Here is a 72,089-nt window from a genome sequence, read left to right as displayed (position 1 = left end):
CATACAGGTCCCTTGTAGTGCTAGAGAATTCAAACCATGTGTCCTTTTTTTGTGGCAGTTCTGGCCTTACTTTGAAAATTCAAATGTCCAGCATCAGAGGGAGCCTCTTTAAAGGCTCCTGTGAAAGAATAAGCTTGTAATTTAAGAGTAAGGATTAGACACCAGGTACAGAGGCTGACAAGCCACAAAGTAGAAGGGAGCAAGGAACGTTACAGATTTCCTCAGATGTTGATGGCTAGTACGAGGGGACATCGCTTTAAACTGAGGGGTGATAGATTTAGGACAGATATTGAGGTGGTTTCTTTACCCAGAGAGTAGCGGGGCATGGAATGCACTGCCTGCAACAGTAGTAGACTCGCCAACTTTCAGGGCACTTAAATGGTGATTGGATAGACATATGGATGAAAATGGAATAGTGTAGGTTAGATGGGCTTCAGATTGGTTTCACAGGTCAGTGCAACATCGAAGGCCGAAGGGCGTGCACTGCGCTGTAACGTTCTATGTTCTTGATTATCAAGAGTATGTTGGAGTGGCTGGGGAATATCGGATCCAGTAAGATGCAGCAGTGGCAGATCCCATGGGGACAGGGAGGGTTATGTCAGGTCCTAGCGGCTGTCAGGTTCCAGGGAGGCAGGGTGTCTGGCGACAGGAGTGGATTTCCTGGGGCTTGTGGTGGATGTTTGTTGAAATCCAGGTTGGAGGAGAGTTGTAGAGTGCTGGGAAGAGAGGAGAGGTGTGACAGTGAAAGAATGGTGATATATTTCCAAATCAGGATGGTGAATAGCTTTGTGGGGAGTTTGCAGGTGGTGGTGCATGTATCTGCTGCCCTGTCCTTCTAAATGGAAGTGGCCGTGGTTTGGAAGGTGCTACTACTGAACGTCAGTGGTGAGGGACTGGAAGTTTGCGGACAGGGGGGGCCAATCAAGTGGGATACTTTGTCCTGGATGGTGTATTGTTGTATATTGTTGGAGTTGCATTCAGCCAGGCAAGTGGGAAGTATTCCATTATACTTGTGCCTTGTGAAAAGTGAACATAGGCCCCTTAGAAAATCAGTCTGGTGGTATAATTGTGGAGAACAATGAGTGGTGGAGGAGCTAAACAATTATTTTGCATGAGTCTTTATGGTGGAAGATCCTTCAAATATCTCATTAATGCTAAAGAATATGGAAGAAGGATTAAGTACAATCTCCATCACAATAGGAATAGCATTAGACAAACTAAAGACAGATAAGTCTTCTGGTCATGATGGCTTGCATCTGAGATCCTAAAATAAGAGGACTGGAAAACTACCGATATGACACCTCCATTCAAAAAGTGAGAAAAGCATAAAGTGGGTAACTATGAGTCATTACCTTAACATCTATTGCTGGATAAATGTTAAGGAAGTAATAGTAGCACATTTGGAAAATCATCATCTAATGAAACAGAGTCAACACGGTTTCATGAAAGGGAGATTACGTCTAAGTAATTTCCTTGAACTTTTCAATGAAGTCTCAACCAGAAAGGAACCAGGAGATGTGTTGAATTTGGACTTTCAGAAGGTGTTCAACAAGGTACATCACAAAAAAGTTAAGTCATGAAACAAGAGCCCATAGTGTTGAGGCAATGGATAGAGAATTGGCTATTGGGCAGGAAACAGTAATTTTGATAAGGGGTTCTTTTCCAGGTTGGTAACCTGCAACCAGTGGGGTTACATAGGGATCAGTGCTAGGAGTTAGGAAATGCTTTTGCAACGATACAAGGTGTTGGTGAGACTATATCTGAAGTACTGTCAACAGTTTGAGACCCCTTATTTCAGGAGATATATTGTTTCACTGGAGGCAGTTCAGAGAAGGTTTTCTAGGATGATCCCTGGTGCAGAGGGATTGTCTTAAGCTCAAGCTCAACAGGTTTGAATTGTACTCACTGGAGTTTAAGATCTCCATTTGACCAGACCATCGGACCACTCAAACGTAAGAAGCCTGTGAGGAAGGGGTGTAAGCGTGCCAGTCTGCTAGTATGACTGAGACTACATGGTTTCAAGACCCCCCCCCTTTCTAGTTTACTCCTAGCAAAGGTACAATCTCTGGAGAACAAGATGGACAAATTCAGATCATAGCTCAGCTTCGAGCGTGAACTGTGGGACTGTTGTGCACACTGTCTCACAGTAACCTAGTTCAACCTATCTGTTCCTGACTGCGCACTTTAGGCTGCTGATGGTTTTTCTATCCATTGTATGGACCGTACAGCATCCTTGGGTAAGACAAAGGGTGGAGGGGTTTGCTTTTTAATGAATAACTTGTGGTGCATGGACAATGCAACCCTGGGCAGCCATTGCTCCTCAAACGTTGAATTCCTTGCCATCAAATGCTGCCTTTTCTATCGACCACGGGAATTTACCACTGCTATACTAACTGCTGTGTACATACACCATAAGCAAAGGTTGAGGAAGCTCTAGATGTGCTGTACTTCGCTACTATCACCCTGGAGACGGAACACCCCAAGGCCCTGTTTATTGTAACTGGTGACTTCCATCAAGCCAGTCTACGGAAGGTGTTGCCCTTCATCCTACCGCTCCACCCACTGCCCTCATTTCAGAACTCCAACCCCAATGCTGTGTTTCTTCTTCCAGCTTACAGGCAAAAGTTCAAGCTGGAGACCCCTTTGTGGATACAGGTCTAGTGCTGGTTGGAGGAGGCAGGGGATGAACTCCGGTGCTGTCTGGAATTGGCTGATTGGGCCATGTTCAAACAGTCCACAGGTACCTTGGATAAGTACGCCACCACCGTCACAGATTTTATCAGCAAGTATGTGGAGGACTGCATACTGAGGAAGTCAATTCGAGTGTTCCCCTACAGGAAACCTTGGATGAATCAGGACATACAGAAACTGCTAAAAAAACAGGCGTGAGCCCTTCAGATCAGGAGACCCACTCAAACATAAAGAATCCAAGAATGACCTTCGCAGAAACATTAAGACAGCCAAGGTCCAATCCTGATCCAAACTAGAGACCCAGAGAGACACCCAGCAACTACGGCAAGGACTGAATGACATTATAGGTTCTAAAAAGAGACAGTGCAAGATAGCAGATGGTGACACATCCTTCCCATATCGTCTCAATACCTTCTATGCTCGCTTTGCGCAGAATTTCGTTGGAGAGGTAACACCTATTCTGACAAGTCCTGACCAACCGCTCCCAACAATCACTGTATCAGAGGTCAATCTGGTTTCCTTTGTGTGAATCCAAGGAAAGCAATGGGACCAGCCAGAGTTCCAGGCCGTGCACTCAGAGCATGCGCAGATCAACTGGCAGAGGTCTTCTTGGACATCTTCAACCTCTCCCTGCAGCAGGCCACTGACCCTGCCTGTTTCAAGAGGGCGAACATCACCCCTATGCCTAAGAAGGCTCATGCAGCATGTCTCAATGACTACCACCCAGTGGTCCTAACCTCAGTGGTCATGAAGTGCTTTGAAAGGCTGGCTATGGCATTAATCAACTCCAGCCTCCCCACTACTCTTGACCCACACCACGTTGCCTATTGGACCAACAAATCCACATCAGATGCCATATCACTTGCCCTTCACTTCTTCCTAGAACATATTGACACCAAGAACAGCTATGAAAGAATTCTACTCATTGACTACAGTTCAGCCTTCAACATTATTATCCCCTCGAGACGGATTACTAAACTTAGTGATCACGGACTAAGACCCACAGGCCACAATCAGTGAAGGTTGGGGACAATATTTCATCCTCACTAACACTCAACACTGGAGCCCCCTAGGGGTGCATATTCAGCCCCTTACTATACTCACTGTATACTCATGACTATGTTGCCAAATACCAGACTAATGCTATTTACAAGTTCACTGATGACACCACCATAATCGGTCAAATCTCAGATGGCAATGAAACAGACAACAGATGGGAGATAGAAGACCTGGAAAAATGATGCACTGATAACAACCTAGCTCTCAATGCCGGCAAAACCAAGGAACTCATTATTGACTTTCAGCAGGATGTTGCCATTGCCCCCCTATACATTAACAGCACAAAGGTGAGGAGTGGAGAATGGAGTGTCAAGCTCTTGGGAGTGATCATCCACAACAAGCTTTCTTGGACTCTTCATGTGGATGCACTGGTTACAAAGACCCAACCATGTCTCTTCTTCCTCAGGCAGCTGCGGAAATTTGGCATGATGGCGAATACCCTTGCCAACTTTTATTGGTACGAGAGCATTCTGTCTGGATGTATCATCACCTGGTATGGCAACTGTACCATGGAGGGGTGAGCTTATAGAGGTTTATAAAATCGTGAGGGGCTTGTATAGGATAAATAGACAAAGTCTTTTCCCTGGGATGGGGGAGTCCAGAACTAGAGGGCATAAGTTTAGGGTGAGAGGTAAAATATATAAAACAGACCTAAGGGGCAACTTTTTCACTCAGAGCGTGGTACGTGTATGGAATGAGCTGCCAGAGGAAGTGGTGGAGGCTAGACGAGTTGGACCGAAGGATCTATTTCCGTGCTGTACATCTCTATGATTCTATGACTCTATACGATCGGAAATGGTCACAGAGAGAGGTGAACTCGGCCCAGACAATCACAAAGGCCAACCTCCCATCTATAGAATTCATCTACCATGCCCGCTGTCAAGGAAAGGCCGCCATCATTTTTAAAGATCTATCCCACCCTGGCAATGTTTCTCTACAACCTCTACCATCAGGGAGAAGGTACAGAAGCCAGAACACACGCACTAGCCAGTTTTGAAACAGTTTCTATGCTACTGTTGTTAGAATACTGAATGGACTCACAGTCTCTTAACATTCACCTGTACCTGTGTTTTTGTTTTTGCCTTGTTTACCTATTATTTACTTATCTATGCTACTTAACTCTGTAATCTGACTGTATCACTTGCAAGACAAAGCTTTTCACTGTGCCTTCGTACACGTGACAATAAATTCAATTCAATTCAATCTCATTGAGACTTTTGGATTCTTAAAGGAAGTGACAAGGTAAACGTTCAGAGGGTGTTTCCCCTCATGGGAGATTCTCGCACCAGAGGGTATCATCTCAGAATAAAGGGGCACCAATTTGAAACTGAGATAAGGGAAATTCCTTCTCTCAGAGAGTTGAGTCTTTGGAACTCCTTACCACAGAGAGCTGTGGGGGCAGAGTCCTTGTGTATATTTAAGGCTGAGATAGATGGATTCTTCATTAGGAGGGGAAATCAAGGATTATAGGAAAATGCAAGAAAGTTGATGTGAGGAAAGTCAGATCAACCATGATGCTACTGAGAGGTTCGAGGAGCTAACCAGCCTGCTCCTGTTCCTATTTCTTATGTTTAATCAATGCCACCAGGATCGGTGCTGGGTCCTCTACGTTTTTCCGTTTACATAAATGATTTGGATGTGAGCATATGAGCGACAGTTAGTAAGTTTGCAGATGACACCAAAATTGGAGGTGTAGTGGACAGCGAAGAGGGTTACCTCAGATTACAACAGGATCTGGACAAGATGGGCCAATGGGATGAGAAGTGGCAGATGGAGTTTCATTCAGATAAATGTGAGGTGCTGCATTTTGGGAAAGCAAATCTTAACAGGACTTATACACTTCATGGTAAGGTCCTAGGGAGCGTTGCTGAACACAGAGACCTTGGAGTGCAGGTTTATAGTTCCTTGAAAGTAGAGTTGCAGATAGATAGGATAGTGAAGAAGGCGTTTGGTATGCTTTCCTTTATTGGTCAGAGTATTGAGTACAGGAGTTTGGAGGTCATGTTGCAGCTGTACAGGACATTGGTTAGGCCACTGTTGGAGTATTGCGTGCAATTCTGCTCTCCTTCCTATCGGAAAGATGTTGTGAAACTTGAAAGGGTTCAGAAAAGATTTACAAGGATGTTGCCAGGGTTGGAGGATCTGAGCTATAGGGAGAGTCTGAACAGCCTGGGGCTGTTTTCCCTGGAGCATTGGAGGCTGAGGAGTGACCTTATAGAGGTTTACAAAATTATGAGGGGCATGGATAGGATAAATAGACAAAGTCATTTCCCTGGATTTGGGGAGTCCAGAACTAGAGGGCATAGATTTAGGGTGAGAGGGAAAGATATAAAAGAGACCTAAGGAGCAACCTTTTCACACAGAGGGTGGTACGTGTATGGAATGAGCTGTCAGAGGATGTGGTAGAGGCTGGTACAATTACAACATTTAAGAGGCATTTGGATAGTTATGTGAATAGGAAGGGTTTGGAGGGATATAGGCTAGGTGCTGGCAGGTGGGACTAGATTGGGTTGGGATATCTGGTCGGTGTGGACAGGTTGGACTGAAGGGTCTGTTTCCATGCTGTACATCTCTATGACTCTATCTGCTCTGCAAACTCCAAAAGCAAATAAGTGAAACTAAATGACAACGTTGAATCATAGAACCCCTAAAGTGTGTGGAAGCAGGCCCATTGTCCCAACAAGTCCACACTGACCCTCTGAAGAGTAACCCATCCAGATCCATTCCCCTATCTTTACCCCTGATGAATGCACCTAACCTACATATCCCTGTACACTATGGGCAATTTAGCACGGCCAAGTCTCCTAACCTGCACATCTTTGAATTATGGGAGGAAACTGTAGCATCCAGAGGAAACCCACACAGACACGGGGAGCATGTGCAAACTCCACACAGACAGTCGCCCGAGGCTGGAATCAAACCCGGGTCCCTGATGCTGTGAGGTAGCAGTGCTCACCATTGAGCCACCCTGCCTCCCCACAAATTGATATTACACATTTCATGCTTTTTAAAAATAATGCCAGGAAATTGTTCAGTCTTGGGACATAGACTTCTTTCAAAAGCTAAATAGAAACTCTCATCATTGATGTACTTTGTCTTATTTTGCTCCATTTTGAATTTACTCCCAAAAGCTGAGCAACGGTTTTGTGCTCATTCTGTACTCTCTGGAGCTTTGTAAAAACTTAACAATTTCCTTTAATTTTATTCCCTGTTTCTATGTTATTTGATCAATAGCACTATTATCTGGATTCTTTCTTCCTGAACTATTTTCCAGTCTGATCACTGCTCATTCTCAAAAATACTGTCTCACAATGGAATTCTAAATTTCATATAAACTATAAATGAACCATAGATACAGCACAGGAAGCAGTCATTTGGCCTGTCATTCTATCCAAGTGGCCCTGCTCCTACCTTATGGTTCTGTGATTTAACTTCACCACCTCGGGAACTAATCATAGAATCCCTACAACGTGGAAAGCAGCCCTTCAGCCCCACAAGTCCACTCCGACCCTCCGGAGAGTAACCCCATGCAGACAGAGGAAGAATGTGCAAACTCCAAATAGTCACCTGAGGTAGGAAAAAAAGCCAGGCCCCTGGTGCTATGAGGCATCAGTACTAACCACTAAGCCACCATGCCCTTGAAAGTTGTGCTTCAATCTGCTTCTACTGTCCTATCAGGCAGTACATTCATGATCACAGCAGCACATAACAAAATGATAAATAGCTTATGTTGGTTCATATTACTTTGAAAACTTGTCCTAAATAAAATTGTGCCTCAGTTTTAATGTCTCATCTGATAGAGGCAGGGGAGCACAGCACAGCACCTAACACTGTACAATACTGAAGAATCAGTCTAGATTATTGTACTTAAGGACTGGAGTAGGACTTGAATTCACAGTCCCAAATTTATATTTTTTTTAAATATGGGAGCATATTTGTACCCATATAATCGTCCTTTTTAAAGAAATTTATAATTACAGCACGTACCTCAGCATTGATGATAAATGGCAGCTTTCCCTTTACAACTGGGAAGAACACCACTTTGACTGTTCATATATATCTTTCTTCCATTGGCATACACTTCTGTCCAGAACATTAGATACATCTAAATTAATTTGGGGGACACTATGTGCAGCTGCCAGCTATTAAACTGTTACTTATCATCTGTGAAATAATTCATTTGGATTTTATCACTCTTTGTCCAGTAAAAGTAGCAGTCTTTCCTGGCAGTTAAATCAAATTGTTATTAAACTTAGATTAGGGCTATTCTGAAGTTGAACAGTTCTTGTACTCGGTTCACAGGGACTTCGATTTCAAAGGTCAATTCTTGCAGAAAGAACTTTAATAAGTGAAGAAAGTGTTGAAAAGCTTGGCAAATAAGAAATTATTTGCTTTTGTTGCTAGGCGCTGGAAAATACATGAGGCCTAAAGTTGCCTGAGTTTGTTCAAGTCTCTTGTCGTCTCTTCAGAGCTCTTTCTCCAAGCAATGTTCAGACAATCATTAGCAGCCAGGCAATGCAATATTCCCCTAATAACTTTTCCCAAGAACTCGGTGTGACTGAAACCCATTGTTTATCTCTTTATTGGGCTTTTTGTTCACCCTGGCACGTTGACCCTGTCTGGGCAGCTTTACCCCTTCAAAATCTATTTTATACCACAACGCTTAGATCAATTAGAAGCACATTCTGAACATTTTAAAGTCTTTTCACTTTTTTTTTTCAGAAAATGATGTTCCAACAGCAACGGATCTGTGCAATAAAAACACTGACATAATACACAAGTTGAATATTGCAATTAATGAGCGTCTGCTGATAACTTGGGGTAAATTCCAACAGCAAATGCTCATCTCCGATTTGTTTTAAGTAGCATGAAGAATGTAAAGCTAATCTTTAAAAATTAAAGTAAATTCTAGTTTATATTACAGACGGTTTTTCTTCATCTTCTATGTTTTTATAATTTTGTTTCCATTTTTAAGAGTTTGTAAGGTTTTTAACATTGGCTATTTCAGAGATTTGGCTGCACCAGCTCATTCCTGGTTGGCAGCAATAATTAATATTCCAGAAGTTACAATTGTGGAATGCCAAAAAGGCTGTAGTGCAAATACTTGGTTCAAGTTTGCACTCAATCTCCCCATAGTTCACAGGGGTGCAATTTTCCTGCTGGCCATGGAGAGGATGGCAGGACAGAATGTCTTTCTTCTGACATACTTAATCATGTTGACTGCTGGGATAGCATTGAGGACATCATTACACAGATGTGCACAAGAGATGGACCATTACTGCTAGTTAAGCAGGTCATAAATAGATTGAGGCTGTGGCAGCGAAAGAATTAAAAAAGGAAGCTAATAAACAAAAAAGACATGCTTATTCTTTGAAATAACAAAGCTTGGTAAATTTTGGATCTTTAAAGATAGTTTAGAAATCAAAGAGAAGGTTTGCAGTGAATCAGTCAATTTATTTGTTTGTCAATTCAACTGAAAAGTAACTGATCCACCCAGGCAGACTTGTAAGCATAAAATGTAATGTTTAAGAATATACAAAGGAACTTGCATTTTGTAGGACCTTGCATCACATAGCATCCCAAAGTGCTTTAAAACCAAGTGAAGCACAGCTGCTGTTGTAATGTGGGAAACATGACAGCCAAAACACAGAGTTATACAAATATAATGGCACAAAGGGAGGCCATTTGGCCCACTGTGCTTGTACCAGTCCGTTAAATAACCATCATGACCCAGTGCTTTTTCCCCATACCCTCACACATTATTTTTATTCAAATAATCATCCAATGTCCTCTTGAACGCACCATTTAAACCTGCCTTCCCGACACTTGCGGACAATGGATTCCATATCCAAACTTTTGGAATACTGCGTTCAGTTCTGGTCTCGCTGCTGTAGAAAAGATGTCATTAAACTTGAAAAGATCCAGAAAAAGATGTTGCTGGGGTTGAAGGGATTGATCTATGGGAAGAAGCTGAGTAGCTGGGGCTATCCATCTGGATGGGTACAGAGAGTCACAGGGATGTACAGCATGGAAACAGACCCTTCAGTCCAACCCGTCCATTCCGACCAGATATCCCAACCCAATCTAGTCTCATCTGCCATCACCCGGTCCATATCCCTCCAAACCCTTCCTATTCACAGAACGATCCAAATGCCTCTGTACCAGCCTCCACCACATCCTCTGGCAATTCATTCCATACACGTACCACCCTCTGTGTGAAAACGTTGCCCCTTAGGTCTCTTTTATATCTTTCCCATCTCACCCTAAACCTATGCCCTCTAGTTCTAGACTCCCCGACCCCAGGGAAAAGACTTTGTCTACTTACCCCTATCCATGCCCCTCATCATTTTGTAAACCTCTATAAGGTCACCCCTCAGTCTCTGACGCTCCAGGGAAAACAGCCTCAGACTGTTCAGACTCTCTCTATAGCTCAAATCCTACAACCCTGGCAACATCCTTGTAAATCTTTTCTGGATCCTTTCAAGTTTCACAACATCCTTCTGATAGGAAGGAGACCAGAAATGCATGCAATATTCCAAAAGTGGCTTAACTAATGTCCTGTACAGCTGCAACATGACCTCCCAACTCCTGTACTCAATGCTTTGACCAATAAAGGAAAGCATACCAAATGCCTTCTTCACTATCCTATCTATGTGCAACTTCACTTTCAAGGAGTTATGAACCTGCACTCCAAGGTCTCTTTGTTCAGCAACACTCCCTAGGACCTTACTATTAAGTGCATAAGTCTTGCTAAGATTTGCTTTCCCAAAATGCAGCACCTCACGTTTATCTGATAGGAAGAGTTTAGAGGGATATGGGTCAAACGCTGGCAAAAGAGACTAGATTAATTTAGGATATCTAGTCAGCATGGATTGGTTGGACTGAAGAGTCTGTTTCCATGTGTACATCTCTATAAGCAACAAGTAGTACATAGCAAGGTCCCAACAAAAAGATAATAATCAGATATTACATTTTTGAGATGTTATGAAGGATCAATAATAACCAGAGAGGGTAACTCTCCCATTCTTCTTAAAAATAGTGCAATAAGAACTTTCATGCCCGTCTGAGAGGGCAGAAAGGACCCTTTCGAGATCTCATACAAAAGGCAAGACCTTCAACGATCCAGCACTTCCACAGAAATGTACTGGATGGTCAGCTGTGGTTTTTGCTCAAGTCTCTAGAGTGAGACTCAAAGCCACAATCTTCTGAATTAAAGGTCAGACAGCCAAGTAGTTAAGGGAAGTGATGACCTAGTCATATTATCAGTGGATTCTTAATCCATAAACCGAGGTGATAGAACATAGAACATCGAAAAGTACAGCACAGAACAGGCCCTTAAGCTCAGGTTGTTATGCCAAGGATTAATCCTAATGTAAAATATAACACCTTAACCTACACAACCCTCAATTTACTGCTAACATGTGCATGTCCAGCAGTCGCTTAAATGCCCCTAGTGATTCTGCTTCCACCACCACCACTGGCAGCGCATTCCATGCATTCACAACTCTCTGCATAAAGAACCTACCTCTGACATCTCCTCTCTACCTTTCTCTGAATATCTTAAAACTATGACCCCTCGGACCAGTCAGTCCTGCCCTGGGGCAAAGTCTCTGGCTATTGACTCTATCTATTCCACTCATTATCTTGTACACCTCGATCAGGTCTCCTCTCTTTCTCTTTCTCTCCAGAGACAAAAGTCCAAGCTTATTCAACCTTTCTCCATAAGGCAAGCCTTCCAGTCCAGGCAGCATCCTGGTAAACCTTCTTTGCACCCTCTCCAAAGCCTCTGTAACTTTCCTATAGCAGGGCGACCAGAACTGGACACAATATTCCAAATGTGGTCTCATCAGGGACTTGTAGATCTGCAGCAAAACCTCACGGCTCTTAAACTCGATCCCCCTGTTAATGAAAGCCAAAACACCATATGCTTTCTTAACAACCCTATCCACTTGGGTGGTAACTTTGAGGGATCTATGTACTTGCATACCCAGATCCCTCTGTTCCGCCACACTGCCAAGAATCCTGTCTTTAATCCTATATTCAGCATTCGAGTTCAACCTCCCAAATGCATCATTTTGCATTTATCCAGGTTGAACTCCATCTGCCATTTCTCAGCCCATGTCTGCATCCTGTCTATCTCGTGCTGCAGCCTGCAGTAGTGATGTTCTGGGGACCCGAGTTTGAGTCCTGCTGTGGCAAATGAAGGAATTTAAATTGGATAGACATATGGAAATAAGAAACGAAAAATGGCAATGTGTCGATTGTCAGGAAAAACCCATTTGGTTCATTAATTCCTTTAGGGGAGGAAACTTCCATCCTCACCTTGTCTGGCCTACATGTGACTCCAGATTCAATGTGATTGACTCTTAACTGCCCTCTGGGCAAGTAGGGATAGGCAATAAATGCTAGCGTGTCCAGAGAAACTCTCATCCCATGAATGGATTATTGTTGACACAACTACAACAGAAAAATACCTGAAAAACATGAGAAAAGCATATCAAATGCAATATAAGAAGTTGAAATCAATAATATTACATTACCATTCTTATTCAAGCCTTGTGTGCCTATATATTATATATCCAGGAAACATTGAAACGATATGTATGGAATATAGAAATGAGAGATAATCGGAACTATCCTTCATATATATAAATTCAGGCTTTCCACCAAATATCAGCAAAAACGTTTCCACTCTGCACATCTTTGGTTAATAGAGACTATCGCTATTCAATGTGCTGACCTTCAGTTCAAAGCAATATTATTAGTTGTCGCTGTTGCTAACGGCAACTTATGTGGTGAACATAATTGCAGCAATTTGTAAAACACCATGGTGACCTGGATTACAGCTAGATAAATACTTATTTCTTTCACCGTATCATCAATTTCAGAAATAGCTGAAGTCAAAGGCTGCTGGACAAATGAACAAACAATCTGAATTTGTTTTGTCTGAACAGAATGTAAAATTGATACTGACAATCAGAAAAAGCAACCTCTTCTGCAATGTTTAAGCTGATCTATTGCAATTAGGAGCATCTGCAATAAATCCTCATATTTCATCTCGGAGATCAAACATCCATACTTCAAGTCTTTGTCAGTCACCAGTTTTTTTAACCCTATGAATATGCAGACATTTTACAGCTTGTGAATGTTGCACTTTAGCATGTAGAATCTTACAGCAGAGAAGGGAAAACATTCTCCCCATTGAATGTGCGAGCAAAAGAGCTGTCATATTAGTCATCATCCCTTTCTGCCTACCCTTGCAAACGTTTCCTTTGCAAACAGTTATCCAATTCTCTTTGGAAAGTTGTTACCAAATCTGCTACCACCACCCCTTCAGGCTGTGCATAACATGATGTAAAATCAAGGAAGGTACTGTACATTGTGAAGTGAAACGAAAGACATATTCTGAATATTAGCTGATTTTTTTGTTCGCAGCATTTAATGGTTAACCTGTAAAGTTTGAACATTTTAAAGGGTTAATTGTACTCAGTTGTCAACCTTCCATCACTCAATTGAACCGAGTGTAAGAAATAGACTCTTGCTCTTGGTCAGATACTCAAACCATCTAGAAATACAAAGAAAAATATGAAAATGACAAAACTACAGTCACACTTCATTTTAATGGCAGCACAGTGGCTCAGTGGTTAGCATTGCAGCCTCACAGCACCAGGGACCCAGGTTCAATTCCAGCCTCGGGAGACTGTCTGTGTGGAGTTGTACGTTCTTCCTGTGTTTGTGCGGTTTCCTCTGGATGCTCTGGTTTCCTTCCATACTCCAAAGATGTGCAGGACAGGTGGATTGGCCATCTAAATTGCCCACAGTGTTAGGTACATTAGTCAGAGGGAGCTGGGTCTGGGTGGGTTGCTCTTTGGAGGGTCGGTGTGGACTGGTTGGACCAAAGGGGCTGTTTCCACCACTGTAGGGAATTTAATCTAATTCAGTCATGGGATGTGGGCATCACTGGACAGACCAATGTTTATTGCCCATCCCTAATTGTCAAGAATTAACCACATTGCTGTGGGTCTGGAGTCACATTTAGGCCAGACCAGGTAAGGATAGCAAATTTTCTTCCTCAAGAGTCATTTGTGAACTAATGTTTTCTTCTTAATATGACAATCGACATGGTCTCTAGCTTTTACTGAATTCAGGTTTCACTCAATGCCACAGTGGGATTTGAATTCCTATCCCAGAACATTAGATTGGGTTTCTCGATTACTAGCCCAATAACAATATCACTATACCACCACCTTTTTCCATTTTGTATATTTAAAGTTGGCTTTGTCTCTTTGCTGGATGTTTTATACATCCCCGTCAAATTCCAGATCAAAATTAGTCTCATTTATCTTGTGTAAAATTAGGTAATCAATTTCCTTTTTTAGAAAAATTAAAGACCAATTTATGAATCAGCACAGAACTGGATCAATATTACATAGCAGCAAGAGGAGAAGACTCTGCATTGCAAATTCTCTTTTCACCCTTTATTTTTAATTTTTCTCTGTCGTCAACCTTGACCAGACATCAGGAAACAGGAAGGACTGAGAAATCATTACATTAGTGACCTAAAGATTATAATATGAGAATTTGGGAATGAGAGGGTCAGTGTTCAGATCACATCTCACATTCTCAAACTTCCTACAGTCCATGAACTTGCTACTCTCAAACTGTTTGTCCAGGAAAATAGGTTAGGGCAAACGAACTGATTGTAAATGCATCACTAAATTCACTTTTGGCAAATTGAGCAGCATTGAGAGTTGGCTTAGCTAAAATCTAGAGTTTGGGATGAGCAATGAACACTGGTCTTTCACCATTTAAATCTTCATTGGCGAACAAAGGACAATATTTCTCGGCAATTTCATTTTCAACACGACAGCTATAACAACCCACTTTTTTGCTATGATTCATCTATACGCAGAAGATTAAATCAGTTTATTGTGAAAAAAAAATAGGAATAGTCTGAAAAGAAACCATTTATTTTTAAGTCAATTGTTTTGTCTTACATGGCTGGAGCATTTTTATATTATACTCTGCTTTAAGTAAGTGGATTCTTGTCTTGTCAACACTGGTGTTTGAAGCCTGATGTTTGTCGTCATCTGTTTTGTGAAGAACATTCAGAGTGTCTGAGTGGTAATCACAGTCATACTGTGAGCTCTTTTTTCAGTCAGCACCTCATTAACTGCTTTACATCCCAAGTTCTCCCCAAAGAATACTCAGCTCTTAACCCATTAAAATAATAACCTGCTGTATGGAAAGTAGTACTGTCAAGTAATAACTTACAGCTGTTTGTGTAACTCCAAAAAAAAGTGACACTCTTCCTTTTCTAGACCGAGCATGCTGCTGTTTGTTAAAACGTTTTAATTTCAACATTATCAAATGTGTTTACACTTAAGGTGCCAGTAATGAAGTGTTTACATTACAGGGCTTGTAATTAATAGAGGGAATGTCAACTAAAATCCCAGTTTGAGAATTTGAGTTTAGTTTTAAAATTTAACAAAATATAAAAACTCGCAACAGTAAACAAAAAATGACCTTCAACTATCATAATTCCCCAACTCCTCCAACATTAGGGGGAGGTGATAGCTTAGTGGCATTATCGCTGGACTGTCAACCTAAATAACATCTGGGGACCTGGGTTTGAATCCTGCTCATAGCAAACAATGGAATTTGAATTCAATTTTAAAAACCTGGAATTAGGAGTCTAAGGATTACCATGATCTATTGTTGGGAAAACACCCCTCAGGAAAAAGTGAGGGCTGGAGATCAGAGTCAAGAGAGTGGCGCTGGAGCAAGTCAGGCTGCATCGGTGGAGGAGAAGGGCTTATGCCTGAAATGTCAATTCTCCGTTTCCTCAGATGCTGCCTGACCTGCTGTGCTTTTTCACACTCGACACAAAACACCCATCAGGTTTGGCAAAGTCCTTTGAGGAAGGAAACTGCCAAGCTTACATGGTATGGCCTGCATGGGACTCCAGACCCACTGCAATGTGGCTGACTGTTACCTGCCTTCTGGGTTATTGGGGATAGGTAATAAATTTTGCTTGGTTAGCGACAACCTCATCTTGTGAATGAATATAGGGAAAAAAATGTACTTTGGGGGGGAAATGAATAGGGTGTTCCAGCTGGCCCTTTACATGGCTACAGACCACAGCAAAGTGAAAATGCTTTTATTTGCCACTAAATAGCCCACCAACCCAGTCCCTTTACAATTTCTGTTGATGGACTAAACTTAGTGTGTTGCTTTTAAAGACCGACAACACAGAGAGAGAATGGAGTGAATAGCTTCCTTCTGTGCTACAACCATTCAACGAGTCAAATTTTCATTTGAAATGATTGAACTAGAGGACTCTGATTAAAAATTGGGAGTCACCCTTTTAGAGTGGAGAGAGATGTGCAAATTTGTGACTCTCTATAGAATAAAAAGAATAGCTGGGGATGTTGGAGGTCTGAAACAAAGAAAAACAGAAATTGATGGAGAAACTCAACAGGTCTGGCAGCATTGGGAGAGAGAAAATAGAGTTAATGTTTGAGTCCAGTGACCCTTCTTCAGGATTACAGAAGAAGGACCATGGGACTCGTGAAACATTAAGTGCTTTCTCTCCACAGATGCTGCCAGACCTGTTGAGTTTCTACAGCAATTTCTGTTTATGTTTGTGATTTTCCAACTTGGGGCAGAGGAAATGGAGTAATTGAACATTTTTAAACTTATAAAACACACGTCACCAGGTTATAGTGTAACAGGTTTATTTGGAAATACGAGCATTGAGAGCGCTGCTCCTTTATCAGACAGCTGTCTGACGAAGGAGCAGCTCTCTGAAAGCAATGCTTCCAAATAAATCTGCTGGACTATAACCTGGTGAGGTGTGACTTTTAATTTTGTCCAACCCAGTCCCAACACCGGCTCCTCCACATTGTGAATATTTTTTAAGGCAGGGATAGATTGATTCCCTTGCCTAATAAATATTGAATGTTACTAGGAGTAGGTGGGATTGTGGAATTTGAAACACAAACAGATCAGCAGACTCAAGAGGATGAGTGGCCTACTCCTCAATCACCATATCTTCTCCATGCATTTCTTGCCCAAAATCCTAAATCTGTGTCCCCCTTGTCCTTGTATCACTAGCTCAAGGAAATAGCTTTTCCCTGTAGATCCTGTCTCGCACACCTCCATCAAATCTTCTCTCAACCCCTTTTATTCAAAGAAGAACACAACATAACTTCCCAATTTAACCATCTGATTCAAAAGAAAACCCGACCTAGAGGGGTTTAATTGATATAAATGTGAAGTATTGCATTTTGGTAAGGCAAATCAGGGCAGACTTATACACTTAATAGTGAGATCCTGGGGAGTGCTGCTAAACAAAGAGACTTTGGGGTGCAACTTCATAGTTTCTTGAAAGTGGTAAACAGGTAGACTGGTAGACAGTGATAGGTAGACAGGGTAGTGAAGGTGGAGTTTGGTACGCTTGCTTTTATTGGTCAGTGCATTGAGTATAGGAGGTCATGGTGCGGCTGTACAGGACATTCATTAGGCCACTTCTGGAATACTGCGTTCAATTCTGGTCTCCCTTCTAGGAAAGATGTTACTAAACTTGAAAGGTTGCAGAAAAGAATCACAAACATGTTGCCGGGGTTGGAGGATTGAGCTATAGGGATAAGCTGAGGCTATTTTCCCCGGCGCGTCAGAGGTTGAGGGGTGAACTTACAGAGGTTTATAAAATCATGAGAGGCATAGATAGGTTAACCAGGCAAGGTCTGTTCCCCAGGATAGGGGAGTCCAAAACCAGAGGGTGTGGGTTAAGGTGAGAGAGGAAAGATAAGGGGCACCTAAGGGGAAACTTTTCCATGCAGAGAGTGGTGAATGTATGGGATAAGCTGCCAGAGAAAGTGGTGGAGGCCAGTACAATGACAACATTTAAAAGGCATCTGGATAGGTACATGAATAGGAAGGGTTCAGAGGCAAATGGGCATATAGGATTAGGTTAATGTAGGATATCTGGTCAGCATGGACAAGATGGACAGAAGGATCTGTTTCTGTGCTGTACGTCTCTCTGATTCTCTGACACCATCATGGAAACTCGCTTCTGCAGATTCTCAAGGATTTTTGCATTTTTCTTAATTACTGGCTGCTCACACGATGCTGACAATTCAAGAATAATATTTAAGAAGAAATACCATGATCAGTTGAACAAGTTCAAATCATTCATACAATCATAACCAATCTTTGTGTATGATAGAAGTCATTACTTTCTTGATCCCTACAATAGAGTCTGTTTGTCTCAATTCAAACATAATTAGCTTAGAAATAAGAAATGTCAAAAAATCGAGTACAGTAAATCTGAGTGAACAAAGCTGCTATCGTTAATTAATCAAATAATTGTTTTGACAAGTAACTGGCACAGGAACAATACAAAATTATACACACATCTAATCAGCTTGTTCTTCTAAAGCCAACGTTAGGTCTTAATAACAGTATACCGAAATTGTAAATGTAATTGTTGCTTATGAGTTTGACAACTGACACATATAAAACTGCCAGGGTACTTGTGAATACTAACAAGCTGGATGTCATTCAGTATGACCTGAATACATTACTCTGAACGCTGTTAACATTTTCATCAGCCAATTCTGCTGAGAAAGGTGTCCACAGGCTCGGGAGAGTGCTTAGCTCTGTTTGCCAAAGGGTTAACTCAATGTTTTTGTTTAGTTTGCTGAGGGTTTGTATCCTGGATTTTGTCGTGTTTCTTATCCTGTCTTTAATTAATATTACTGCATAGCTGCACAAAAAAAACCTTGCAGCTAAAATAAATTCAACCCACTCATAAATTTAGCAAAAGAGAAAGCAGCTGAGCATTTATTCATTTAATTTAATACTGTATGCAATGTGCAGTTAGAAATAAACAAGATGACAAACTTGGCTGTTAATCATGACTGAACATCTGAGTAAAGATAGAAAGGACATGTATTTACATAATGCCTTTCACAACCTCAAACTTCTAAATTGCCGAACAGTCAATGAAGCACTTGACAGATGTTATTATTGTCATGTGTGAATGGCAACAGCAAGATCCCACAAACAGTATCGGTGGTCATTTGTGCCTTTTAATAATGCCAATTTGAGGATTAAATATTCAGGATTCAGAGAAGTCAGGTGAGGAGTGATTGGGGTAGAAGTGTCCCAGATTCAAATCCCTCTCCTGTTATTTCTAGTTTGTTTAAAGCCCAGACCTGCAAAATGCAGTATGATGGAGAATGAGCCAGTCTCTATTTCTTTTCAGCTCACAGATACCTCCTTGTGGTCAGAACAGGGATTGGCACCAACATTGGTAATGAAGTTAATCACTGATGTGCCATGTTGCAGTCTCCCTGAGCATAAATAGTGATGGGGAACATTTGGAAACAAACTAAAATCCAGGCTCAGCCATCCAGTAAAAAAATGTCTTCTAGCATCGTTTGTAAGTGATTGCATTATTTATGAATGGACCAAATTCATAAATAAACTCAAACACGAAGGTCATAAACTTCAGCTGTGGCGTGCAGCTGTTTTCAGAGTTACTTTAGGTGGGTAACAAAGAAAATGAGATGGTGTCTGCTACTGTAGGTAGAGCATGATGTCAAACATTCTATTCAACCTACACCACTCAGCCCCCTGAAGTCAGTGCTAATTCAACACTGAACCAATCTCCATGCAATGTTTGTGATCCAGCACGTCTTCTCTTATCTTTCCTTGAACCATCTCTGTAGTTCATTCTCTTTCATTAACTTGTCCACTTAACAGCACCTATATAGAATTATATAATTCCCACAGTGTGAAAGCAGCCTATTCGGTCCATTGGATCCACAATGACCCTCTGAAGAGCATCCCACCTAGACCTGCCCTCTACCCTACCCTTGTAATGCTGCATTTCCCATGGCTAATCCACTTAGCCTGCATATCCCTGGATACTATGGGCTATTTAACATATCCAATCCACCCAACCAATGCGACACAATTGACACATGATCCACCTGCATGATTCAATTTAACCACTTCCTGTCATAGTGAGTTTTAGAGAGCTGATGCTACAGTGGTAATGTTATGGGAATCTGGACACATGGAATCAAATCTTCATGCCTTCTGTCAGAGGGTGCTTCATCTGTGGAACTCATTGCTGCAGAGGCCAATTTTTGGAGTGCATTTAAGACTACTTCTTAGCTTCTTGCTTAGGAAGGGGATCAAGGCTGATGGGGAGAAGGCAGGAGAGTAGGGTTAAGAAACATATTGGCCAGGATTGAATGGCAGTGAAGCTGAATGGCCTAATTCTGCTGCTATGACTTATGGTCTTACCAACAGTGTACAGGCATATGGGGATAGTGTAGCTGGAAGTAGTTGAAGTGTTTGATCAGCATTACCTTATCGATGAGCTCAATAGCATACTTCTGTTCCTCAATACATTCTTCATGATAAACTGATCTCTCTTCCCTCAAAGCGACTTATCTATTTATCTTGTACTGACATCACAAGGATAAGTAAGAAAGTAAGAAAATTTATAAGACATCAGTAAGAAAGTAGTGAAGGTGGAAACATAATACATCAACTCAGAACACAAAAAATGAACAATTTAAGGACTTCTAAACTATAAATTGCCTTTTACAAAAGTTCTGAAATACAATTAAAATACATTCATTAATAGAATACCACTTCATTGAAATAAATATTTCTTACACTCTGGGGATACTGTAGCTTAAAGTCTTTAACAATTTGCAATGATGCTTCCAGCATCTACAAAACAAGGCAATGTAACAAAGATGTACTGTTTTAAAAAAGCAGTTAAGAAGTCTATTAATATTGGTAATTATGTCAGAGAGGTTTTACTTTTTTCTATATAGTGGAAGTAATGCACTCCTTAAACACATAGAATATATTGGGTCAGTGAAGTTAAACAAAGATGAGAGATATGTCATTTCATAATAGTACTAATGGTGAATGAGTCACAGTTTTGAATTTCATAAGGACTGATCAAAAATCAATGTTACCAAGTGACACCAAAAGGCCATGCTTCCATTACAAAACAAAATCAGGTTAACAGGGCTCAAAGGAATAATGGATTTATTCAAGCTAATGTCATCTTTAGCCTACAAATCTAAACATAAACCATCAAAGTACACAGGAAATATGCGTGCAATAAAGCAAAAGAAATTCACGATCCATATCCAAGCACTTTTAGCATCCATCACCGAGCTGTGCAAATATACATATGAATTCATGTGTTCAAGACAAATTACAGCAATTTGAGGGACATGTTTGCCGTATATTGAGCCTATCAGCAGATTACAGTTAAAAAAAAGATAGATATGATTACGTTTGGCGGGATGACGAAAGTACAATTTGATAATCTTGTTCGAAATGATTCCCACTTTATCAGCTAGTATTTCAGATTAAAATTGGAAAGGAGTAGGCTTAATGTGCTGTCATAACTGAGATAAAGTTAAGAAATAATTAACAAATGGCATTGAATGCTGAATTTCTTCTGTCATCAATGAATGTGTCAACAAAAGCTATATTGTCCCATAAATAATTATAATATGGACAGGGAACTTCAACTTAAAAAATAATATTAATTTGGTCAAAAAGTTGAAGGTTGGCATCAATTATTTACCACTTGGCTTCTGTTTACTGCAGTTGAGAGAGAAAGAAACACCATGTTATATATATACAAATATTATTCCTTAAAATTAACTTCAACAGCTGCTCCAACATCTTTGAATTGTCTGGAATTGAGGGCAATTAGGATTCATTGAAAACCAGAGCTGGCAGAGGTTTCACTGTTAAAAAGCAGCACATTGACATCACATCTTTGTTCTCAAGTATTTCATTACAGGTGAAAGCCACGTCGGACCAGGGCAGTATACATTTGATGGTTCATAACATCACACTGTTCTATTCTACTAAATACTTTCCAAAATGAATAAAAGATCAACAGAAATCACAATGCTAAATATTCATGGTGGGTGCTGTCCCGTCCTACCACCCATTAAGTTGTGACATCAATAAAAATTGTGTTTTATTAGACTTTACAAAGCATTAGGATTACTTGAGTGTGCAGAACTGCATTAATATTCAAGTAATGACTAATTTTGTTTTGTATATGAGTAGTGGTTATTTATGTCATCTTTGTTTTCAAATCCTCCCATGGCCTTGTCCATCCTTACCGCTTAAAGTATTTTCTAGTCAAATAACCCTCCAAGATCTTTGCATTCTTCCTATTTTGATCTCTTGTGCACCATCTGTTTTAATCTTTGCGCCAAAGGTGGCCATGCCCTCAGTTATTCTTGGCCCTAGCTGTGGAATTCACTCCTATCATTTTCTACATCTCTAATATGATCCCTTTAAAATTCTCCTTTAATTCAACTACATTGACCAAGGTTTGTTATCTGTCCTAATATCTCAAGTGGGAGAAAGTGAGGACTGCAGATACTAGAGATCAGAATCGAAAAGTGTGGTGCTGGAAAAGCACAGCAAGTCAGGCAGCATCCAAGGTGCAGAATAATCGATGTTTCGGGCATAAGCTCTTCATCAGGAACGATGGCATTCCTAATAAGGGGCTTATGTCCAAAATGCCGATTCTCCTGCTCCCCACATGCTACCTGACCTGCTGTGCTTTTCCTGCGCCACACTTTTTGACTAATACCTCAAGTGGTCCAGTATCACATTTTAAGATTTCACTCATGTGAAATAACTTGAGACACGATACTGCATGATGGCTCAATAGTTAGCATTGCTGCCTCACAGCATCAGGGACTCGGGGTCAATTCCACCCTCAGGCAACTGCTTCTATGATGTTTGCATGTTTTCCCTGTTCGTTCAGGGGTTTCCTCTGGATAGTCCAGTTTCCTCCCACAGTCCAAAGATATGCACATTAGGGTGATTGATGATGCTAAGCTGCCCATAGTGTCCATGGGTGTGTAGGTTAGATTGATTAGCCATGGGAAATGCAAGGTTACAGGGATAGAGTGGGGGAGGGGGTCTATGTGGACTCAATGGGCTGAATGGCCTGCTTCCTTACTGTTGGGATTCTGCATTTAAATGGAAGTTGTTGTTGTTGTTGTTGATGGTAAATAAACATACAATTATTCTCACTCAAGGTCAAATAGATATACATTGTCATAGGATGGATCTTCACTGAACTCATTCACGTGCTGCAAAATTGCTTTTATCACATTATCTTAGAAATCTGTACCTGAAAGCTGCTTGTGACATACTTTGGTGATGAAATATAAAATCAATGCACTGTGTCATCTTTACACCCAAAACTTTGACTTCTCCATCTCACATGCTGCCTGACTTGTTGTGTTCTTCCAGCCTTCTGCTTGTCTACCTTGGATTCCAGCATCTGCAGTTTTTTTTTGTTTGTCATAGAATCCTTACAGTGTGGAAACAGGCCATTTGGATCAATAAGTCCACACTGACCCTAAGAACAGTAACCCACCCACTCTCATTCCTCTACATTTACCCCAACTAATGCGCCCAATCTACACATCAGGCCATTTAGCATGGCCAATTTGCCTAATCTACACACCTTTGGACTGTGGGAGGAAACCCACACAGACACAGGGAGAATGTACAAACTCCACATAGACAATCACCGAAGGCTGGAATTGAACCCAGATCCCTGACACGGTGAGGTAGCAGTGCTAATCACAGAACCACTGAGCCACCTCTAACATCTTTGACATAAAACTTTAAGGCTGGGGATGTTGCATTGGTTCACTAGCAAGACAAAAGTAACCGCACACTTCCTGAAGTGCACAATTAGATGTGGTCCAACTGAAGTGTTTCCAGATGATTAAAGGATTCAGTAGTTTCTGTCTGCCTACTAACCCACAAGGGATTAGGGTGTTAAAGGGTACTTCTTCCCACAAAGGTTAGTGGAAATTTGGAATGCCCTTTCCTCAAAAACTGTTGAGGTTGACTGGTGGGTGTATGTAAAAGACACGTAAAATGAGTGTGTGTGTGTGAGAGAGAGAGAGAGAGATTGAGATGAAGAGGAGGGTGTTAGTGGCGAATTTTAGGACAGGGAATGATGATGAATATTTTTATGTCGGATTGAGGGTTTTGAAACAAGGTGGGTAAATAGGGTAGGTGAGCCATGGTTTTGGGGGTCCTTAATTACCTCACAAGTCTTAAAATCCACTTCATTTAACTTAACTCACTTGGTACAGTGCCATAATTTAGTATAAAAGTCTTGTATGTTTTATTATGTTAAAGATTCATTATAAATATACTATTGCCACTTTGATGGCCTCAGCAGTGAAGTCCATTCAAGAACAATTGAATTATTCAATTTTCTGTATGAATTACCATGGGCTAGTTGCATTCCAGGTTTTAAATGTACCTCTAAGCATGGCTGGGTGGTTAAGGCAATTGATTAGAAACTGGTTATGCTTTCTCCACGCAAGTTGTAATGCATGCAAAATAAAACTTTTCACTGTACCTAGGTACGTGACAATAATTAATCAAATCAAAAAAATCTTAATGATTGCACCAAATCTTATCAATCGTGCACATTCCACCTGACCTGCAGATGTGACATAAAATACCTGAAAAAAGCTGATTAAAAATAATTGTTTTAAGTTCTTACTTGTATCTGCAAAGTCATTATTATTTCCCTTCTACATATTGCACACTTTTCGATTGCACACCTCAGGACTCTTAGCTGAAATTGAATCTAGGATCCAATACCTACAGGTCCTGGAATCGCTGAAGCTTACAGTACAGAAAATGGCCATTCAGGCCATGTGTGTGTACCGGCTCCTGAGCTACCCAGCTAGTCACAGTCTCCAGCCCTATCTCCATAACCATCTAAATTTATCACCTTCAAATATAGGTCCAGCTCACTTTAAAAACCTCCCATAGCTTTTGGCCCATCAAGTCTGCACCAACCTATTGAAGAGCACCCCACCCAGACCCACATCCACATCTCTGTTACAGACCAGGCCAAATCTCCTCAAAAGGTATCAAGGAGATAGCCCTTTAATTTAAAGGCAAGTATAAGTGCAACAAAGCTAGTCCTTTTTTTCCCTAAAAGCTGTTCCTTGGCTCAAGGAGACCAGTCCTTGAATTTTTTCAGAGGGCTAATAAACCGGGCCAGGGTCCGATCAGTCTGGTTTGCTACAGAGATGAAAAGGATTTTGAAAGGCCTTTTGTTTATATGTAAACAGATGAGACTCCAGGCCAAAGTGGTCATGTTTTAGAAGTGACCTGTACAAAGAATAGTGGAGTGGTCAGCTCTCTCGCTGAGCTGAGCAGTTTAGTTCAGTCTTGATCTGGTAAGGAGTTCAACAGCGTGTTGCGTAGAAACTCTCTGTCATTCTGTCCTTCAATTTCAACTTGTAAGCATGTGTTCCAATTATACTGGTTTTTAAAGGGAGTTTGTTATTGGAACTGTTGTATATATTCAGAACAGCATAATTAAGGCTAGTTGGATCAGCTGAGTTCTGTAGGTGTTCTTTATTCTGTTCTTTGTGTTTCATCGTGTAATTTTGTGAATATATTTTTGTCTGTTTTAAAATCTAGTAGTCAATCTAGCTAACTTAATTCGGGTAATTTTCACTGTACACTTACCAAAACAAATTGCAAAGTTATGGTCTGAGGTGCCTGTGTAAGAATGTTTTGAGTGGTCTGGCCTAGTCCATAACATAAGGCACTGTGTTCCAGATGTGATTCTACTGGTCTACCATAAGGCTTTAAGCAAAACACTTATTATTATTACTCTTATATTATTCTTACAATATAATTAAAATATTTTTTTAAAATGGTTATAACTTTACTCTGTTGAAATATTGAATAAAATAATATTTAATTTAACTATTAATCACCACCGTAGCTGCAACCCATAAGCGCACCTTTGGCAGAGGCAAATTTAGTAAAACAGATTTTTCTCAAATGCTATTCCAATCCAGGACAAATTGGACTGTGGGAGGAAACTCATGCATACACAGGGAGAATGTGCAAATTCCACATAGACAATTGCCAGAAGGTGGAATCGAATCAGAGTCCCTGGCGCTAAGGCAGAAATGCGAACCACTGAGCCACCATGCTGCCCTTCTTTCTTCATTACCCTAAATTGTTCATAATTTTGAATGTTTCAATAAGGTCACCTCTTAATCTTCTCTGGTTCAAGGTGCGAGCTAGATTTGGGGTGGCACAGTGGTTGGCATTGCTGTCTCAAAGTGCCAGGGACCCAAGTTTAATTCCAGCCTCAGGTGGCTGTGTGTGTGGAGTCATAGAAATGTATAGCATGGAAACAGACCCTTCGGTCCAACCAGATATCCCACCCCAATCTAGTCCCACCTGCTAGCATCTGGCCCATATCTTCCAAACCCTTCCTATTCATATACACATCCAGATGCCTTTTAAATGTTGCATTTGTACTAGCCCCCACTACCTCCTCTGGCTCCACATACACACCACCCTCTGTATGAAAACATTGCCCCTTAAGTCTCTTCCATATCTTTCCACTCGCACCCAAAACTATGTCCCCCACCTCAGGGAAAAGGCCTTGTCTATTTACCCTATCTATGCCCCTCATGATTTCAGAGTTTGCACATTCTCCCCGTGTCTATGTGGGTTTCCTCTGGGTGCTCCTGTTTCATCCTACAATCTAAAGATGTGCAAGTTAGGTGAATTGGCTATGCTGAATTACCCATAGTGTTCAGGGATGTGTAGGTTAGAGGCATTGACCATGGGAACTGCAGGGTTACAGGGATAGGGATGGATGTGGGTAGCATGCCTTTGGTAGGGTTCCTGTGGATTTATTGGGCTGAATGACCTGTTTCCACACTGGTGATCCTACATCAAAATGTTTTCTTTCTTTGATACTTAAAAGGTAAGTTAATGGGGAGTACATATCGGCCATTCAACCCCTTGAATCTACTCTGCCATTTAATAGGATCGGTTTTTACTTCAAATTCCACATTCAAATCTACAGCCAATACCCTTTCAGTCCCCCAATGAACAAGAATTGACTCATCTTCCCCTTAAACATTCTCTACCATATGGAGGTGCTGTGTACCTGATGCAGAAAGCTTGTTTTCAAATGGACTGTATCCTGAACTGTATCCTGGTGTCATGTGATTTTTGACCACATTTTGAGTCAGAGTTGCAGATTCCAACAAACCTCAGAAAAAAATGTCTCCTCATCTCTGTCCCAAAATGGCAAACCCGAATTTTACAAGTGTCTTCCCCAAAGCTAGACTCACGCTAATCTAGAATCTTTGCCACATCCGCCTTGCCAATAATGCTCAGGACCTTACACACTTCATAATGTCACCCCTCCCTCTCCAGTGAAAACCAATAAAAGCCAAAATACTGTGGATGCTAGAAATCTTAAACAAAGGCAATCAGCTGCTAGAAAAACCCAGCAGTATCTGTGGGGTGAGAAACAAAGTTGATGCCTGGTGGGACTCTTCTGTAGTGAGAACAAGCCCAGTCAGTTCAAACCTCCCTCATAAGACAATCTTTTCATTGTGATAATCAGCTTTAGAAGTTTGCATGCAGAGTTATTCCCGCGCAGGAAGTAGCGATTCTGCCCATCGAGTCTGTACTGGCTCTGTCCCAATATCCTGGCCTTCTCCCCATCTGCTGGTACACCATAACTATCCAAACAATCGTCCAATGTTCTCTTAGATGTCTTAATTGAACCTGCCTCCACCACACTTCCAGGAATTTGCATTCTACATCTTAACTACTTGCCACGTGAAGAACATTTTGTCTCACATCACCCTTTTCTTTGTTTGCACCTCCTCCATTGCGTTCATATGCTTCCAAGTGGACCAAAACAACAGTGTGAATAATGTGCTCACTAATGTCCTGTACAGCTGAAATGTAACATCCTTACTGATATGTGCAATTTCCCCCATAATAAAGAATAGGATTCCATGAACCGCCTTAACCACTTGCTTTATCTTGCACATTACACACTTGATCATGCAGTAGTTCTCCATTAATTTTTTAATTCTTCCTTCCAAAGTAAGCAACTTCACTTTTTCTCACATTGTACTCAATTTATAAATATTTTGCCCACTTGATCTATCCATATAAGTCTTGGACCTCCTAGTTGCTCTTCCCTGCATGCTTGCCTAGCTTCGAAGTTAACCATTGTGCCTTCACTCATCATCTAAGCAATTGACAAGTACTGTAGAAGGCTGAGATCCCAAACACAGACTCCAATCATTATACTTTGTTGACCAGAAAATCAACTACTCATGCCTACTCTGCCTTCTGAGGGCTAGTTATTTTAAAATTTCTCCTCATAAGTTACCACCTCTTCCATGTGCTTCAACTTTACTGAATAACTTCAGAATTTGTCCAACGCCTTCTGGGAATTCACTTTACAGGGTCGCCTATCGAAATGCATGCTACTCCTTCAGAGAACTCCAACGAGCTGGGAAAACATCACTTGCCCTTCACAAAACTAAAATTAACTCTTCCCAACGACGTTGGTTTTGTTCTTCCCCCCAAGTGGCCAGTCCTCTTAATGACCAATTATAACACCTTCTCCATGACAGATAGCATGCTAAATGACCTCAACAGTCGCAATTTCCCATAGTAGCAGCTTGAAGTACTCAGGGTCATCATAATTTAAAGTTAAAGACATTCTCAATTCTGAAATGCAAACCAAGAAATTCAGCAGGTCTGGACGCATCCGTGGAGGGAGACAGAATTAACATTGAGAGCCTGATATGACTCTTCTTCATAACTAAAGAGATCAAAACACTATAAGATATAGGAGTGGAATTAGTTCATTTTGGCCCATCAAGTCTGCTCCACCACCCAATCATGGCTGAGATGTTTCTCAAACCCATCTTCCTCCCTTCTCCCTGTAACCTTTGATCCCCTTACTAATCCAGAACCTATCTCTGTCCTAAATACACACAATGACTTGGCTTCCACTACCGTCTGCAGCAATGAGTTCCACACATTCACCATCCTCTAGCTAAATTAATTCCTCCTAATCTCAGTTTCCAATGGTTGCCCCTTCACTCTGATGCTGTGCCCTCAAGTGCTCGTCTGTCATACTAGGGGAAACATATTTTCTACATGCACACGATCCAGGCTTCTCAGTATTCTGTAAAATTCAATTAAGCATCTCTTCATCCTGCTAAACTTTACCATGGACAGACCCAGAGTCCTCAACCACTCATCATATGACAAGGTCTTCACCTCAAGATCATTCTTGTGAACCTCCTTTGCACCCCCTCCAAGGACAGCACATCCTGCCTGAGATATGGGGCCCAAACAGCGCACAATATTCCAAATGCAATTTGACCACAGCCTTAGATAGCCTCTTGCATATCAATGCTTTTGTATTTTAGCCGTCTAAAAATGAATTTGAACTTTGCAGAGATAGCATCTCTGTTTCTCTCCTCAGAGATGCCATCAGACCCAAAGTTTCTGGAGCACCTTGTTTTTATTTTGGATCTCCAGCACCCACAGGATTCTTTTTATTTGAATCGTTCATTCTTATCCTGGCTGCCTGCTTAACAGCTTTGACTCTCTGGTAGCACTTATACCTTCGAATGAAGCCTCAGAATCCACTCACTTCTTGACTACTTCATTGAGGTGTGACGAGAATGCCGCACAGCTGAACGTGCAACCATCGGAAAAAGATGTTAAGCTGAGGACAACAACCAGTGGGCTTCGAAGATGGTATGATTCAAAGACAAGGCGAGGTTCTTCTGGTATTATAGGCACATTATATCCATCAACATCAGCACCAGATCATTTGACAAATGTTTGTAAGATTCCATGCACGATTTGACTCCACACATTCTCAAGTGAGAATATCAATGGTTCAAAAACAGACCAAAAAAGATTATGAATGGAGACACATAGAGTTTTCTTTAACACATTAAAAACAAACACTCAAATTGTTGAACATCAATTGTTGAGTTCAATGATCACATAATCAGTAAAAATAAAGCAGAATACAGAAACAAAATGATGAATTAAAATGAGGATTGGTCTGGTCGGGATGCACTCATGCTGATCAATAAGTACACTCAAGCACCTGAGCCAGTGTGGTAAAGTACCATTAGGCTGACCTCTAGCATAAAATGTTCAAGTTACCAAAAAGCAACAAAAAAAACTTGGATTTCTCAAGGAAAGGGATATATCGGAAACCTAACCACACTATGTTTTCAAAATAGTAAAGGAATGAAGGTGGCAAATATGGACTAACATAACCTAAAGGGCAGCACGGTGGCTCAGCGGTTAGCGGGTTTGATTCCTGCCATGGGCAACTGTCTGAGTGGAGTTTGCACATTTTCCCTGTGTTGCGCGGATTTCCTCCGGGTGCTCTGCTTTCCTCCCACAATCCAAAGATGTGCAGATCAGGTGAATTGGCCATGCTAAACTGCCCATAGTGTTAGAGGCATGAGTGAGGGGTAAACATAGGGTCTAGGTGGGTTACTCTCCAGAGAGTCGGTGTGGACTTGTTGGGCCAAAGGGCCTGTTTCCATACTGTAGGGAATATACTCTGAAGTAAGATCACACAGAGTTAAAAAAGGTCAATTGACGCTTATTATCGAACTGCTCATAAAGGAATGGAGAGTTGCAGGGGAGAGGTTCTGGAACCATTTTGGAAACAATTCAAAGTTATGATGGGGAGGAGGAATTGTACAGCCCGTCTGATCGGGTGAAATGAGATGGAATAAGTGTCCTCTCTCATCCTTAATTGCCTCGAAATCTTGTTTTCATGCACAACTGTAAGCAATGCATTGATCAGAAACAGTTTGGCTCAACGAGACCATGCCAGACCTTATACTCTGTACACACCTTCTCCTACCTTTCTTCACCAAATCCTTATCAACACCAGTTCTATCTAGATTCCCTTTAAATGCACTATGTTTCTTACAGGCAGAGGCTGCATTCAGATTGAACATACTTTAACTTTTACTTAGGCATTTACTGATGAGTTTTAAAACACATTTAATGCTGATCAAGTTACACCAAAGATTTCAGATGGAATGAAAGTGTATTAAAATACACCAACTTGCTAACTGACGTTGAGACCAATACAGTAATTTACATCTACCATGCTTTGAAAAACATAAATTACTATCCACAAATTTCAAGAAATAGTTCTTGTTTAAATTCACAATCTCTAATTCCTCACAACTTACTTTTAAATTGGCAGAATTTGAAAGGTTTTTGAGAAAGCAGGACACATCCACTTTAAACTTTTACATTGCCTAACGATAAATAAACAACTCATGTCACAAAACTCAGCTGTTTAGGCAGAATAGTGAATAGCTAAAAAGAAGTATCAGCATATGCACTGTTTAAGTAAAATGCTAATATATTTTGAAATAGAGAAATCTGCATTAGGGCTACCTGCTAGAAGCTTGTAAGACTGTAAAATGGATAAAGTGGAAAGCATGAGACGCTCCCCACCTTCCTCCCCCCGCCAACCCTCACCAACCCTTCAAATCTCTAGCATTCACAGTGCTTTGTTTTTATCGGACACCACCCAGACTTTGACAGAACATTTTTTATAAATTTTATGTCGGAAATGATCAATAAACTGCTTAAGGCCATCTTTATCTGGATGTAGGTTTGCTCGCTGAGTTGGAAGGTTTGGTTTCAGACGTTTCTTCACTATACTTGGTAAAATCATCAGTAAGCCTCCAGATGAAGCACTGGTGGTATGGCCCACTTTTTATTTATGTTGTTTAGGTTTCCTTGGATTGGTGATGTCATTTCCTATGGTGGCATCATTTCCTGCTCTTTTTCTCAGGGGGTGGTAAATGGGATCCAAGTCAATGTGTTTGTTGATGGAGTTCCGGTTGGAATGCCATATCTCTAGGAATTCTCATGCGTGTCTGTTTGGCTTGTCCTAGGATGGATGTGTTGTCCCAGTCGAAGTGGTGTCCTTCCTCATCTGTATGTATAAATACTAGTGAAAGTGGGTCATGTCGTTTTGCGGCTAGTTGATGTTCATGTATCTTGGGGATGAGTTTTCTGCCCATTTGTCCAAGGTAGTCTTTGTTACAGTTCTTGCATGGTATTTTGTAAATGACATTAATTTTGCTTGTTGTCTGTATGGGGTCCTTCAAGTTAATTAGCTGCTGTTTTAGTGTGTTGGTGGGTTTGTGGGTTACCATGACGCCAAGAGGTCCGAGTAGTCTGGCAATCATTCCCAAGATATCTTTTGATGTAGGGGAGAGATGCTAGGATTTCTGGATATTTTGTCTACTTGTTTGGGTTTGTTGCTGAGAAATCGGCGGACTATGTTCATTGGGTCCCCAGTCTTTTTGAATACACCCAATAGGTGACTTTCCTCTGCTCTGCATAGTTCCTCTGTGCTGCATTGTGTGGTTACTCGTTGAAATAATGTTCTAATGCAGCTTCGTTTGTGGATGTTGGGATGAGTGCTTCTGTAGTTCAGTATTTGGTCATACATGTTGTTTTCCTGGAGATGCTAGTTTGATGTTCCCCATTGGCTGTTCACTCTACTGTGACATCTAGGAATGGCTGCGTGTTGTTGTTTTCCACCTCTTTAGTGAATTTTATGCCAGTAATAACATTATTAATGGTCTTGAAGGTTTCCTCTAATTTGTTTCATTTAATGATGACAAAGGTGTTATCCACTTAGCGAACCCAAAGTTTGGGTTGGATGGTTGCCAGAGCTGTTTGTTTGAATCTCTGCATTACTGTCTCTGCTAAGAACCATGATATCAGAGATCCCATGGGTGTTCCATTGGTCTGTCTGTAGGTTTTGTTGTTGAAGGTAAAGTATGTGGTAAGGCAGAGGTCCACTAGCTTGACAATACTGTCCTTGCTGATGAAGTTGGTGGTGTTTGGTGTATGTGTCTTTGGTTCTTCTAATGGTGTAGTCGGTGTTTCTTTGGCCAGATTGATGTTGATGGATGTGAACAGGGCTGTTACGTCAATGGAGACCATTATTTCATCCTCTTCTATCTTTGTCGCTTTGCTGGTCTTCAGGAATTCTTGGGTGGAGCGGATGGAGTGGTGTGAGTCTTCTACTAAATATTTTAGCCATTGGTGTAGCTCCTTAGCGAATCTGTAGCCAAGTAGCAAGACTATGGGTCTGAGGGGGGCTCCTGGTTAGTAAATTTTGGGTAATCCGTAGAAGCATGGTATGTTGGATCCATCTGGTTTCATTTTTTGGAAGTTGATGTTATTTATTTCTCCAGATTTCTGAAGTTTTTAAGAGTAGGGATTTGATTCGGTTCTCTCGTTGTGGGGTCGAGTCCATCTTGTTGGTATCTGCAAGCAGTGCGTTCGCTTTCTCAATGTAGTCTCTTTGATTTAAAATGACTGTCAAGCATCCTTTGTCTGCAGTAGGATAATGTTTTTTTTTGTCCTTCTAGGGCTTTCCTTTCTTGCGTATTCAGTGTGTTTCCTTCCTTCTTCCTGCTTAATGTTGGTGAGACTGTCCTATGGCTTGCTGGGTTTCTTCTGAGAGTTTGTCGTCTTTCAGTGTTGTTGCTAATGCTGCTAAGAATTCTGTAAACTGGAAGGTGTAATTTAATCCTCTTACTAAGAAAGCTTTTTCAGTGTCTGTTAAGGGTCAGTCAGATAAGTTTTTTATCCATGCTTCTGTGTTGTCAGTGTTGTTATTTTGTGTAAGTTTGTCTAGCTTTTTCCACAGGTCTAGTTTTTTTTAATCTTTTGTGTTTGTTGCTGTCTAATGTCTATGGCTTGTTGTACTGTGTCTGTCCATTTGTCTGTTGCATCAATGAGTAACTTTTTTTGGCACAAAATTTCCAGGTTGTGTTTACGGAGTCTGTTGTGGGCATCAGTGACCATTTCTCTTAGCATTCTGGGGTCGTTTTGCTCTGCCATTCTTTTGGCTGGTGAGGTGTAATGGGGAGGGTTGTACTTAAGACATTTAAGTAGTACCTGTTTCCTTAGACATACGTGCAGGAAGTACAGCTGTTCACGGGTGACCCTGAGAAAAAAATGGGAAATGACATCACCAACCCAAGGAAACCTACACACTTATTTAAAAAGCGGGCCATACCACCAGTGCTTCAGCTGAGGCTCGGCGATGTTACCTAGAATGGTGACAAAACATCTGAAAGCAAGCCTTCCAGCTCAGTGAGCAAACCTACATCTAGAACCTCAACCTGAGCTAAAATTCTTCTCAAAACTCACTGCCATCTTTACCATTATTCTTGAACTTCCTTCAAATGCAGAAATGCCTTAAAGTTCTTTGAAATGATGAATGCAAAACAATGGCCTTTATTGACATGTAAACAATTTTAATATACTCCAATAGAAAAGAGCAAACTGCAGAATTCATAAAAGATTCTGCAATGCAAAAAAAAATCCAAAACCTGCATTCATTGTTTTTTTTAAAGACCATGATCACTGTACAATTCTGAACAGGCATAGCAGCAGATATAGTAAAATGGAATGGCCCATTGCTAGACAGTACTACAGAAATCATTGCCACTATTTTCACATTTTCGTAAATTCAATAGGGTGACAAAAATTACATTAAAATATCAAGATGCAAACTTATATACAGCCCTGCAAGATGGAACTTTCATGCCAATATGTTTTATACCACAAGACATGACTTTTACAACAGCGATTCTGCAGTATTCAAGTAGTTAATTAGTGGTGCAGAGTGTGAGCATTGCTTAAAAAAAAGAAACATGCTGAACGTTTTTAACTTGCACTCAGGACAGAAGATCGCTAAATTTCAAAAGGGAACAACATTTTAGACTGCACAGGGTGATGAGTCAGCGAAGGAAATTTCTTGTCAGCCATGCACTACCCTTTCCACTCGAGCATTATAAATTGCAGGTCCCACTGAGAACTGGTATTCTTGCTTCTGTCCTGATGGGCACAAGATACAAAGCTTTGCCAAAATGTTTCTCATTTTCAGCAGTATTCAAGTAGTACTGGTTTGACTTTTAAAACGCAATCCCACAACTGAACACATTCACTATTCCAGTTACTGGACAAAGTAACTCCTATGCTCACAACTGTGCTTGTGCTGGGAGCAAACTGTTCATATGCAATGCTCCCCTGAAGACACCAGCCTCATGAATCTATCCAATGGGGTTAACATCAGCCACACTGCCACACCTACCTACCTCAGTTGTTGGTTCTTCTGATACAGCCATGTACTGAAATAACTCCACTCTGATATGCAACCTATTATTATTCTCAAATTGCCAGCTTGTTACTCTTGCTCTCGCACAGAGATTTTACATACAATTCCTTTCCCAAGTTTCACCTTCAGAACTGTTCAAAGAAAACACCGAATCAGCCAATTCTTCATCCCAAGCAAAAAATAACTCCACCAGAAGGAATAATTAATTTCCCATACATCTAGATGAGAAATTACAGTACAGACAAATGCACGCGCAAAACAAAAGGGTTTTGTTTCATCTTTCTCATCTAAAACATCTCAACACATTAGTAAGTCATTTTGCTTACGTACAAAAGGTATCAATTACAAGGCCGCAAAGGTTTTAACAACAATGTAACTAGGAAAAAGGCCACCAACTTCTGCTCTTTGGAGCACAGCAATTATCTTTTTAAAATTGAAAGCTGACGTGATCAATTAATGCCTCTGCATCATTTTTCCTTCACACATGAAGGTGTGCAAGAATAATCGATTCCCCTGTGCTTAATATTGGATCCAACACACTTGTTTTGACACTTTTCCTTCATGTTGTTAACGCAATAACCTACATAAAGTGCTGGACAAACTCTGGTCACTGGACTCAAAACGCATTTCCTCTCCTCAAATGGTGCCAGACATGCTGGAATTCTCCAGCACTTTTTGTTTCAGATCTCCAGCATTCGCAACTCTTCATTTTCTATTAAGCTACTTTCCAGTTCCTCTTCTATAGCACTGCATGTAATATACTGGCCTACCACAAAATTTATAGTAAATATTGCACACAGCATTTATTCATCTATCTCCTCTTTACTATACAGCATACATAGCATTGTTGTGGCAAAGAAAAACAAATCTGGGGTCCAGGGAGACATGAGGGAAGGGGTTAGGCAAAGAGTTACTGGACTCGAAAGGTTAACTGGTTTTCTCTCTACAGATGCTGCCAGTCAGCAATGTTAGAGGAAGGGAAGTCATCTTCATTGCAAATTAAAGACTTTCTCATTAAAAAGCAGCATTGGCACTGTCTCAGAAGGTTGGACTCATCAATTTGGTTTCCATTCTCAGCCCATATGGCGCCATTCCATACATATAGTGATGGTTCATTGGAGTTATAACTTCCTACTGACCGTAATATTGGAAAGCAGGTTGTGATGGGAGTTGAAATGAAACTTCCTCAATGATCCAAGAGTGAATACCACAGCTGGGAAACAGGCGTCAAGCCAATATGAAGGTCTGGGTCTTCAACATAGTCTCTTCAGATTATTCCCCAGTGACAATATCACAAGTGGTCTGTTTGGAGGGAAACTTGACCTTGAAAGCTTTGCGTCAAAAAGAAATGCGACTCTCAACAAAATTCTGCTCCAACTATTATATTTTCCCCACTGTAATTATGAGGTGAGACAGGTATTTTCAATAACAGAAATATTCATTTTCGACTTTCCTTCTCCATCAATTATTCTCTGATAGAAATCATTGGACTTGGAAGGAATTTCTATGCCATAGCCTTTGCATATGCCGGGATTCCCTATGTGCAATGTGGATAAATGCATAATTTCTCTAAAAATGTTAAAAGCTAACTGAGCTAATCATGCAATTTGGTAATGGCAGATAATTACTCCACTGGTGGCAACAATTATTAAACACTGCCAAACTATCCAAAGATTTCACATAATATTTTGCAAGTAAAGCATCAAAACATGAATTATCTTAATACACATATGTATATTACACAGGCAATATTTCAAATACCACAGTGATGCACAAATAAGGAAATATATTTCCACTAAAATAGTGCACTTCACATTAGTGCTATGGGAGAATATATTGTTTCAAAAGCACATTGTTGTTGCCAGGTCATTTAGATACGTTATTAACTACATTAGTTTTCTGTACAAATTAGTGTTCAGCAGCTTCATTAAACTTATCGAGATGTCTTAAAAACACAAAATAAGGTACAGAATGTTAAGTTGGAAACGGAAATCACCCCCTTTTGTCTCAAGCTTTCAGCTCCAGTCTTTCGGCTGGATAGTGTTATCATGGATTATCTTTTAAATTCAACACATTTTACAGTTGGTCACATTAAGATGTCTACATCTGCTTCATGATCTTCCTCTGCCACTTTCACAGAGAGCACTTCCTCGTTTAGAAATAAGCCACTCAGTCTCTCTTTCCTTGCTTGTCGCTGCTCTTTCAACTGACGCTTCCGCATGGCTTTCTGTTGCAGCTTACGCTGTTTGGATCGCTTCTGTTGAACAATTGGGAAGGATTGGGTTGAGAAAAGGTAGGAAGAAAGATACGAATCGCCTCAGCACATTCATCCTTTGTTTTTTAAAAAAATGGTTGTCAGCTATTTAAGCCACAGAGTACTCTGTGGACTAGGTTTATTGACTGTCCAAAGATTAGAGATTGCAAATTGCATGTGTGTCTTTCAATAGTCCATTATTTTACATTAAAGTTAAGGCAATAAAAAGCAGATTATCTCATTGATCAACTTGGTCCTGTGCACTGCAGGTAAAACTCGATAGTTCAATGTGACGGACAAAGCTCAGAAAACATGCTGTTCTAGACCACTTCTTCCATGTCGCACCACACAACTCTCACTTTCAGAGAGTACAAACCCCATGTATTCTTCTTTTAAATAAACCGATAAACAAATCTGATTTCTCCATCCGTAGGAGATCATGATATGCTCCTGCTACTCAAAAGTGCAGTGCTTTGGTTTTCATGACATTGGCTCACATGTTTGAGTTTGGTGCCAAAGGAAGAAGGGTGTTGATTCAGATTTTTCTGACGAAACAAATTTCGCAGCATCTTTCCTGATGGATCTTCACCGTATTACTCGTGCACTCAGGGAGAAAGAACCTGTGGGAACATTTGCATGTTTTTCCCGACTTGCTCACATTATTCCTTTTAACTCAGCGATAGAAGTCCAGTTTTTAAACAATTATTGATTTAGCAATATTGCAATACAAATATATTCTTTAAACAAAGGAGTCGGGATCGCTAACAATTTTCCCCAACGTACGGATATGAAAGAAAGGTAGTGAAACATTAAAATCTGACCGAAACAATTTAGTGTCTGAAACTGCACAGTTCTGTACAATACGCTCATTGCTACACAGACATCAAAAAGACAAACTGGATTACATACAGCACCAATGAAAATCAAAAGCACGGATGACCCATGAGCAACATCTAAGCTTGTAAATATGATGGTTTGGAATTAATGAACTCCATACCTTTGAGTCTCTTATTCTCTCAGCTGCACTTGAGGACAAGTTACTGTCGCTGTGTGCCCGGCTCATGTTGGCACTTGAAGCAGATGCAGAATTACAGCCACTGGATCCAGTGCTGCTAGCTGAGCTTACCATACTGCCACTGCTGCTACTGGCTCCACTCAAACCGCTGACCCCACAGCCAGCGTAACTACCTCTTCTCCAGCTTTCACGTACAGAGCGCTGGCGGGCACCATGTTCTTTGATATAATTTCTTACCTAAACAAGATAATTGGAGCAGGTCACTTGCCACCATGGTCATGAATAGAATTTATGCTATTTTAATTAGCGGCTGTGGCTTTTAAAACAAAAAGCTTCTATTTTGAACACTGCCAAACTATTCATTCTTCGAAAGTTTCATGTAATAACTGTTGCTCAACAATCAAAACATGATTTATCTTGATACATGTGTACACTTCACAGACAATACTTCAAATACAGCAGTGATGTACAAGTAATGAAACACACTTCCACTAAAATGGTACACTTCACTTTAGTGCTATAAGAATAGAACACAAACCGGAACACACCTTTTGGCCCACGATGATATGCTGAACATGACGCCAAATTAAATTACTCCCTTCTGCCTGCCCTTGGCCCACTTCCCTCCATTCCTTGCATATTCATGTGTTTATCTAAAAGCCCCTTAAACGCCCCCTCGTGTTTGCCTCCACCACCATCCCTGGCAGCATGTTCTAGACTCTTACCACTCTCTGTACAAAAACCTTTCCCCCCTCACCTTAAATGCATGCCCATTAGAACAGATACAGTTTCAAAAGGTACATTGTTATTGCCAGGTTATTCAGATATATTGGTGATTACACAAAGTTTTCTACTCAAAAATCAGTATTCACACTTAAAACATCTAAGCCTTCAACTCAACACATCTGGATGACTTGCAGCTTCACTTTCCAAGCAGGCTTTTCCATCACTGTTAGGTCAACAAAACATCAATTGAACGGAATTGTTTTCTGTCTGCATTATATGCTAAAACAAAACAGATGCATAGGAACATCACCACCTGTAAGTTCCCCTCAGGGCTGCACACCACTGAGACTTGGAATTACAATGCGATTCCTTCATTATCACTGGGTTAAAATGCTGGAACTTCTTTTCTAACACCATTGTGGATTTGCCTGCACTCCAAGGACTGAAGTGGTTCAAGAAGGTGACTTACTACCACCTTTTTTCAGGGCAATTAGGGATAGGAAATAAGTGCTTGCCCAGATAGTGATAGCTATATTACAAATTTCAGATTAATTTCTTTTCAAATCATGATAGTAATGTTTTATCATTTTCAGGTTGAAAACCTCTTCAAAACCAAATATTATCAGTAAGTTATAGTGAAATACTGCAACAAATACTAACTGGAACTGCTGAGATTCAGTTCCAGATCAAATAATATTTGGTCCCTTCCTGCAGGTCACACAACTTACAAACTGCTCTACAAATTCCCAAAGACTCCCAAACCAAACCCCTCCCCCACCCCTCCAGACCAGCGCCACCCCATTCCACCACCTTAAAATGTTTTTGAGGAATGCTAGAAAATACTGCACTTGTCGGCAGAGTGACAGAATTTACATATTTGTAAGCATGAAATTCCAGAAACTTGAACAGAAATTTGAGGCAATAAGAGATTTAATTCTACTCACAAACACAGCACAAGCAAACCTTTACAAATAGTGGTAGCTTAAAAACAAACAGATAATAGTTACACCTATTTACAATATATATTAATGATCTGGATGAGGGAAGTGATCAAGTTTGCTGATGACAAAAACAGATGGGAAGGCAAGTGGTGGGGCTGACACAGAATCTGCAAAGGGATATAGACAGATGGGAAAAATTGGCAAATGGAATATTTGTGGGAAAACATGAGGTAATGCAATGTGGCAGAAAAAAAAAGGAGCTGAATATTAGTTAAATGGGGCAAGACTGCAGAAAGTTGCAGCACAGAGGGATTTAGAGGGCCTTGTGCATGAACCTTAACAAGTTAGTGTACAGGTTCAGTAGGAAATAGAGAAACAAATGGGTCTTTATTTTAAATGGAATGGAGCATAAAAATAGGTAAGGCTTGGTAAAACTATACAAGGCACCAGGTGACATTTTCAAACACTCCTCCAAAGGTTTACACAAAAATTAGATTACAGCAATTGTTTGTTTAACTTGTCAATTGGATATAAAATTAACTTAATGGTACGAGACAGAGGATGGTAATGGAGGGTTGTTTTTCGGACTAGAGGCATGAAACCTGCAGTGTTCCACAGGGATTGGCACTGGATCCACTTTTGTTTGTCATTTATATAAACGATTTGGATGAGATATTTGATTACTCTAGGTCAAGTTGCCATAAGGAGGGAGGAAGTTTGGGTATTCTAAAAGGCATTAAGATGAACAAGTGCCCAGGTCCGGATGGGATCTATCCCAGGTTACTGAGTGAAACGAGAGAGGAAATAGCTGGGGCCGTAACAGATATCTTTGCAGCATCCTTGAACATGGGTGGGGTTCGGGAGGACTGGTGAATTGTTAACGTCTTGTTTAAGAAGAGTAGCAGGGATAATCCAGGTAATTACAGATCTATGAGCTTGACGTCAGTGGTAGGGAAGCTGCTGGAGCATATACTGAGGGATAGGATACATTCCCATTTGGAAGAAAATGGGCTTATCAGCAATAGGCAACATGGTTTTGGACAGGGAAGATCATATCTTACAAACCTAGTAGAATTCTTTGAGGAGGTAACAAAGTTGATTGTTGAGGGAAGGGATGTCGATGGCATATGCATGGACTTTAGTAAGACATCTGATAAGGTTCCCCATGGGTAGGGTGATGGAAGAAGGTAAAGTCGCATGGGGTCCAGGGTGTTCTAGCTAGATGGATGGAGAGCTGGCTGGGCAACAGGAAACAGGGAGTAGTAGTGGAAGGGAGTTTCTCAAAATGGAGAACTATGACCAGAGGTGTTCCACAGAGATCCGTGCTGGGACCATGTTATTTGTGATACACATAAATGATTTGGAGGAAGGTGTAGATTGTCTTATTAGCAAGCTTGCAGATGACACTAAGATTGATGGAATAGCAATAGTGAAGTGAACTGTCAGAAAATGCAGCAGAATCTAGATAGATTGGAGAGTTGGGCAGAGAAATGGCAGATGTTGTTCAATCCAAGCAAATGTGAGGTGAAGCATTTTGCAAGATGCAATTCAAGAGCCAACTATACAGTAAATGGAAAAGCCCTGGGGAAAATTGATGCACAGCGAGATCTGGGCATTCAGGTCCGTTGTTCCCTGAAGGTGGCAGCGCAGGTCGATACAGTGGTCAAGAAAACATACGGCATGCTTTCCTTCATCGGACGGAGTATTGAGTAGAAGAATAGGCAGGTCATGTTACAGTTATAGAAGACTTTAGTTCAGCCATATTTGGAATACTCAGTACAGTTCTGGTCACCATATTACCAAAAGGATGTGGATGCTTTGGAGAGGGTGCAGAGGAGGTTCACCAGGATGTTGCCTGGTATGGAGGGTGCTAGCTACAAACAGAGGTTGAGTAGATTAGGATTATTTTCATTGCAAAGGTAGTGGTTGAGGGGAAGACCTGATTGACGTCTACAAAATCATGAGGAGTAAAGACGGGGTGGATAGCAAGAAGCTTTTTCCCAGAATCTGGGACTTAATTACTAGGGGTCATGAGTTCAAGGTGAGAGGGGAGAAGTTTAAGGGAGATTTGGGTGGAAAGTTCTTTATGCAGAGAGTGATGGGTGCCTGGAACACGTTGCCAGAGGAGATGGTAGAGGTGGGAACGATAGCAACATTTAAGATGTACCCAGACAGACACATGAATAAGCAGGGAGCGAAGGGACACAGACCCTTAGAAAATAGGTGACAGGTTTAGATTGGCACAAGCTTGGAGGGCCGATGGGCCTGTTCCTGTGCTGTAATTTCTTTGTTCTTTGAGAATAAGGGAGGCATGATTAGTTTGCAAATGCCACCAAAATGATGTATAGCGAACAGTAAAAAAGGTTATCTAAGATTACAAAGACATCGTGAACAATTGGGTCAACGTGCTGAGGAATGGCAGACGGAGTTTAATTTGGATAAATGTGAGGTATGGCATTTTGCTAATACAAATTACGGCAGGACTTGTACAAGTAATGGTCAAGCCTTGGATAGTGTTGTAGAGCAGAGAGACAGAGGGATTCAGGTACATAATTCTTTGAAATTTCAATCACATGCATACAGGATGGTTAAGGCGGCAGTTAGCACGCTTGCCTTCATTGGTCAGACAATTGAGTATAGGAATTGAGATGTCATATTAAGGTTGTACAGGACATTGGTGAGGTTTCGTTTGGAGTGTGCTGTGTGCAGTTATGGTCGCTATGTTATAAGAAGGATATTATTAAACTGGACATGGTTCAGAATCGATTTACTAATACGTTGCCAGGAATGGGGGGTTTGAGTTATTAGGAGAAGTGGGATAGGCTGGGACTTTTTTTCACGGAGCATAAGAGATTGAGGGGTGAGCTTATTGATGTTTATAAAATCATGAGGGGCATAGACAAAGTGAATGACAAGGGTTATTTCCATAGAGTAGGGGAGTTCAAAACTGGGGTATATTTTTAAGGAGAGAGGCATGAGGGGCAACCTTTTGACACAGACAATGGTTCATGTGTCGAATGAACTGCCAGAGAAAGTGGTGGATACAGGGTACAGTAATGTTTAAAAGACATTTGGGTAAGTCCACAAAAAGGTGATTTGGGGAGATATGGGCCAGGCACAGGCAGGTGGGACTAGTTTAGTTTGGGAACATGGTCAGTGTGGAGTGGTTGAACTGAAGGCTCTGTTTCCATGCTGTATTACTCTATGATTCTAATTGGACGTGATTGCAAACTGTGATATACAATTTGCATTCACTTGCTAATACAAAGTTTAATTCTAAATTGCAAGCATAAGGAGAATATTGACTTTGAGCCAGTGACACTCAGATTTATATTACAGAATTGACTGTGACAGCCAGAGAAAACAAATGAAATAAAAGAAGGCTATCATCTTCATAAAAAAAATTTAAATACAGCATCTGTTTGAGTGCATTAATCCTTTACAGGGATATACACTTATGGCTTTCATTAAATACACTTAAATCTGATCTTCATAGTTACCTGTTTTAGCTTTTCATCTGTTAGACAGTTCAGCTCAATTATAAATTCACTGTCTGTAGGGGAAATCTGAGCATTTGGATCAATAATTTTAATAATGTCCAGCTGTTCCCGCAGACCCATCTCTGTACTGACTTTACGACTCAGGTATTCAATATATTCAACCTGAAATGAGCAGAAATGATAAGGAGGAAAACATTTACAATCACTCGCAATTAAGATAAATTGTTCAATACATGTTCCATTTGCATTCGGTCGTATAGTGACAAAATTTCATTTTTATGATTTACTTTCTTCTCTTTGTAGTCATGCTTTTGAATTTTAAATCAGTTCTGGGAACTGGTTGATTACTGGATGCAACATTTATCATTGTTTGAGCAATATCCCAGTTAATGAAAGTGAGCAAGGAATCGAAGTTGATAAATAACAAATAGCCTTCACAATCAATGTTTTGCATTAGAACTGTTGCAATGTTTAACTTATGAAACATTCTTATGAAAGATTTTTGAGACATTGTAGAAAATACTGCACTTATCTGTAGAATGGCAAAATGTATATATTTGTAAACAAGAAACTGCAGAGATTTGAATTGGCACTGTAGCAATGAGAAACTAACCATAAACAAACAGCACACATAAAGCCTGACAAAAAGTGGAAGTTAAAAACTAGGAAGAAAATAGTTACAATTATTTATAATTATATATTAATGGCTTAGATGAGGGAAGTGAATGCAGTGTTGCCAAGTTTGCCAATCACACAAAAAGGCAATTGGTGAGGTCTGCAGAACTCACGGACTGTTAATCCAGAGACCCAGATAATGTTCTGGGAACCAGAGTTCAAATCCAACCACAGCAAATGGTGGAATTTGAGTTCAATAAAAATCTGGAATTAAGAGTTTCATTCACCATGAAAACCACTGTCAATTGTCAGGAAAAACCCATCTAGTTCACTAATGTCCTTTAGGTAAAGAAACTGCCATCCTTACCTGGTCTCCATGTGACTCCAGACTCACAACAATGTGATTGGCTCTTAACTGCCATCTGGGTCATTAGGGATAGGCAATAAATGCTGGCATAGCTAAATACACCCTCATCCAAAAAATGAATTTTAAAAAAGTGCAGCAAGCAATAAGCAAAATAAATGTTGCTGTTCATTTCAAAGGAATTGTGCATGAAAACTGGGAAATCATGCTAAAATTACACAATGCACTTGTTGGACCACATCTGTGAGCAATTTTGATCCCTTTATCTTAGGAGAGATGTATGGCCACTGGAAGCAGTGCACAGAAGGTTCACTGGATTGATTCAGGTATGGAGGAAGTGAGGACTGCAGATGCTGGAGATCAGAGTTGAGAGTGTGGCGCTAGAAAAGCACAGCAGGTCAGGCAGTAGCCAAGGAGCAAGAGAATCGGCGTTTCAGGAAAGAACCTTTCATTGGGAATGAGGTTTGAGAGCCTTCAGGGTGGAGAGATGAATGAGAGGGGAGTGAGGCTGGGGGGGGTAAAGGTAGTTAAGAGTGCGATAGGTAGACAGAGATGGGGCTAGTGGTGATAGGTCAAAGAGGAGGGTGGAGCGGATAGGTGGGAAGGAAGATGGACAGGTAGGACAGCTCATGAGGGCAGTGCCAAGTTGGAAGTCTGGAACTGGGATAAAGTGAGGGAGGGGAAATGAGGAAACTGGTGAAATCCACATTGATGCTGGGGGGTTGGAGGGTGTCAAGAAAGAAGATGAGGCATTCTTCCTCCAGGCATCAGGTGGTTAGGGAGTGGCGATGGAGGTTGCCCAGGACCTGAATACCCTTGGCTGAGTGGGAGGGGGAGTTGAAGTGCCCGGCCAAGGGCGGCGGGGGGGGGGGGGTTGAAGAGGTGTTGGTTGGTGCGGGTGTCCCAGAGATGTTCTCTGATTGCTATCATATGAAGAAAGGTAGAAGGGTGGAGTTGGTTAGGCCTATACCCTTTGGAGTTTAGAAGAATGAATGCTGACCTTATTGAAACAGAGAATTGACAAGGTAGATACAGAAAGCATTTTTTGCCTTGTGGGAGAGTCTAGGACCAGAGGGGATACATTCAGTCAGAGGTTGCCCTATTAAGACAAATGAGAAGAATTTCTTCTCTCAAGAGAGTAGCGAAGCTGTGAAATTCTTTACTACAGAGGGTACAGAGGCTGAGTTGTTAAGCTGAGATAGACAGATTTCAGAGCATTAAGGGAACTAAGGATTATAGGTATAAGTGTTATGACATGGGGTAAACTCTCCTGCTTAATTTAAAACCAGCAACGCAGAAAAGGTTTATCCCATGCAGTAATCTGTAAAAATTGAGTGGCCAAGAACTATTTAAAGTCAAAATTAACAGCCTTATTTCTGAACGTATAACAGAATAATTAACTAACCATTATTTACAACACCCTTCTCTAACCTACCTTTTACTTTCCCTTCTATAATACTAGTCTGATAATCTCCCAATTAAGATTTACAATTTTTGAGAAGATTTGTAGCTCAGGTTGAGGTTCTGGTGTAGTTTTGCTCGCTGAGCTGAAAGGTTCATTTTCATTAATATTAGTATTGTAGTATGCACAGCCTCTTCTAGTTATATTGTTGGGTCACATGGTAGAGGATGAGGGCACAAGAAAGGAGAAATCAAATAATTTAGAAATGCAAGCCCTTTAGCCTGTTGATAATACCGGCTTCTTATTCTTTGAACACATTTATACAGACTGGGAGAACTGTTGATCACTGTTGGACTTTCCCATACAACAAAATAAATTATTCCAATAGTCTCTTTCATGGGGTGGCACGGTGGCTCAGTGGTTAGCACTGCTGCCTCATAGCACCAGGGTCCCAGGTTCAATTCCAGCGTCCGGTGACTGTCTATTCTCCCCGTGTCTGCATGGGTTTCCTCTGGGTGCTTTGGTTTCCTCCTACATCCAAAGGTGTGCAGGTCAGGTGAATTGGCCACGCTAAATTGCCCATAGTGTTAGGTGCATCAGTCAGAAGGAAATGGGTCTGGGTGGGTTATTCTTTGGAGGGTCGGTGTGGACTGGTTGGGCCGAAGGGCCTGTTTCCACACTGTAGGGAATCTAACCTAATCAATTTCAAGAAAGAGTTGGACAGAGCTCTTAAGGATAGTGGAATCAAGGGTTATGGGGATAAGGCAGGAACAGGATACTGATTGAGGATGATCAGCCATGATCATAATGAATGGTGGTGCTGGCTCGAAGGGCAGAATGGCCTACTCCTGCACTTATTGTCTGTTGTCTATGATGTCTGAACTGCCCAAAGACCTTTACACACAATTAAGTACTTTATAGCAGGTTCGCAACTGCTGTAATGCAAGAAACACAGCAAATAACTTGCAAACAGAAATAAACTGATGATCAAATAGTTTGTGATTTAAATTATGGAATGAAATACTGGCCAGGACACTGAGGGAACTTGGCTTGCTCTTGAAAGCCATGCAACTTTCAGACTTAATAAAGTTCAGCTTTTTTTTAGGTATGAAAACAAGACTCCCAGATGGTATGTTGCCTACCAGGTGCTTGGGGCAGGGATGTCACTGATAGGCTACAGAGCATTCTAAAAAGGGAGGGTGAACAGCCAGTTGTCTTGGTGCATACAGGCACCAACAATACAAGTAAAAGATGAGATGAGGTCCTGAAAGAAGAATTCAGGGAGATGGGAGAGAAGTTAAAGAGGAGGACTTCAAAGGATTGCTCGGGATCTTGGGATTACTACCAGTGCTGCGTGCAAGCCAACATAGAAAGGAAAAAAATAGGCAGGATGAACACATGGCTTGAGGGATGGTGTAGGAGGGAGGGGTTCACATTTGTTGGACATTGGGAAAGATGGGACTATTACAAAATGGATGGTCTACATCTAAACCAGACTGGAACTAATGTCCTTAGGGGGAGTTTTTGCTACTGCTGTTGGGGAGGTATTAAACTAATGTGGCAGGGGGCTGGGAACCAGAAGAGAAAACAAGTCGGCGGCGAGGTGGAGACTGGAGACTGTAAGAATCATGAAGATAGCATTAATAAGGGGAAGAGTAGACAGAGAGCAGATGAATGCAAAAGAACTGGTGGCCTGAAATGCATCTACTTTAATGCAAGGAGTATAGCGGGTAAGGCAGATAAACTTAGGGCTTGGATTGGTGCCTGGGAGTATGACGTTATTGCAATCACAGAAAGGGCATGATTGGCAACTCAATGTTCCAGGGTAGAGGCTTCAGACAGGGCAGGGAGGGAAGTAAAAGGGGGGTGGAGTTGCACTGCTGGTCAGGGGTGATATCACGACTGTGCTAAAGGAGGGCACTATGGAGGTCCTGGTTAGTGAGGCATTATGGGTGGAGCTGAGAAATAAGAAGGGTGCAGTTACATTGTTGGGGCTGTATTACAGACCTTCCAACAGTGAGCGTGAGGTAGAGGAACAAATAGGTAAACAGATTATGGAAAGATGTAGAGGCAATAGGGTAGTGGTAATGGGAAATTTTAATTTTCCCAACACTGACTGGGATACGCTTAGCGCCAGAGATCTGGATGGGGTAGAATTTGTAAGAAGCGTCCAGGAGAGTTTTCTAGAGCAGTATGTCAATAGTGCGACGAGGGAAGGGGCCATATTAGACCTCATACTGAGGAACAAGCCAGGCTAGGTGGTAGAAGTTGTGGTGGGGGATCTCTTTGGGAACAGTGACCACAATTCTTTAAGTTTTAGAATACTCGTAGACAAAGATGAGAGTGGTCCTAAGGGAAGAGTACTAACCTGGGACAAGGGCAATTATATCAAAATTAGGCTGGAGCTCGGAAATGTGGATTGGACATAGCTTTTTTAAAGGAAGTCCACGTTTGAGATGTGGGAGGCTTTCAAAGATGGGTTAGAGATAGTGCAGGATAGGCATGTCCCGTTGAAAGCAAAGGAGAGGAAAGGCAAGATTCATGAACTGTGGATGACAGGAGAAATTGTACAACTAGCCAAGCGGAAAAGGGAAACGTACATAAGGTCGAGGCAGCTAAGAACAAATGGGTCCTGGAGGAATATCGGAAGGATAGGACAAGTTTTAAACAAGGAATCAAGCGGGCTAAGAGGGCAAGCGGGCTAAAAGGGGTCATGAAATAGTTTTAGCGAGCAGAATTAAGGAGAATCCCAAAGCATTTTATTCTTATATAAGAAGTAAGCGGATAACTAGAGAAAGGATTGATCCACTAAAGAATAATGAAAGAAGGCTCTGTGTCAAACCTGAGAGAATGGGTGAGATTTTGAATGATTACTGTGCATCGGTGTTCACTGAGGAGAGGAACATGATGAATCTTGAGATTAGAGACAGAAGTTTGATTAGTCTGGATCAAGTTGACATAAGTAGGGAAGATGTGTTGGGTAGGCTAGAGGTTATTAAGGTGAACAAATCCCCAGGACCGGATGGGATCTATCTCAGATTACTGAGGGAGGCGAAAGAGGAATTAGCTGGGGCCCTGACATATATCTTTGTGGCATTCTTAAATACAGGTGATGTGCTGAAGGACTGAAAGGTTGCTCATGCTGTCCTCCTGTTCAAGAAGGGTAGTAGGGATATTCCGGGTAACTACAGACCAGTGAGCCTGACGTCAGTGGTGGGAAAGTTGCTGGAGAAGGTACTGAGGGATAGGATCTATTTATATTTAGAAAAAAATGGGCTTATCAGTGATAGGCAACGTGGTTATGTGCAGGGGAGACCGTACCTCACCAACTTAATAGAGTTCTTTGAGGAAGTGACCAAGTTGATAGATGAAGGAAGGGCTGTTGATGTCACATACATGGACTTTAGTAAGGTGTTTGATAAGGCTCTTCATGGTAAACTAATAGAGAAAGTGAAGTCACATGGTGTGCAGGGTGTTCTAGCTAGGTGGATAAAGAACTGGTTGAGCAACAGGAGACAGAGAGTAGTAGTTGAAGGGAGTTTGTCGAAATGGAGAAAGGTAACCAGTGGTGTTCCACAGGGGTCAGTGTTGGGGCACTGTTGTTTGTGATATACATAAATGATCTGGAAGAGGGCACTGTTGGTATGATCAGCCTGACACTAAGATTGGTGGAGTAGCAGAAAGCATAAGGGACTGTCAGAGAATACAGGAGGATATAGATAGACTGGTGAGTTGGACAGAAAAGTGGCAGATGGATTTCAATCCAGACATATGTGAGGTGATGCACTTAGGCAAGACTAATTCTAGAGCGAATTATACAACGAACGGAAGAACCTTGGGAAAAGTGGATGGGCAGAGAGATATGGGAGTGCAAGTGCATTGTACCCTGAAGGTTGCTGCACAGGTGGATGGAGTGGTTGAGGAGGCATATAGTATGCTTGCCTTCATTGGACAGTGTATTGAGTATAAGAGCTGGCAAATCATCTCAAAATTGTGCAAGATATTGGTTCGGCCACATTTACAATACTGTGTACAGATCTGGTCGCCACATTACCAAAAGGATGTGGATGCTTTGGGGAGGGTGCAGAGAAGGTTTAACGAGGATGTTGACTGGTATGGAGGGAGCTAGCTATGAAAAGAGGTTGAGTAGTTTAGGATTGTTTTAATTAGAAAAAAGGTGATTGAGGGGGACCTGATTGAGGTTTACAAAATCATGAAGGGTATAGACAGGGTGGATATAGACATGCCTTTTCCCAGGGTGAAGGATACAATAATGAGAGGTCACGCTGTCAAGGTGAGAGGTGAAAAGTTTAAGGGGAATATACGCGGCAAATATTTCATACAGAGGGTGGTGGGCGTTTGGAACGCATTGCCAGCAAAGGTGGTAGAGATAGGCACGGTAGATTCATTTAAGATGCGTCTGGACAGATGGACGAGTAGGTGGAGAGCAGAGGGATATAGGTTTAGACAGTAGATTTAGATACGCTCAGGCTTGGAGGGACAAAGGGCCTGTTCCTGGGCTGTAAATTTTCTTTGTTCTTTGTTCTTGTTCTAGTTACCATTCAGATGAACAGGTCAGGCAGCATCCAAGGAGCGGGAGAATCGACATTTCGGGCATAAGCCCTTCTTCGGGAATGAGGAGGGTGTGCCAAGCAGGCTAAGATAAAAGGTAGGGAGGAGGGACTTGGGGGATGGGCGTTGGGAATGCGATAGGTGGAAGGAAGTTAAGGTGAGGGTATAGGCCGGAGAGGGGATGGGGCGGAGAAGATTGCAGGTCAAGAAGACGGTGCTGAGTCCAAGGGTTGGGGCTGAAATAAGGTGAGGGGAGGGGAAATGAGAAAGCTGGAGAAATCTGCATTCATCCCTTGCGGTTGGAGGGTTCTTAGGCGGAAGATGAGGTGCTCTTCCTCCAGGCGTCGTGTTGCCATGGTCTGGCAATGGAGGAGGCCAAGGACCTGCATGTCCTTGGCGGAGTGGGAGAGGGAGTTAAAGTGTTCAGCCACGGGGCGGTTGGGTTGGGTGGCCTGGGTGTCCCAGAGGTGTTCTCTGAAATGTTCCGCAAGTAGGCGGCCTGTCTCCCCAATGTATAGGAGGCCATATCGGATGCAGCGGATGCAGTAAATGATGTGTGTGGAGGTGCAGGTGAATTTGTGACAGATATGGAAGTAACCCTTGGGGCCTTGGAGGGAAGTGAGGGGGGGGGGGGGGGGGGGGGGGGGGGAGGTGTGGACGCAAATTTTGCATTTCTTACGGTTGCAGGGAAAGGTGCCGGGAGTGGAGGTTGGGTTGGTGGGGGGTGTGGACCTGATGAGGGAGTCACGGAGGGAGTGGTCTTTCCGGAACGCTGATAGGGGAGGGGAGGGAAATATATCCCTGGTGGTGGGGTCCGTTTGGTGGTGGCGGAAATGACGAAGGATGATACAATATATCTGGAGGTTGGTGGGGTGGTAGGTGAGGACCAGTGGGGTTCTGTCCTGGTGGCGATTGGAGGGGCGGGGCTCAAGGACTGAGGAGCGGGAAGTGGAGGAGATGCGGTGGAGAGCATCGTCAACCATGTCTGTGGGGAAATTGCGGTCTTTGAAGAAGGAGGCCACCTGGGTTGTTAGGTATTGGAATTGGTCCTCCTGGGAGCAAATGCGCCGGAGGCGAAGGAATTGCGAATATGGGATGGTGTTTTTACAGGGGGAAGGGTGGGAGGAGGTGTAGTCTAGGTAGCTGTGGGAGTCGGTCGGTTTATAGTAAATGTCCGTGTTGAGTCGGTCGCCCGAGATAGAAATGGAGAGGTCTTGGAAGGGGAGGGAGGAGTCTGAGACAGTCCAGGTAAATTTGAGGTCGGGGTGGAAGGTATTAGTAAAGTGGATGAACTGTTCAACCTCCTCGTGGGAGCACGAGGTAGCATTGATACAGTCATCGATGTAGCGGAAGAAAAGGTGGGGGGTGGTGCCAATGTAGCTGCAGAAGATGGACTGTTCCCATATCCAACGAACAGGCAGACATAGCTGGGGCTCATGGCTACTCCTTTGGTTTGGAGGAAGTGGGAGGATTGGAAAGAGAAGTTGTTCAGAGTGAGGACCAGTTCAGTCAGTCGAAGGAGAGTGTCAGTGGAAGGGTACTGGTTGGTTTGGCGGGAAAGGAACAAGTCCCTCCTCCCTATCTTTTATCTTAGCCTGCTTGGCACACCCTCCTCATTCCTGAAGAAGGGCTTATGCCTGAAACGCCGATTCTCCTGCTCCTTGGATGCTGCCTGACCTGCTGCACTTTTCCAGCAACACATTTTTCAGCTCTGATCTCCAGCATCTGCAGTCCTCACGTTCTCTACCATTCAGGTCAACCTCAATAATATTATTTTAGTTTGAAAAATCATAACTCCTAACACTTTTGGAAACTGCATCACTAACTGAATGAAAATTACAACATTTGCATGAGAGAGATGTTTAAGTTCTGCTCACATTAATTTTAAAAGCCGTAACTCCTTCAAGAAAATCAGGTTACATGGCTGTGCTGTGATACTGATACGGAAAATAAAATACTAAATACATATCTTCGGTTGTTATACTTTATATATTTCTAAGCCAGTCTTTTATCAAGTGGAATTGTCTGTTCTCATTCATTGAGGTACAGCTGGGTCAATTTAGCATAAAACCTAGCAATCTCCACATTAAACAATAATCTTTGAAATGAATATCACCACCCCTCCCCCGAAATACCTGCTCATCATTAGACATTGCACTCCAAGGAAGCTCATCTAAACTTCTGTGCTGTTTGCTTCTTCGCTTTAGAACAGGGCAAGGAGAACTTGGAATACTTGGAACCACATCAGACAAGACATCACTTCCACTTGCAAAATCACTCCCAGGCAACTTTGAAAGGAAACAGAAAATCTCAAGATCAAATTAACATGAAATAGCTATAAAAAAAAACACGCCTTTGATGCTTACGATTCAGAATAGTATCAGCATTTAGATTTAATGCACAATCTCATGAAGTGCAAACTCTGCTAAAGACAAAACTATGATGATCGTGCGTCAAGTGAAAAGGACTTTTGAAATCTTTCAACTCTTCAAGTCAGTAAGGCAAAACCAAGGTGGAAAAGCCTCTGGCAACATACAATAACATGCTCAATAAAAATTTCATAATCGCAGCTCATTGACAATTTGCTATAACACTCACTCACATTGTAAAAGAAAGCAAGACAACATCCCAATGCTCCCCATCCATCTTTTGAAGACGTTGATCTCTCACTGGACTACTGTTGCATTGCTGGCTACCTTTGACAGTAAAGTCAGCAAGCTATTCCACCAAAGGAGCTTTGCAGCATGAAATGAGTGCATATCTTCAAGCAGACATTTTAAGCAGAAATGAGCGACTGGAACTCTGAATCATGTTCTCTTGCTAACCCAGGGTGTCCAGACAGCAAACATGATCTGAGATGGGCTTGCAAGCACTGCTCCAAATCAAGGACCACTGCAGGTCCGAGATTGCCAGCAGCACATTTGATGGTTTGTTTTAAGGGGTGAGAGAACAACTACGAAAACACCCACTAAAACATCCGTTAGCCTTTTATATGTGATCTGGTGTTAGCAGCAAGGCGTCTGCCAACCCACGCAACACAATAACCTGAAATTCTTATTTTATTAAGCAACAAAGATAAAGAGATGGGCTGTTGAAGCTTTCCATGTTGCATTCACCAGGACAGATGCAAGAAAACAAATTTCAGGAGGAACAACAACTAATATCTAACAGCAAGCTGATCTCAAAGGATTTGGAATTGTATCTTGGATCTTGTTGGTCTTGGCTGCTCATGCAATAAAAATTGTCATGAAAGTGAAGAGTTGAGTTCATTTGCCTAATCTTTTATGGAAAAGAAAAATGCATTAATCACACATCTGTAAGCGAACTTGCTCAAGGAAAACTGGTAGTAATCGACCTATTCTGGATATGATAAAATCATGAGGGGCATGGATTGGGTGAATAGCCAAGGTGCCTTTCCTAGGGTAGGGGAGTCTAAAACTAGTGGGTTAGGTTTAAGACAAGAGGGGAAAGATGTAAAAGAGGCAACCTTTTCACACAGATGGTGATGTGTATATGCAATGAGCTGCCAGAGGAAGTGGTGGAGGCTGGTACAATTACAACATTTAAAAGACATTTGGGTGGTTATATGAATAGGAAGGGTTTAGAGGGATATGGGACAAATGCTAGAAAATGGAACTGGATCAGATTGGGATGTCTGGTCGGCAAGGATGAGTTTGACCGAAGGCTTTGTCCTCATGTCGTACACTCTGACCCTAAAACAAATTTGAATCAAACCTACATTCGAAATTCCTTATAACAGGGATAAGGAAAACCTGCTTCAGATGAACATGACTTTGCACAGCATTAACTCTTGGGCACTCATTCTTGTAAATCTCACAAGAAACCAGCTTTCTGCTTGAAAATATTAAATGCATATTCATACCTCCATAAATATATTGATACAGAATGAAAGAAATCACAATGCAAATGGGTTCAAGTATGTGCTGCCAGCTTTTCAGCTCACAACCAAATCTCTTCTTTTCACTGATACTCTTTATTTTCAAGTTCTCATCCAAATCCACCATAAGGGGTACAAAACATGCCTACCATAATGAACAATCAGAGTATATCTCAAAGTATTTCACTGCAAACAGCACAGTAAATTTGAGCATAGTAAGATTTCACAAACAGCAATGAGACAGTAACCAGATAATCTGGTTTAGGTGGTGATTGAGTGATAAATATTGGTCACAACATTGGGAAGACTCCTGCTTTGCTGAGTTTTTGCATCCATCAGAGATGAGCAGTGAGTCAAACAGCCATTTGAGAAACAGCAGCTCAAATAATGCAGCACTAATTCATCACTGTCCTTAAGTCAACCACGTGAGTGTGAAACCAGTCTGCTGCTTCTCCCAGTGGTGAGTTGTCTCAATTGCCGACTTACCAACAAATTCAACAATTATTTCACTATCTACTCTCTCTAAACCAAAACGAAAAATAAATCCAACAGACTTGCCGGCTCTGTAAAATTTTCTCTCTTCAAAACTTCAAATTCTTAGGATGAATTTAGCAAATTTTTACTTAATCTTTTCTACAGCTGAGCTATATGTATATATCATTTGCGTGAATGAGCCATCAAACAGATTTAATAGACCCTCTCAATATAAACTTGAAAAGGAAACACTTCTGGCTAATTCCTTCAGGAAGCACTGGTGTGAAGAGCATAAAGGCTACTTTCCGAGCTGTACAAATATTCAATGCTACAACTGCAGGCAAGAAAAATAATTTTGGCTCACCTGCCATTCAAACTCACTGTCTGACCAATCCCAATAGGTACTGATTGATGAAGAAACATCACTACAGACACTACCCTCTGGAAAGAGGTCAAAAGATGCATTCTGAGTGAATTCCTGATCATCCAGCAGGGAATAGCAGTCATCCTGATCACCGCACGAAACAGATGAGAAGAGTTCCTCACTGCATTCGGAGCTTGCTACGCTTGTGCCACAGGAAGTCAAATTCCACCTATGTTTGAGCAGAAAAAAATGCTTTCATTTCTTGAAGTACTGGTGAAAGTTAATAGGCCTCATCATTCAATTTTAAAATAAAGGCATCTTAAATATACTATATATATTTAGATCAGTGTTGGTTAAGTCAAGAGCTTAAACAAGGAGCTCTGAACTGTGTTGGCAATTCATTTCTTCTTAGTGAGGAGACATTGAAGTGATTGCATAAGCTAGTGATCTCACTGGAAGACGAAAAAGAATTGGAAATTCCTTTTCACTTTTCCTCAAAGAAACTATTCTCCTCCCTCACCGATTCACGCCAATCCAGAAATTGCTGGATGCTGCACTCAAGGATGTAGTAACTAAGACACCAACGTCTGAAGCTACATCCCTTGCACAGACCTGATGAGGATTACCGATGCAAGCAGCAACACAGCTGTAAGCAAAGCAGCATTTAGCAAAACAATATGGCACTCATTACACAATAAAACATATTGCTGGAAACAGTCAGCAAGCGTGCCAGCACCTATAGAGAGAAAGCAGAGGCAATGTTTCAGGTTGAGGAACCCTTTTGTAGAACTGACATTCATTATGCTGTAAAAAAAACTTTCCATCAGCTGATCATACTGACACCATATGGACCACTTACATGATGGTTGACACAATAAATAGTGTAGATGGCAATAAAGTTGCACAGGGAAAGTGATAGATTAGGTGAATGGGCAAAAACCGGCAGACAGAATATAGGTGGTCACTGACTAAAAGCGTTTGCAAGAAAGATTGGATTGCAACCTTCATGGAAAAATAGAAGGAACTGGGACCCAGGACTTCCAGTCAAACTGCATCCCAACCCCACCCAAATCCCCATATAAAAAAAGCTCTTTCATTGGGAAAACCATCCCTTACTTTGATCTTGCGACCCTTTGCCATCCTCCTCCCAAACCTCTCCCTAAACAGAAAAGGCTGGGGTGAGTCTGTGAGACTGGCATATTCAGGCAATGTTTCAATGTCTCAGGGCTCCTGTCTCAGAACTGGGGTCTGGGTTAAGGCCCCCCCCACACCTCTAGGTTGATGAACAGGCTCAGAGACCCCACACTGGGGCAACACGGGCAGAGCAGCAGGGCACTGTCACTTTTGTGGAGCCTCACTGGGACAATGCAGACCGGGGGAAGACGATAGGCTCTGGGGCCTGAGGGGACGCATCCTGGGGGTGGCCTTAAGGTTTGTAATTTTGCGCCACACCTCCCTCCTACAAGGACTCTCACCCCAGTCCCTGCCGGAAGCTGTGCCGGCATTACTTCGAGCATAGGGCCCATTTGTGGTATCTCTGGGTGCTGATACTGGTGTTGGGGGTTGGCCGTTGCAGGGGGCGACACTGGGAGCTACTGGGATTATCTTGGCAGCCTCGGAGATGGGGTATTTCTTGCAGACGTACTCTGCCCCCTTACACAAATGGCACTGCATTCCATCTGCCATCCTACAGGCACTGTCGACAATCGCTTCATGGATAACTATAAACATCCCCTCGGTCTCCTCCTCCAGGGCCAAGCTCATGTAAACCTGGCGTCAGGAAGGAATACACATAGTGAAGGAAGCACTTCTCGAGATTAAGTGGGAACAGAGAATCCCTGGTCTCACCTCTCTGAGCTGATGCAAATGGGGGAGGAGGAGTTCACCAACAACATATGGCCCAATGTCAGAAATAACTACCCAACATGGAAGCCTCTATAGGGTTGGCCAGCAAGTCCCACCCATGGTGAGCCCCCTCATCGGGGATAAGTGCACAGCCTGATTGGTCCTCAAAAAGATACCAGCCTGACCAGACATTTTCAACATGGCAACAATGGCGGCCAGGCTAATGACAGCAGGCATTGCCTTAGAGCACACCTTGATGCTCTTGTCTGGTTTCATGGAGGTCTTCAGTGTATGGCTCTTTGTAAATAACTGAAACGGTGACAGGATGTTGCCAGGTATGAAAGGTTTGAGTTGTACAGAAAGGCTGGGACTTTTTCCCACTGGCACATTGGAGGTTGAGAGGTGACCTGACAGAAGTTTATAAAATAATGAGAGGTATAGGTAGAGTTAATGGTAGTTGTCTTTTCCCTGGGGAATTTCAAAACTAGGCGGCACATTTTTAAGGTGAACAGAGAGAGAGATTTGAAAAAGACATAAGAGGCAAATGTTTACACAGAGGGTGGTTTGCGTGTGGAATGAACTTCCTGAGGAAGTGGTGGATGTTGGTACAATTACAATGTTTAAAAGACATTTGGTTGGATACATGAATAGGAAAAGTTCGGAGGAATGTAGGCCAGGAGCAGGCAGGTGGGAGTAGTTTAGTTTGGAATTATGGTCAGCATGGACTGGTTGGACCGAAGGGTCTGCTTCAATGCTGTATGATTGTATGTCCATCGAGACAATGGGGGCTGAGGAAGTTCAGCTGCCACCAGTGACTCTGGAGTGGAAGTGGAAGTCACCGTTATGGAGAGAGCCTTGCCCACCCCTTAAAGAAACAGCTCTACCCAAGTGTAGAGTAGCTCAGATCCAAGTAACAATTCTTCCCAAGCCAGCCCAGGGCAGCCCAGCCCAGATAGCAGTTGCTTCTTAACTGCTCTTAGTATAAATAACAATGACTTCATCAAACAGTTATTTGTCTAAGCAACACTTTCTAGTCCACATAGCAAGGTGTACCAAGTTCTCCAGTCCAAACAGCTCAAGCCAATCAGCAACAGATTACAGCCCCAGACCAAGCAGCAGCAGCAAACCTCCATCTCCTCCTCAACAGGGTGCCATCTGAACTCCAAGGTCTTCTGGGTCAGAGAGAGGACAACTACTATTGCACTATCAGACATCTACTGAATTCAGCTCTTAGATATTTAGCCTGTTCAGAGAGGTCATTCAACACCTCGAGAGCAGATGGGACTCCTGCTTCAGAGGAAGGGATATTACCAATGTGCTCCAAGAGTCCCTGCCCAAATACAAGTTTCAATGAGCATCAATCAACTCTGGAGCTCTTTTGGTTGACCTAAGGGTTCTTATGGCCCAGTGGTAGTGCCCTTACCTTTGAGCCAGGAGGCCTGGGTTCAAGACCCACATGCTCCAGAGATGTGTCATAATGTCTCTGAACTGGTTCATTTGAAACTTTTTAGCTTTTACCGCCGAACCCAGCGGCCTGACTCCAAATGACATCTGCTTCGGAACTATGTAATAATATCTTCTGAACAGATTGATTAGAAAATATAGTTGACATTCGAGGGCTCTTATGTTGCAAAGCTACTGTGCCTATCTCGGGACCAGAAGGTCTGGAGTCAAGTCCCACCTGCCCCAGACATGTGTCATTTCATAACTCAACCCATTCAGGTATATTTTGGTTGACTATTAAAAGGAACCTGTATTTTTAACACTGAATTTGTGTTTATTGCTTAGTTTGCTTTCCAATCTGTGAGCCTTGCATATTACCCAACTTAAAAACAAAAGGGAGACAAGGGACGAACAATGCCAAATTTTTACATTCTTTCATGAGAAGGGAGCTTTGTGGACAAAGCCGTCATTTGCTGCCCTTGTTATGGATCAGGCCAAACCCCCTCAAGGTATATTAAGGTAGCTTAGACCCTAACTTTTTCTTATTTTAAAGGCAGATGTGAGTTGGATATTCCCAGTGTGATGCAACTTTAAGCAAAACACGTTTGATTTAAACACTACAGTTAAAACACGAACATCAGAAAGCGGATTTTAGAATAACTTAACTATTGGAAAATTCAACCAAATACTTATTTCACTAACTTAGTTAACTGTTCCAAAGTAGTAACATCCCATAAACACACCCTTTGCAAAAAGGTAAATTCAAATACAGAAGGGAAAAATATCCAGAGAAATTTCAGGAAATGTCAGTTAGGAATCATTTACTGAAGCTGGTAACCCTTCTGGACTCAAAACATCTGACTGTGACAGCTAAAAAAAACCTAGTAAAATCGGAACTGGGAGAACTGGACACTTCCCTTCCATTGTTAAACTGCTTTTTTTTGAAAAACTTAAAGGCTTTTACACTATTGATTCATGATATCAGGGTGCTGGTGCTGGACTGGGGCAGAAAACATCAAAAATCACATGACAGCAGGTTATCGTCCCATTTAGATTAGATTACTTACAGTATGGAAACAGGCCTTTCGGCCCAACAAGTCCACACCAACCCTCCGAAGAGCAACCCATTCACCTACAATTACCCCCTCACCTAACACTACAGGCAATTTAGCATGGCCAAATCACCTAACCTGCACATATTTGGACTGTGGGAGGAAACCGGAGCACCTGGAGGAAACCCACACAGACACCGGGAGAATGTGCAAATTCCACACAGACAGGGTCTCTGGCGCTGTGAGGCAGCAGTGTTAACCACTGTGCCACTGTACCGCCCAACAGGTTTATTTGAAACCGTGAGCTTTTGAAGCCCCCGCTCCTTCCTCAGGCAGCTAATGAGAGAGAATACATCAGACACAGAATTTATACGTAAAATATCAAAGGGTCATACATCCTAGGTGAATGTGTTAAACAGATTTAGATGGCTATTAAGTCTTTAAACAGTTAGAATGGAGGTGCAGATTTTGATTGATTAATATGCAAACCCCAGAATTTCTTTCAAGTCACTGCTCCAAGATAACTTTAGGTTTTATTAGAGTAAAGGTGACACCTCAGGTCAGACAATGCATTTTAGGTGTGAGGCCATGTTTCAAGTCTGTTTGCTTCTCAACCTACAGTCAGACTGGCTTTATTTCCAGGTTGAATTTTATTAGGAATAAATCGAGACTAACTACTAAGAAGAGAAAATACCCTGGGACCACAGGGAGAAGACCAGGCAATCATCGTCACGTGGATCAAAATCTAGTATGGTGGGGTATGATCATCCAGAGTTACATTAAAGCACAAGATATTTAATTAGATTTACAGTGTAAATTGTTAAGTTTGTATTTTATTATTATTAAGATGCAACTCGTAGTTTCTTTGCTAGGTATAAGAGTTAAGTACACTATAAGGCAGGCACAACAAATTTATAAATTCCTACTTTGGAAATAAAACCAGTCTGACTCCAGGTTGAGAAACAAACAGACTCAAAACATGGCCTCACACCTAAAATGCATTGTCTGCCCTGAGATATCACCTTTATTCTGAAGTTATCTTGAGGCAGTGACTTGAAACAAATTCTGGGATTTACACACTATTCAAGCCCTCCCAGATGAAGGGCTTTTGTCCAAAACGTTGATTCTCCTGCTCCTCGGATGCTGCCTGATCTGCTGTGCTTTTCCAGCACCACTCTAATCTAGATTCTATTTAACCAAAACCTGTGGCTCCATTCTAACTGATTAAAGACTCAATAGCTATCTAGGCTTTTCAATACATTTGGGTAAGTTATATGATCCTTTGACCTTTTGCTTATAAATTTTGGGCCTGATGCATTCTCCCTCATGAGCTGATTGAGGAAGAAGCAGGGACTCTGACAGCTTGTGGTATCAAATAAACCTGTTGGACCATAACCCTCACACTGTGATTTTTGACGATTGATTCAGGCTAGCTCCCCAGCCACTTTGGCACCTCTGCCTTTACACTGCTGTCTTCCAAAAAAAACCATGACAAAATTATCTTTTTAAAGTGACAGCATTATCACAACCTTTCCATAACTGCTCATAAGATGGAGGTACAGATGACAAAGGTAGGTGGAAGAATACATAATGTTGAGGAAGTGGGAGGCTGCAGAAGGACTTGGACAAGCTGGAGACTGGGTAGAGAGGTGTTAGATGGAATACTCTGTGGGAAAGGGTGAGGTTTTGCACTTTGATAAAAAGAATTGCACCACTGTAGCTGGTGAATTTGAACTTAAGTAATGCAATCTGGAATTGAAAGCTAGTCTGAGTGATGATCACCATGAAATCGTCTGCCATGTTTACTTATTCTGGCCAACATGTGACTCTGGATCCACAGTAAAGTAGCAAATTCTGAAGCTCCTGCTGAAGTAGCCGAGAGAGCCACGCAGTTCAAGGGCAATAAACGATGGACAAAAAATGCTTTCCTTCTCGGCACACCCACACTCAGGAAGGAGTAAAAGAAAGGTGACAGTGAAAACATTAGCATTTACAAAAGCAGCTTAATTCAGTAAGTAAAGGCAAGGAATAACTTATCCAAATTAAAATATTGTAATGAATAAATATTTTAAGGGCCAGCCAATTCTAGAAGAGTAAGAAAATAAACCCGTTTAAGGCCAACCCAAGAAATCTATTCCACGTACAGGTCGCTTTGCTATAACGTGCATCTCATTCACGTGAATTCGCTGTAACATCATTGACGAACTGGTGACACTGTTACTAAAGCATAAACTTTTAAAACGTGTTATCTGTAACGCAATTACTAAGCCAACAACTTAAGCGCTGTTTCTAAGGCACGACTTTTCTATAACATGGGGTTGCACAAGAAAACAACCATCACGTTATAGAAGAACTACCTGTATTTCTTCAAATAACAATATCTGATAAAACAGTTTTAGTTTAACTCAGGTTACGCAAATCTGCTTCTCTTGCAAACATTAAATAGAAACGAGTTGCCTCTCCTTAGAATAAAAACTGCCAAAGGGGATAACCGTTTACACAGTCATCTAATCTTGTACCATACATTACAGACAAATGGAGTAATAAGACCACTTGGCATGAATGGAGGTAATACTGGACAGTTGACTTGATGTTACCTACCTGTTGGTATGAAGTCTACGCAATGGATCCGTTCTGTGGCATGATGAAAGCTGGCAGCCAAAATCACTAATGTCAAGGCTGGCAACATCACTTGTGTGTCCCCTTTGTGGTAGCAAGGGGAATGGTTCATCTGGTGCTAGGAACTTACCATACAAATCATCTGACATTTTTATGCTGGTAGGGACCTGTCAAGAACAGATAAAGGAAACTTTTCATACAGTGCCATCAATTCCACTACCAAAGAATCATACAGAAGGCTATTTGTTCCCTCATGTCTGTACCAGCTCCCCAAAAATACCCAGCTCATCCTATTCTCCAGTAGCCACAAATACCACTTTATAATGAGACCCATCCCCCTGCACATTTCCCCCTCATTATGATTATATGCCATGTTTCTATTTCACAGAAGCCTTGCGATCTGTAATTTCTTAACACTGAGAATTTGGTTAAGCTTGTAAGACAGTTACTGAATTGGTAAATCTCGATTGTAGACCCAGACACTTGAACCGAAAATCCAGGTACACACCAAGAGCAGTAGCAATGGAGTGCTGCACTGTCAAAGAAATCAGTTTTAAGATGGAGCATTAGGTGGACATTAAAAGCCCAATGATTCTGCTTCAAAGTGAAGGAGCAGATCTCTCCCCACTGTCTTGGGTACTACTGATCACTCAATCAACAGCACCAAAATCGGTTACTTGGCGATCAGCATAATATTCCTCCTGAGAATTTGCAGTCTGCATCATTCCCACAACAGTGAAGTGTCCGTGAATACGAAGGGCGACTGGACTTGAAACATTAACTGTATTTTTGTCTCAACAGGTGCTGCTGAATTTCTCCAGCAATTTTTGTTTCTCTTCCCAATTCAGCCCAACAGTTAAAAATTCCATTCGTGATAAGTAGATATTATATGGGACAGGAGCTTCAACCCTCACTGTCAGTACATAAGCAAAGGAGATTTTAAAAAACAATACATTAGGGAAGGAATTTATTTTATCAACATCTGATCTCCTTTTTAAAAAAAGCATGAACACGAAGAACTATTTTCTCCAGTCAGCCTTTCCTTACACCAAAATGCTTTTCAAACTAGTTGTACATGTTAGAAGATGTAATCAAACTTAAAACCATATGGATTTAAAGAAAATGAAATTGTGCGCTTACAAACGAAATGAAAGGCATAGCAGTGTGGATGCTGAATATCTGAAACAAAAACAGAAAATGCTGGAAATACACAGCAGGGTATTCAGTGTCAGCTTTTGCAACAATGGTCCTTCATCCAGACCCCACTTAATATTTTCCTAATGTCATGATTAAATATTTATTGTCAATGGTCACAATCCAAATGCCTCTTAAATGTTGCAATTATACCAGCCTCCACCACTTCCTCTGGCAGCTCATTCCATGCAAGCACCACTCTCTGTGTGAAAAAGTTGCCCCTTAGCTCTCTTTTATATCTTTCCCCTCTCATCCTAAACTTATGCCCTCTAGTTCTGAACTCCCCGACCCCAGGGAAAAGACTTTGTCTATTTACCCTATCCATGCCCCTCATGATTTTGTAAACCTCTATAAGGTCACCCCTCAGCCTCTGACGCTCCAGGGAAAACAGCCTCAGCCTGTTCAGCCTCTCCCTATAGCAGAGAAAAACAGGATTTTGGTTTGAATAGGGAGAAAAGTATTTCTAAGGGGGAAGGTTTTGAAAGATGATTGGGGAGGGGAAAGCATGGAGAGTTGGCAGACTCAAGCCTGGGAACTAGCGAGCACAATGGCTGGCAGAAGCAGTTGTAAAGTAGGAGTTCAGGATCAAAGAAGTACCTAGCAGTCTGGAAAGAAGACTCTCTTTTGAACACCCAAAAGAAATAAGACTACCTTGATGAGTCATTTACAATAAGCTTAAATGTGGCCTACAAATGGGATGAGATGCTGACATTTTTGGTACATTAAAGTGAGGGAACCTATACAGCCCACTCTATTCAGTTGGTCCAATAGTTGGCTTTGGGAGAGTGTGGGAAATTTTACTTGAGGCCCCTTTAAGTCATTTGCAGCACTTCAGTTAACTTACATGAGTCAGACATGTGTGAGGGAGACTGAAAGGTTGCTCAGTGACTAGCCAGCTCAGAGGAAACAATGAACTTTGATTTCAGCTACACTGCTAAACACGGTAAACCAGTTCAACTGTGGATCACTTTACACGGAACAATGTTACCTCATGCTTGCCTTTAACTAACATATCAGCAGCAGCTAATCAATGGTGCTTTGGAGCCCATTTGGGACTCTCATCAATCTCCTTGTGCATATATTTCATATCAGCCAGATTTTTGACTATTCACCGGCTCTATTCAGGAAATCAGTGATAAAAAGAATTAAGCATAAAATAATGAGACTGGCACGTTTATAGCACCTTTTATGACCTCAAGCTATTACAGAGCTCCTTACAACTAATGAGGCACTTCTAAAGAATAATGCAGCAAAAACATTGCAAATAGAAAGATCCCATACACCAGCAGAATTGCTTTAGCTGATGCTGAAGACTACATGCGAGAGAGTTCAGAAACTCCAACTCCTTTCTTGAGTTTGTGCTCTGGGACGTTTCACAGCCAGCTGAGGAGTAGAAATGCCCCACTTGCACCCTAATTCCCTCTTCCCTCCTTTTTGCCCAACCACTCATTTCCTCACTCACATTCCTGCACAATCTCTCCCTCGCTTCCTCACTCATCACACACTCTCCCCTCCCCTCCACTTCTTGCTCTCTGTCCCATTTCCTGTTGCCTCCATCCCTTCTCTGACAGCGATCCTCTCCCCTTCCCTACCTGGCTCACTCTCAATCATCAGTCCCTCTCTTCACCCTCACCTCCCACAGTCCTCTAAACATGATCCCTTATTCCCTATCTGCACACTCCCCCATTCCAGTCTTCCACCTTCACTACTCCGCTACTCTCCCCCTCCACCCCCTCCCTTTCTCACCTCCTTCTTTACACTTTCCCTTGCAATCTCTTTTCTCCTCCTCATTGACAACCTCCCATCCTCCCTTCTATTGTACACCCACCACCCCTTTCCCACTCTCTCCTGCCTCTCTCACTCAGTCCCCTCCAACCATTTCACTCCCCACTCCCTCTCCCCAAACCGCCTTCCAACCCCATCTCTCCCGAACCTCCTCACTCCTGCTCCTCCCTCATCCTCGCACCCCGACGCATACTCCCCAACCTCCCTTCACCTCCTTCTCTCTCATCTGTCAAACCCATCCCTTCTCTCCTCTCCCCCACCCAGATCCTGCACTCTTCCCACCTCTCTCTTACCTGCAACTATAAGCACATCCTCCACATCCTCCCCCTCAACCCCAGCCCTCACGTACCTTCCTTTCTCCTCCCACCTACCCTCCCAAACCTTCTTTCAACCCATACCCTCTCTAACCCTAACCCTCTCCTCCTCCCCCTCCTGTCCAACCCCCACCTTTACCCCCTTCTTCCCTCACACAGCCTCCCCTTTGCCCCTCTCCCACTTCACAGCTTCACCTTTTCCTTCCCAATCCCCCAACTGCGCCCCGACCGCCGTCACACCCCTCCCCCTCTCTCAGCTCCTACCCCCCACCCTCAGGCCCGCCCCCAACTCCCTCACCCTCACTGTCCCTCACCCTCACTGTCCCTCACCCTCACTATCCCTCACCCTCAAAACCCGCTCCTCTATAACCCCCCCCATCCCCTCCACCCTCACACCCCCCTCCTCCCTCTCCCCCGATTATAATGATCTCGGTGCTTTTTATCGATTTCTAATTTCATTTCTGTCTTTTACCTGAATCTCCTTCGGCTCCGGCCTTCGCTCCGCGACGTCACTTCCGCCGCAGTATCTATTTCCGGTTCCGGCCCGCGGTTGTGTGCGGTACTGCAGATTCACGGTCACATACTGTCCACACTGCATTATTACTGTCCTTACACCAGTGTCACTGCATTATTACTGTCCTTACACCAGTGTCACTGCATTATTACTGTCCTTACCCCAGTGTTACTGCATTATTACTGTCCTTACCCCAGTGTCACTGCGTTATTACTGTCCTTACCCCAGTGTCACTGCATTATTACTGTCCTTACACCAGTGTTACTGCATTATTACTGTCCTTACCCCAGTGTTACTGCATCATTACTGTCCTTACCCCAGTGTTACTGCATTATTACTGTCCTTACCCCAGTGTTACTGCATCATTACTGTCCTTACCCCAGTGTCACTGCATTATTACTGTCCTTACCCCAGTGTCACTGCATTATTACTGTCCTTACACCAGTGTCACTGCATTATTACTGTCCTTACCCCAGTGTTACTGCATTATTACTGTCCTTACCCCAGTGTCACTGCGTTATTACTGTCCTTACACCAGTGTTACTGCATTATTACTGTCCTTACCCCAGTGTCACTGCATTATTACTGTCCTTACCCCAGTGTCACTGCATTATTACTGTCCTTACACCAGTGTTACTGCGTTATTACTGTCCTTACACCAGTGTCACTGCATTATTACTGTCCTTACCCCAGTGTTACTGCGTTATTACTGTCCTTACACCAGTGTCACTGCATTATTACTGTCCTTACCCCAGTGTCACTGCATTATTACTGTCCTTACCCCAGTGTTACTGCGTTATTACTGTCCTTACACCAGTGTCACTGCATTATTACTGTCCTTACCCCAGTGTCACTGCATTATTACTGTCCTTACCCCAGTGTTACTGCGTTATTACTGTCCTTACACCAGTGTCACTGCATTATTACTGTCCTTACCCCAGTGTCACTGCATTATTACTGTCCTTACCCCAGTGTTACTGCGTTATTACTGTCCTTACCCCAGTGTCACTGCATTATTACTGTCCTTACCCCAGTGTCACTGCATTATTACTGTCCTTACCCCAGTGTCACTGCATTATTACTGTCCTTACCCCAGTGTTACTGCGTTATTACTGTCCTTACACCAGTGTCACTGCATTATTACTGTCCTTACCCCAGTGTCACTGCATTATTACTGTCCTTACCCCAGTGTAACTGCATTATTACTGTCCTTACCCCAGTGTTACTGCGTTATTACTGTCCTTACCCCAGTGTCACTGCATTATTACTGTCCTTACCCCAGTGTCACTGCATTATTACTGTCCTTACCCCAGTGTTACTGCATTATTACTGCCCTTACCCCAGTATCACTGCGTTATTACTGTCCTTACACCAGTGTCACTGCATTATTACTGTCCTTACCCCAGTGTCACTGCATTATTACTGTCCTTACCCCAGTGTAACTGCATTATTACTGTCCTTACCCCAGTGTTACTGCGTTATTACTGTCCTTACCCCAGTGTCACTGCGTTATTACTGTCCTTACCCCAGTGTCACTGCATTATTACTGTCCTTACCCCAGTGTTACTGCATTATTACTGTCCTTACCCCAGTGTCACTGCATTATTACTGTCCTTACCCCAGTGTTACTGCGTTATTACTGTCCTTACCCCAGTGTCACTGCGTTATTACTGCCCTTACCCCAGTGTTACTGCATTATTACTGTCCTTACCCCAATGTCACTGCGTTATTACTGTCCTTACCCCAGTGTTACTGCATTATTACTGTCCTTACCCCAGTGTCACTGCGTTATTACTGTCCTTACCCCAGTGTTACTGCGTTATTACTGTCCTTACCCCAGTGTCACTGCATCATTACTGTCCTTACCCCAGTGTCACTGCATTATTACTGTCCTTACCCCAGTGTAACTGCGTTATTACTGTCCTTACCCCAGTGTCACTGCATTATTACTGTCCTTACCCCAGTGTCACTGTGTTATTACTGCCCTTACCCCAGTATCACTGCATTATTACTGTCCTTACCCCAGTGTCACTGCATTATTACTGTCCTTACCCCAGTGTCACTGCGTTATTACTGTCCTTACCTCAGTGTTACTGCGTTATTACTGTCTTTACCCCAGTGTCACTGCGTTATTACTGTCCTTACCCCAGTGTAACTGCATCATTACTGTCCTTACCCCAGTGTCACTGCATTATTACTGTCCTTACCCCAGTGTAACTGCATCATTACTGTCCTTACCCCAGTGTCACTGCATTATTACTGTCCTTACCCCAGTGTAACTGCGTTATTACTGTCCTTACCCCAGTGTCACTGCATTATTACTGTCCTTACCCCAGTGTCACTGCGTTATTACTGTCCTTACCCCAGTGTCACTGCATTATTACTGTCCTTACCCCAGTAGCACCACATTATTACTGCACTAATACAGTCCATACTGCATTATTACTGTCCTTACCCCAGTGTCACTGCGTTATTACTGCACTGATACTGTTCACACTGCATTATTACTGCCCTTACCCCAGTGTCACTGCGTTATTACTGCACTGATACTGTCCATACTGCATTATTACTGTCCTTATCCCAGTGTCACTGCATTAATACAGTATTGATATTGTCCATATTGCATTGTTACTGTCCCTACCCCAGCGTCACTGCATTACTACTGCATTCATACTGTCCATACTGAATTATTACTGTCCTTCACCCAGTGTCACTGCATTATTGCTGTTCATACTGCATTATTACTGTCCTTACCCCAGTAGCACCACATTATTACTGCACTAATACAGTCCATACTGCATTATTACTGTCCTTACCCCAGTGTCACTGCATTATTGCAGCACTAATGCTGTCCATGCTGCATTATTACTATCTGTCCCCAGTGTCACTGCATTAATACTGCATTGATACTGCCCCTACTGCATTATTACTGTCCTTACCCCAGTGTCACTACATTATTGCAGCCCTGATATTGTCCATACTGCATTATTACCGTCCTTACCCCAGTGTCACTGCATTATTAAAGCACTGGTACTGTCCACACTGCATTATTGCTGTCATTACCCCAGTGTCACTGCATTATTACTCCATTGATACTGTCCAACTGCATTATTACTATCCTTACCACAGTGTCACTGCATTATTACTGCATTGATACTGTCCAAACTGCATTATTACTGTCCTTACCCCAGTGTCATTGCATTATTACTGCATTGATACTGTCCATACTGCATTGTTACTGTCCTTACCCCAGTGTCACTGCAGTATCACAGCACTGATACTGGAGTAAGGGCAGTAATAATGCAGTATGGACTGTACTAATGCAGTAATAATGCAGTGGCACTGGGATAAGGACAGTAATAATGCAGTATGGACAGAATCAGTGCTGTAATAATGCAGTGACACTGAGGTAAGTACAGCAATAATGCAGTGACACTGGGGTAAGGAGAGTAATAATGCAGTATGAACAGTATCAGTGCTGTAATAATGCAGTGACACTGGGGTAAGGACAGTAATAATGCAGTATGGACAGTATCAGTGCTGTAATAATGCAGTGACACTGGGGTAAGGACATTAATGATGCAGCGACACTGGGGAAAGTACAGTAATAAAGCAGTATATACAGTATCAGTGCTGTAATAATGCAGTGTCTCTGGGGTAAGGACAGTAATAATGCAGTATGGACTGTATCAATGCAGTAATAACACAGCGTCACTGGGGACAGTATCAGTGCTGTAATAATGCAGTGACTTGGGGTAAGAACAGTAATAATGCAGTTTGGACAGTATCAATGCAGTAATAATGCAGTGACACTGGGGTATGGGCAGTAATAATGCAGTATGGACAATACCAGTGCTGTAATAATGCAGTGACACTGGGGTAAGGACAGTAATAATGCAGTAGGGACAGTATCAGTGCTGTGTTAAAAACAATGACTGCAGATGCTGGAAACCAGATTCTGGATCAGTGGTGCTGGAAGAGCACAGCAGTTCCGGCAACATCCAAAGTGCAGTGAAATCAATGTTTTGGGCAAAAGCCTTTCATCAGGAATAAAGGCAGTGAGCCTGAAGCGTGGAGAGATAAGCTAGAGGAGGGTGGAGGTGGGGAGACTGTCCCCATGACTTGTCCGGACTTGTCCTATCTGCCTAGCTCCTTTTCCACCTATCCACTCCACCCTCTCCTGCCTGACCTATCATCTTCATCCCCCTCCTCCACTCACCCATTGTACTCTATGCTACTTTCTCCCCACCCCCACTCCCCTCTAGCTTATCTCTCCACACTTCAGGCTCACTGCCTTCATTCCTGATGAAAGGCTTTTGCCCAAAACATCGATTTTGCTGCTCGTTGGATGCTGCCTGAACGGCTGTGGTCTTCCAGCACCACTGATCCAGAATCTGCTTTCCACCATCTGCAGTCATTGTTTTTACCATAGCACTGATACTGTCCATACTGCTTTATTGCTGTCCTTACCCCAGTGTAACTGCATTATTACAGCACTGGTACTGTCCATACTGCATTATTACTGTCCTTACCCCAGTGTCACTGCATTAATACGATGTTACTGACATTGTCCATATTGCATTGTTACTGTCCCTACCCCAGCATCACTGCATTACTACTGCATTGATACTGACCATACTGAATTATTACTATCCTTACCCCAGTGTCACTGAATTATAACTGCATTGATACTGTTCGTACTGCATTATTACTGTTCTTACCCCAGTGTCACGACATTATTACTGCACTGATGCTGTCCATGCTGTATTGTTACTGTCCTTACCCTAGTAGCACCGCATTATTACTGCACTGATACAGTCCATACTGCATTATTACTGTCCTTACCCCAGTGTCACTGCATTATTACTGCATTGATACTGTCCACACTGCATTATTGCTGTCCTTACCCCAGTGTCACTGCATTATTAAAGCACTGATGCTGTCCATGCTGCATTATTAGTGTCTGTCCCCTGTGTCACTGCATTAATACTGCATTGATACTGTCCCTACTGCATTATTACTGTCCTTACCCCAGTGTCACTGTGTTATTACAGCCCTGATATTGTCCATACTGCATTATTACTGTCCTTACCCCAGTATCTCTGCATTGTTAAAGCTCAAGTACTGTCCACACTGCATTATTACTGTCCTTACCCCAGTGTCGCTGCATTATTAGTGCATTGATACTGTCGAACTGCATTATTACTGTCCTTACCCCAATGTCACTGCATTATTACTGCATTGATACTGTCTATACTGCATTATTACTGTCCTTACCGCAGTGTCACTGCATTATAACTGCATTGATACTGTCCAAACTGCATTATTACTGTCCTTACCCCAGTGTCACTGCATTATCACTGCATTGATACTGTCCATACTGCATTGTTACTGTCCTTACCCCAGTGTCACTGTGTTATTACAGCACTGATACTAGGGTAAGGGCTGTAATAATGCAGTATGGACTGTACTAATGCAGTAATAATGCAGTGGCACTGGGGTAAGGACAGTAATAATGCAGTATGGACAGAATCAGTGCTGTAATAACGCAGTGACACTGAGGTAAGCACAGCAATAATGCAGTGACACTGGGGTAAGGAGAGTAATAATACAGTATGAACAGTATCAGATCTATAATAATGCAGTGACACTGGGGTAAGGACATTAATGATACAGCGACACTGGGGAAAGTACAGTAATAATGCAGTATGTACAGTATCAGTGCTGTAATAATGCAGTGACACTGGGGTAAGGACAGTAATAATGCAATATGGACAGTATCAATGCAGTAATAACACAGCGTCACTGGGGACAGTATCAGTGCTGTAATAATACAGTGACATTGGGGTAAGAACAGTAATAATGCAGTTTGGACAGTATCAATGCAGTAATAATGCAGTGACACTGGGGTAAGGGCAGTAATAATGCAGTATGGACAGTACCAGTGCTGTAATAATGCAGTGGCACTGGGGTAAGGACAGTAATAATGCAGTATGGACAGTATCAGTGCTGTGTAAAAACAATGACTGCAGATGCTGGAAACCAGATTCTGGATCAGTGGTGCTGGAAGAGCACAGCAGTTCAGGCAGCATCCAAAGTGCAGTGAAATCGACGTTTCGGGCAAAAGCCTTTCATCAGGAATAAAGGCAGTGAGCCCGAAGTGTGGAGAGATAAGCTAGAGGAGGGTGGGGGTGGGGAGACTGTCCCCATGACTTGTCCGGAGTTGTCCTATCTGCCTAGCTCCTTTTCCACCTATCCACTCCACCCTCTCCTGCCTGACCTATCATCTTCATCCCCCTCCTCCATTCACCCATTGTACTCT

The 72,089-nt window shown here is 42.1% G+C and overlaps 1 protein-coding gene across 1 annotated transcript; it reads right to left on the bottom strand.

The window, feature by feature from the left end:
* Positions 1–34,055: 34,055 nt before the first annotated feature.
* On the bottom strand, positions 34,056–65,765 carry fam199x (family with sequence similarity 199, X-linked). Its single transcript, XM_060832407.1, has 7 exons — positions 65,726–65,765; positions 61,943–62,127; positions 55,002–55,230; positions 52,401–52,553; positions 43,313–43,474; positions 38,128–38,382; positions 34,056–37,133 (listed from the first exon to the last, which is right to left on the bottom strand). Exons 2-7 carry the CDS (start codon positions 62,107–62,109, stop codon positions 36,963–36,965), a joined length of 1,137 nt encoding a protein of 378 aa, XP_060688390.1. The 5' UTR covers positions 62,110–62,127; positions 65,726–65,765; the 3' UTR covers positions 34,056–36,962.
* Positions 65,766–72,089: the final 6,324 nt, after the last annotated feature.

Source organism: Hemiscyllium ocellatum, chromosome 11, assembly GCF_020745735.1.
Source record: "Hemiscyllium ocellatum isolate sHemOce1 chromosome 11, sHemOce1.pat.X.cur, whole genome shotgun sequence".
In the NCBI taxonomy this organism is placed as follows: Eukaryota; Metazoa; Chordata; class Chondrichthyes; order Orectolobiformes; family Hemiscylliidae; genus Hemiscyllium; species Hemiscyllium ocellatum.
Note: the sequence above shows the minus strand (reverse complement) of the source record. Positions and strands in the feature narration are given on the sequence as shown.

Coding starts and splice junctions, on each gene's coding strand:
- fam199x (XM_060832407.1), bottom strand. CDS start 62,109: ATGTCAGATGATTTGTATGGTAAGTTCCTAGCACCAGATGAACCATTC. Junction 55,231..61,942: donor CGTAGACTTCATACCAACAG/GTAGGTAACATC, acceptor GCTCAAACATAG/GTGGAATTTGACTTCCTGTG. Junction 43,475..52,400: donor CAATGTCTAATGATGAGCAG/GTATTTCGGGGG, acceptor TGCTCATTTCAG/GTTGAATATATTGAATACCT.